Here is a 72,089-nt window from a genome sequence, read left to right as displayed (position 1 = left end):
GTGGCTGGTTGACCTCTCACTGAGAACAAGAGCAGTGAATTTGAGCCCAACAGCCATAATCTATAGTGTTGAGAACCACATGGACTGGCAATGGGAGTTTTTGTACAATCTCCACATAAATGCAAAATGTGACATTTCTGAGAATGCATCCGATGAAGTGGGTATTCACCCACAAAAGCTCATGCTCCAAAACATCTGTTAGTCTATAAGGTGCCACAGGACTTTTTGCTGCTCTTTCTGATAATGTTTCAAAATATTTTTTTAATCTGCATGAACCTTCTTATTGGTTCTTTCCGAGCTTTCCCAGCTCAAGACTGGGACTGAATGTCAAAAAAGGATAATTACTTTGGGCCCAATTCTGACACTCATACTCACGTAGAATGGTATATTTAGTCTCTCAGTAGTGCCACTGAGATCAGTTGGGCAGCTTGCAGAGTATGTTGCTGCCCCTCTAAAAGCATCAGCATCTGGCCCAATGGAAGCTGAAAATACAAGATGATCAGGAGTACTTGTGTCACTTTAGAGACTAACAAATTTATTTCAACAGTACTCCTGTTCTTTTTGCCAGCTGCTACTCTGAAACCTGAAAATACAAGGTTTTTGAAAAGAATGATCTTGACTAATTTTGGTTTAGAAGAGAGCTGATAACCCATGATCGAGAAAATGCATTAGAAAAGGGGACACAGATTTTTTTTAACTTAAAATGTAGGCACCATTGAGAAATACGTTCCAGGGTAAATGGTTTGAATGATTACTTTAGAAGTATTATTAGATCTTTCAAGTAAGAAACGAAATGTACTGTTGAGACATATTCTAGCAGCACCATGACCCGTACCACATAAGATGTTCATGGATGAAGCGTGGGCATATTCAGCTCTGATTACCTGAACCTATGACTTCTTGCCTGGAAGGTGACAGTTCTGCATGGAAGGACATATTTTTTCACCTGCAAATAATGTAAACCAGCTTAAAAATCCCACAGCAGTTCACTAGTTGACATTCAGAAGAAACAACAGTTTTAAAATTCATTTTTACTATACTAAAAAATAGCGTCCTCAGTGAATTTCACAGGAGGAAACTGGGTCTTATTCTGATCTCAGTTATACTAGGTTTGCACTGGTGTAGCTCCACTAATTCTAAAGGAGCTACTCCTAATTTATGCTGACATTACTAGAAGTGCAATTGGGCTTGCTGGATTTTTTTGTATCTGCAGCAAAGATCTATTACCGCACTATAATAAATGTGCTGGCATTAAAACTGACCTATTGCCTCCAGCTACGTTTCTAAATTATAACCTTAGTAGGAAGTCAATATGAAAAACACGTGTTTAAATGTTCTGAAACTTGTTATAAATATTTTAAAATTGAGTTGTTAAAAGCATAATTAGGAATATTATAATTATAATTTCAGAAGAGTTGTGCAGAGGTCAATTGGTAGGTCACAGGTTCTCCTGTTTCTGTCCTCTCTCTTATCGATATTTTCACAGGTAATTCCAACTCCTCCATGCCTGCCTAGTTATGATCTTGTACTGCAACAGGCTCCAGGCACAGAGGAAAGAGAATGAAGAGCAGTGTAAGGACAAATGTTGAAATCAGACACAGCTTTATGCGAACACAGACAAATTAACACTAAGTGACAGGTAGGACAGGGAGACCTAGTTCTACATGAGTTCCCCAAAAGGGGAGCAGGAGAGGGCACAAGCTGGGGGTTTCCCAATTCCCTTGTTTGGGATCTTATATGACGGTTAGGCTCCCGCAGTCTCCTGACTGCAAGCATGAAATGACTCTAGTGTTGATGTTTGTGCTAGGCTTACCAAAGATCTTTGGGAAATGAAAAGGGCCCTGACCTTCCCCTCCTCTGCCCTGGCCATACAATGGGCCTCTCGTGGGAGGAGAATGCACTGAACCCTTTCAAAAGGTGTTGCAGCAGCATTGTTGTGTTTCTGGAGGCAATGTGACTCCTAAGCCACAGTACATCCAGCCGCTTCATCTGAGATGATTCCCCTCAGTACTAGCCAATGTGAAAGGGCTGGGGAGAATGCATCCCTTTATCACTACCCCTTCCTCCAGACAGCACCTTGACACCCAAGAGCCATATACCAATGTAAATACCAGTTCCCTTGCTGAGAGATGTGGGCCTCCTCTGATCTCTAATAGTTGACATTAAATTGCAAGGTCACTGTGTCTTCAGAGGGAGAAGCCTATGAACTCCTGTCTCCAGGACAGAAGATCTACATTTAGATCAGTTTATCTAGCCTTTTTGAAATGACTCCCCACCCATAATCTAACAGAGAATGAGCTGGATCACCCCATCGGAAGTTTTTTTTTCTTTCTATTTACTGTGCTAGGTGTTTTACATGTAGGGTCATGTTCCTGGATCCTTGCTCCTGTTGAGAGTGTCTTACTCTGGTCTCTGTGAAATGAATGGTACTGCTTGAAAAGTAAAGTATTGCTACTGAGTGAGAGTATAGCTTGAAAATAAATTCATATCCATGAAAAAAATTCAGCTGGGCACATGACATTGTCACATGTGCTGGTGTAAGTGGGCATGTTTTCAAGCTAAAATGAGCCTGTCTTCAAATCATAAGGGTTTATAATTAAAAATACAGAAAATGACAATTAAGGCCAAAAAAATCGCATAGAACAATTTTATGGGGGCAAAATGAAATGGAACTAAGCAAAAATTTTCTTAGTGGAATTCTGCAAAACACCATTTTGACACAGCATGTGATCAAGTGCTTTCCTGAATCAAGGCCATGCTATTGACTGAGGCCTAGTTTACACTGGTGGGGGGTGGGGGATCGATCTAAGACGCTAGATGCGATAAATCGATCCCCGGTAGATCAATCACTACTCACCGATCCGGTGGGTAGCATAGACATACCCTTAGTATATCTACATGCAATAATGTACAGGAGACTATTAGCTAGAGTTGGATGGAAAATGGAGTTTCCATCCCATAGGAAATTTTAACATTTTTGAAGTTTGATTTTTGTCTCCAGTCAGCACAAAAAGTCAATCTCAAAGTATTTTATGAAAGAAAATATTCCAAAATTTTTTGACTCAGAAACATCAAAATGACCTTATTGAAATATTTTGTTTTCATAATCTCAAACAGTTCAATATAAAATATTGAACATAATATTAAAATTAACATTCTAATATAACAGTCAAAGAAAAATGAGAAAGTTGGAATTAAACAGGAAAGTCAGAAGGAAATGCGAATGTCAGAACAAAATAGGCCTTTTCCATCAAAAATTTCACCAAAATTGACACCTCCTACAAAACATCTTGATTTCAACAAAAAAGCAGTTTCCAATGAAAGACTGTTTCATTGAACATTTTTTAACCAGGTCTACTATTGTTGATGCAGAAGCTCTGAGTGGAAATGAAGACAGAAAATTGTCCCAGGCTCAGTGTAAAAGTTAAGGCTTCCTAACATTTCCACCAAACAGGGTATTTCCAGCTCTGTTTTCAGAAGCTGGATCCCTTTAATCCAGGGGTCAACAACCTTTCAGAAGTGGTGTACCAAGTCTTCATTTATTCACTCTAATTTAAGTTTTGCATGCCGGTAATACATTTTAACATTTTTAGAAGGTCTCTTTCTATAGGTCTATAATATATAACTAAATTATTGTTGTACGTAAAGTAAATAAGGTTTTTAAAATGTTTTAAGAAGCTGCATTTAAAATTAAATTAAAACGCAGAGCCCCCTGGACCAGTGGCCAGGTCCTGGCAGTGTGAGTGCCACTGCCTACCCCTGCATTAATCCAATGAGCATCATTTTCAGGATGTACACCCACCATTTTATAGTAAGGGATGGGACAGATGTGCACCAGTGACCCTTCCTCTTAGAAAATAGACAAATATCCAAGAACATTTTCATTTGCTTGCAAGTCAGGGTGAGATTTTTCAAAAATGCTCAGTATTGGCTGTGCAGACTGAATTCAATGGGAGATTTTCCATTAACTTCAATGGGAACAAACTTAGGGTAGCACTAAACACTTTTGAAAACCTTACTCTTCCTTTTCATGTATTATTGAGTTCAATTCTTTCCACGTTTATACTTGCACTAAATGCTCACATCGACCCCCTTGTCAGTAGGTACATAGCAGCTAGTAACCTCTCTGCCAAAACAATGTGAAATACAGTTTAGTTTAAGCACCATATAGTTTTGTCATATTTCCTTATGGTAAATGTTAATAAAAGTAAAACATTCCAGACAACCCACCCCTCCTCCAATGGTACATTAATTGAATTAAAATAAAAAATAAAGGGATATTGCAAGCAGTTAAGTGTGAGAAAGCATGTTGACACTGAATAATTAATTTTCATTCTGCGATAAAAATGTTGCCCATTGATTTACAACCCCTTCTGGCTATAAAGCCTTTCGGTGGAAACCTGATTCTTAATTATTGTCACAGGAATGCAAAGCTTGTCAAAAAGCTATTTCCATCATGATGATCAGCCTTAACTGCTTGGAGCAATTTTTGTGCCATACTTCACAGCTGCTTCATCATTTGTTATCGTTTCAATTAAGCACTGTATTCCTACACAGCTCAGAATCTCTACAGAAGAAAGAAACACACATGCACTCAAGCAACCACCCTCCCCCACCATCATAGAAACCCCTGTCCAACCCCCTACCCACATTTTGCTTATTATGGAAGAAAATGCTACAATGTTTTTTATATCCATTTGTAGAGCAGAATTTTTGTATTATTGCACCAAATGAACAGATTCTCCCAAAATGACACAAATAAGGCATTCAACACAATTGGATCAATGTTTTCAGTTTATCTAGTTTTATCCAACTATAATTGTATTCCAGTATATTTCCCCTCTGCTTATTACTTCTTGAATGCAATACACTGCTTCCATCTTCATATCAGCACTGAAAGTGTAGCTCATTCTTCCTGATGATTAAAGGGAAAGAAAGGATTACTGAAATTTGGCTCCCATTGAAGTACTAAAATTGTGTTTTCTTCCTTGAACTTAGATTTTCTAAATTTCTCTGCCTACATTTTGATTTCATACAAGTGATTTACATTCAAGTTCTAGGTTGCTGGGTTTTTTGTTGAGGAAGGATTTGTGGAGGAAATGTCAACAACCCACCTCCCTTGCAAAATGAAATGGAAAACAAACTGGAAAGCTGGTCTCCCTCCTCTGATGTCCTTAATTGCCAGGATGACCGTATCTCCTGTAAGTATTTTAGTTCTGCACATGCAAACGCACACAAGTTGGTTCATTGGTTCAGGATGTAAATCAATTCAAACTTAATTTGAGGTACTTCATTTAAACTTCTTGTTTGAATCAGTGATCTGTGACAAATCTTGTTTGTGCAAAAGCAGAAACAGAGGTTAATGGATATAGAATGACATTACGTTAACGGATCAACCACTTAAACTAAATTTTTACTTGTAGATCTGGCTAGTAATCAAGGAGGTTTACATGGCAAGGGGCTAACTTGATAAGGACATTTCAATATTTTTTATCAAACAAAAAACACTAAGTTGTTTCTGTGAATTAGCTGAATGGAGAATTTGGTTGCAAGTATGGAGATCAGTTCCATTTAGATACACTTTTCAGTATTTACCTTGAAAAGGTTGCATGAGACAGAAACTCGTATACCATAAACAGAAACTACATGAACTGTGAGATATCATTGAGGTTGACAATTTTACTTCATTAAGGTCTAGCAAAGCATGTAAGCGGATCCTTAACTTTAAGCATAGGAGTACTCATGTAGTGTGGCCTAGCAGATAGAGCGCTGGACTAGAAATCAGGAAATCTAGGACAATTAAGCCCCTTTATGGAGTAAGCTGGGTGGAGACAATAGACCAGTGGTGGGCAACCTGTTGGCAGTAGGCCACAGAGATGTGCTGGCCGCCGCTTCCCGCAACTCCCATTGACTGGGAACAGCAAACCGTGGCCACTGGGAGCCACGGGGGGCCATGCCTGCAGATGGTCAACATCAGCAAAATGTCTCGTGGCCTGCAATCAGATTACCCTGATGGGCTGCATATGGCCCACAGGCCACCCACCACTGCAATAGACACTACTGCCAAAGGCAATTGGCCACATAGCAAAATCAGAGCAGGGCTAAGTCATGTGGTCTAAGGGGGTTTCCCTGGGACTGACTGCAAAAGCAGGTGCTAGGGAATTGATTGGTTGCAGCTATATGTGTCCTTGTGTGTGAGAGGCAGAGAGCCAGGAGAGGGGAAAGACAGCAGACTGGGAAAGATGGAGTTGTGGGCGTGGCCAGTGAGGGAGCAGAAACAGAGCTGCTTGGGCACAGAACTGATGGGAGAGGTGGGCTTGGAAATTGTGAGCAAGGAAACTGCCTTATGCTGTTTGTTTTACTGTGTTCAGTAAACAAATAGGATTGCGCCAAAGAAATACCTGATTCATTTTGTTAATATTTCCTCCTAATGGAAACAACCTGGCAAAGCCCCGAATAGCAACTAACATCTCAGGTCAAAGGCAACGCAACAGTACTAATGGAGCTGGTGTAGATTTGAAAGGCCTAAAAGGGCAGAGGATGCCCACTTTATGGGCCTATTTCTTTCTGGGACATATAACCTGGATACTGAGCTGGGAGGCAGTGCTGGCTTTGGTGACGTGGGTTAGATAAAGAGTCTTCTACCATGTAAGAGTTTATGTTATAAAGTAGAAACCTGATAATAAATGCCATTCTACTGATGTGTCCTGTGGCTGGAATTAGGCATGTTGACTTCGGCTTCCTATTATTCTTGGATATTTTTTCTTTTGTGTAAAACTGTCAATACAATATTTTTCATCTGAGCGGGGTCTGCTCTACGTATAGACATACTAGACAGCTGCCTAGAGCAACAGATTCTGCCTAGTGTGGCAGGGTTGACTGCGACAAAGCTGAGTGGTGCCATGATACCGTAAGTCTGGTTACAACACTGCCCACTAAAATTTGGCCCAGCTGCTCCTCCAACACCCTCCTTCATGACAGAGAGGTGACCAGACCAAACCTGAGTGAGTGCTGTTGCAACCTGGTGCTTGGCTCTCTTACATCTACCATAATTATTGAAGGTTTGCCAGGCCCTCCCAGAAAGTCTGGTATGACCCCCTCAGTGGTGCACTGCCCCCGTTGAGAACTTCTGGACTAGGAGACAGGATGGGAAGCAGCACACTGAAGTTTTGCCTCGGGTGTCAGATTGTCTTGAACTGTCTCTGCATTTCAGACTACCTGAAGTCGATCTCAGAGCTGCCAGCAGGGGCAGTAACTGAGCGGTATATGGAGAGAGAAGTGAATGTTGGTCTCCCGAGAGGCAGAGACAGAAATAGGTAACTAATCGGTAACAGGCACTGGAGAAGATTTCATTCTTTGTCCCCAAATAATGGAAGGGATACTGTGGGTACAGAGTGAGCATTTAGGTATATTTTAATATTTTTTATATTTATAACATAAACAAATTGTAACCTATAACAATTAAACGGAGGTTTATTTAGAGAAACATGGTAAGAGTAGAGAAACAGTGTCCTCTTTCCAGAAATGATTTCCCAGGGATATAATATTCTGGGCTAAATTCTGCCTTTATTAGAACTCATTGAACTCCACTGTTTTCATTCTGATGAACTCAGATTTACTTGAATTGAATCTGTATCCAAGAGGAAGGATTCTCCTTTTGACCCACCGTCTTAGCAGGCAGTTGGACCTTTCGGAAAGGTGCATGTTAATTACTTCTGTCTCACTTAGCAGCTTGTTAAACTCCACTCTCAATATAAGGGAGTAGCTCTTTGAGAAAGGAAACGAGGGTCTGGTTGGAACAAACAAGTTTTAAGGGTGTGGTACCTCCTTTCTCTGTCTTGAATATTCAGATTATAAACTCTTCAGGCAGCGACTGTGACTTACTGGGGAGATGGGTCTTTGCCACCTGGTAAGACAATGAGAATGTAGCCCAAACTTATTGTGCCTATTTATCTGAGGAAAGGTTTGCCAACATTGGTCTTTCCCTCCCCCTCCCCCCGATTAAATAAAGCTCCAGCTCAGTAATCCACAGAGTTTTATGTTCTCTTTTACAACAGTACGATTCACATTCAAACTTTGTTTATATTAAATCTTTAAGCTTTGTTTTATTTTTGGTTGCTGGATGCACCTCTTCCCCAAGAGCTTTAATGTTCTTAACTGGCGCCCCAAAAAAAAAAGCGACATGGGGATTCCACCTGCAATTGTTCTCGTTCCAAAACCCAGTATGTTCTTAACCTTTCAACTCTCACTCCACAAAGCACATAAACTGTTGTGGAACTACAAAGAAACTTCTTTATGAAATATGTTTTGGACTCCTACAGGTTTTAAAAACAATGTTTTATTTCTGACAGGTTTCAGAGTGGTAGCTGTGTTAGTCTGTATCAGCAGAAACAACGAGAAGTCTTTCTGGCACCTTAAAGACTAACAAATTTATTTGGGCCCATGAAAGCTTAAACCCAAATAAATTAGTTAGTCTCTAAGGTCCCACAAGGACTCCTCATTGTTTTTGTTTTATTTCTGAGGCACATCTTGCTTGAGACATTTATGTCTCTCCTTGAAATGTTGAGCCTGACGCTCATTAACTTCCCCAGAGCTGTGCTGATTTACACAAGCTGAAGACCTAGCCAACATTTTTAGAGGTAATACCTGTGGAAGCGGCACCTCAAACATTTGATTATGGACTGTCCTTTCTAGCTTTCAGTGCTCTATTGGCTTCCTGGTGTTTTCTTAAGCGCTTATCTGTTCTGCTACATTTGATATTAATATCTGAGAGCTGGTCTCATGCCCACATCTTACTTTAAATTGTCTTTAGATGATGTAACTTAACCTGAGAGATCATCCACCATTTTCAATGACAGGCATATTTTTTGGCAGCTAAGGTGCTGGGCCAGGCAGTCAGTTCAGTATGAGAGATTTTTTCTGAATCTCAGGAGACCATGTCATACTTGCAAAACTGGACATAGATCAGCTCTGGTTAAAAAGAAGTTTAATATGCATGCCTTTCTTTAACCCCGGAACTATGTTTTTCTCTCTATTATTAATAGAAGTACAGGGCTGTGATAAAGTTACTTTAAGCAAAACACTGCTACATTGCTTATGGGATATTATTTCTGAAAGTACCAAAATCCTGGACTAAGATATTTTCACAGCTGATGACTGTGGTTTTGGCACTGATCCTGCCAAACACTTAAGCATGTGCTGAACTTCAAGACTGCGACTAGTCTCATTGATTTGCTTACAGTTATGGATATGCGTAAGTGCTTGGTTGGATCAGTGCCTTCATTGCATTTTTCACTTGTAAGACCAACTTCTACCCTGGTGCAGGCAGTTAGACACAGAGGGCAAAATAAGCAGTGCAAAGTGAACTTACGCTGGCCAGAAGAACCCCCTGGAGAATTTCAGCTGCTCAAGAGGAATCTTTGACCATTGCAAAGCCATACCCCTTGGTGAGAGTAGGAAGGAGAAGCAGGAAGTGGGTCAGGTAAGGAGTAAGGGCATGTCCAAGAAGAAGAGGGGAGGGGGAATGGACTAAAGCTCTGCTATGGCTGATTCTCCGCTATCAGCAGCGTTCGCTAATGCTGTCTCCCCTCAGCTTTCGCTCACACTAGGTTTGGGTTACTGAGAATTAGAGAGATACAGTCAGCTCCCTGTCAGCCCCATCTCCACTGTGCCTGAGCCCTGTGACATTTAGATGGAGCTGGGAACGGGGTGTGCGTGCAGCTGCAACACCCCAGAGTGACCTTGGTGTGGATTGTACCACAAGGAAGTACATTGCCTTTCTTGAGATTTCCCAGTGTGCAAGGTTAGGGCACAGCATCCTTTTAGAATGGCTTATCCTGCTTCCTCAGGCTCACCTGGGGTGCGGTCTATTTCATGGCATGAATGTGCTACAGCTTGGGCTCTGTAAAATGTCTTGTATTTGAAATCGTATTTGTCTCCAGGAGACTGTGTGAGAGAAACACTAACTCTAGGCAGAAAAGGACCTGGTTCTCATTTGCACAGGGGCCCCTTCATTCTGTTCCGGCAATATGAAGGGACCTTAAATAGGTATAACTGAAAAATTTTAGGGCCCTTTATGTTGGCAGAAAAATGTTAAAGGAGCCTAGTATACATGAGAATTAAGCCTAAAAGAATTTATGACACCTATGAAGCTATTTAATAGTATCAAACGTAAATTTTTGTAGAAAAATGAAAGCAGGTACAGTGTAGTTTAGGAAAGGTGTCTGTATGCATAGTCTACATATGTTTTATGTGCTTCTGCTGCTGCTCAGCAGTGCTATCTTAGTCACGTATATCCCAAAAGGTTATTAACAATGCCAAGAAGCTAAGCTCAGCCCATCCAAAAATGTTATAAAATATTCATTACTACTGCAGCCTAATCTGGATAGTCCTTTGTAGAACTGAATGTATTGAGGGCTGGCTACACTGATTAAAATCTATATAAGCAGCAAAGAATCCTGTGGCACCTTATAGACTAACAGATGTTTTGGAGCATGAGCTTTTGTGGGTAAATGACCTGCATCCGACGAAGTGGGCATTGACCCATGAAAGCTCATGCTTCAAAACGTCTGTTAGTCTATAAGGTGCCACAGGACCCTTTGCTGCTTTTACAGATCCAGACTAACACGGCTACCCTCTGATACTTAAAATCTATATAGAACAGGATCCGGAGCCTCACGACTTAACTCTTGAGATAAGCTAAACACAGCCCTTGGGAAATGTGTATAACTCTTAATAGGTGAGCACTAGGATGATTAGACCATTCTAATCAGAGAGCAATATCCAAAAGGGTCACTTCTGATCAGAAAACCTTACATGAGATTTCCTCCCCACTATTATATACTAGTTTTATGCTGATCACTAGTTATCTTCATGATAAGCATCTATTGTAATATTAAGCATATGTGGAGCATAAAAATAAACAATTTCACTTGTACAGTTACATTCCCTGCTTATGTAATAGTAACTATTTGTATTACAGTAGCACTTATAGACTCCAATGAACATTAGGGCCCCATTGTGCTAGCTTCTGTCCAAACACATTGTAAGGGAGGCACTGGAGAGCTTGTACTCCAAATAGGCAAGGGTAGGAGAAAGGGATGAAACATAGAAACAGACATTGGACACACAGAGAAATAAAGTAATTTGCCACATAGAAAGTTTTATGCCAGAGACAGGATTTGAACACAGACCTTTTGAGAAGCAGTCTAGTGTTTTAGCCACAAGAGTATCCTTCCTCCTTCTCTTAAATATGGTTTTAAATCTGTGCTAAATTTAAATTAAAAAATGAGAAGAGTAAACTGATTTTAATTACCTTGAACTTTCAAGCACTTTGGGAATCTTTGCAAAGGAAGCTATTTCAACATTATTTATTAGTAGTATTTGTTTATAATTCTCTTATGTTACTTAACATTGGTATCTAATTAAAAGCTTTGGAACTTTGAGCTACTTGCAGACAAGTTCTTTCAGACTGTTTTTCTAACATTAATTCTTTTCTAACTGCTCTTGTCAAAGGCACAGTGGCCTTTTGATGATGGATTTTATTCACCATATTCAACGCAGAGAGACTAATTTTCAGAGGTGCTAAGTGTACACAGTTTCCATTCACTTTGGTAGGTTTTGTGGGTAACCAGCACCTCTGAATAACAGGACCACAATTCATTTGTTTCTCTTAGGTCTTTTAAATGTTGTTTTTATCTGCTGATGTCAGTGCAGCAGCCAGAAACACAATTGCTCTGTGAGTGAATAATAATGAAGTCTGTATAACTCAGCAAGATGATATTGTCCACGAGGAATGGTTTGTTCCATTGAAATCTGACTCTCATACAGGCCCTGATTGCAGAAGTGAAAATCTTGCTTTCCTATCAGAAGGATAAATCTTGCCTCAATGTGATGGACTGTGTCAAATATGCTCTGACGTACACTAAGTAAGCATTAGTACTCTCCAGGGCATGCGTCCAGCACCTGAGAAGTGAGGATATAGCACAGAAACATACCCTGAAGAATACTATTCTGTTTAAAAAATGAGATTTTTTTTTGTTAATTTCCCTGAAAAAACAAGAGTGAATCCTCACCTGGTGTAAATCAGCATAGTGCCAATGTGATCAATAATGCTCTGCTGATTTACACCAGCTGAGGGTCTCACTTTCCTTTGTTCCATTACATTTGTTAGTGTGGGCGAAATGTATAGGACTGTTAACGCTGGAAACTCAGTTCCTATATCTCTCTCTGCAAAACAAGAATGGGATAATGAGCAGTTTCTTTGTATCACCCCACCAATGAGCTTCAGCTCTGTTCTGAAGTGATCACCTCTACCTGTGAGAATAGTCCAGCTTAAATGAGAGTAGAATTGGGGCCTGGTTTTACTATTTAGTTACCTAAAGTTAAGCATCTAAATCTTTGTTTGGGTGCCTAAATCTCTATTTCAGCCCGATTTGGCAATGCACTTAGGTGCAAGCTTAAAATTAAGCATGCATTTATGTGGTTTACTGAATCAGGGCTGGAGGCCAGATCTTCTAAGGTATCTAGGTGCCTCAAAATGCAGGCAGGCACCTAGTGGGATTTTTAAACAAACTGATGATGATGGGAATTAGGCTCCTAACCTGCTTAGGATTTGTAAATGCCACTAAGTGTCTATCTGCATGTTTAGGTGCCCTAAATACCTTTGAAAATCTGGTCCCAAATGCCTAACTCAACAGTTAGTTGCCAGAAACATGCACTTAAAGACTGAAATTTTTGAAGGAGCGTAAAGAGTTAGATGCCCAAGTCTCACTGAATTTCAGTTGGGTTGAGGTACCTAACTCCCTGCGGTTCTTTTGAAAATCTCTTTTGAGGCATATTTAAGCACTTAGTATTGAGCACTCAAACTTGAAATTGGGCCTTCATTCCTAGAAACGTCTGTTGAGATTGACAGAATAGGTATCCATTAAATTCATTTATTCAGACACTTATCATCTAGGAAACAGACTAGGCCCCTTCCCTTAAGTCATTGCATGTACAATACTGCATTCTTCCAAATAGCCAGGGCCGACTCCAGGCACCAACATTCCAAGCAGGTGCTTGGGGCGGCAGTCTGCAAGGGGTGGCAGTCTGTGTGTTTTTGCCCCCAAGTAGTATGTCGAATTACCTCCGCAGACGGTGAGGGCAGTCCGTGAGCCATTAGGGTGGCACGTGCATTTCCGAGGTGATGGCAATTCGGCGTCAGCTTCTATGTTCAGCTGTCCGTGGCGGTGCAGCTTTTGTCTTCCGGCTGAAGACAGAAGCTGCTGCCGAATTGCTATTGCTGTGGAAACGTGCGTGCCGCCCTAACGGCGTACGGACTGCCCCCGCCGTCTGCGGCGGCAATTCGGTGCACAGCATGGAGCGGCGAAAACAGTAGAGCTAGCCCTGCAAATAGCTGCCAGATCGTAAATATTGGGTAGAATTTTCAAAGGTGCCTAAGTGACTTAGGAGCCTACAAGTGACTGTGCCTCATTAAGGTTAGTAAGCGTGAGTGATCAGTCAGCACCTGTTATGTGGTATGAACCTTTAAGTTCTGGGATTTTTTGGAGTGGATGAAGACCTGAGGAAGGCAGAGCTAGGCGTAGGGGGAGAGGAAGTTAGCCCCAAGGGAACAGCTGAGTTTTGGGGAAAACCCAAGCTACTGTTTCTTTAGGTGCTCAGTCCCAGGAGCTTTGTAGAGCGGGCAAGGCAGGGCTTCTCTGTCTCCCAGCCAATCAGGAAAAACTCTGGGAAGAAGACTCTCTCTACCTACCTACCTAATCTTCCTTCACAACAAGAAAGATACCATCATGAGAAGGTCTGCTGAAAATATAACTGAGATCAGGAGCAGATCCAAAGTACAGTCCCTCAGGTATAGACCCACGGGGTTTTTTTGGCTGCAATAGGAGATGCACGTGTGTGTGAAGGCAAAACTCAACCTCTTGAATATTAATACACAAAAATGTTTGTTGTGAAACAGTTTAAGTTGCTAAATTCATAACACGCTTATGGACAGAGCAAAGGAAGGAAAAGTTCAGCCATGTATGCATCCCTGTATTTCTCCACCCACAGGGACTCATGGTACTATTTCTATGATTGTCATACACCACAGACCTCAGCCTTTAAGAACATCAGCCTTCCAGCATCCCTTTTACCCTCCAAATACAATAGACTACACCTTTTCTTCCCTTCTGCACACTTTCCCCATGCTACCCTTCTCATCATTATTAGGTATGGATGTTTGCAGTAGTTTGGGCAGGAGTATTCAGGATAAAATGTAGTATTCAAAGTTACTTCTATCTCAGGAAATCATCTAGATTTCAAGTTGATAATGTTCCTTTAATGGTAATGCTTTTTGTACTTATATTGCATCTTTCATTCAAGGATCTCAAGGTCCTTTGAAAACATTCACTTACTATACCATACCACACCCTTGTATGAGAGGAAAACTTTTACTTCAGCAGAAGAGCAACTCTTTCATATAAAAAAAAAGTTACTTCAAACTATTTTGTAATTTTTTTCTGTAAATAATCGAGTCCAATATTTTTTCTCAGAAGCCAAAAATGTCCAAGTTCAATGTTTTTCCATCTTGTAAACACATTTTAAAACCCACTGAGATATTTACTTGAGTTTCTTTCCATATTTCCTGTTTTCTCAAAAAAAAAGTGTAGAAACTTCTGTTTTGGAAGTGCATCATCGTTATAAAAAGTTATGCATGGAAATATAAAGCATCTTTAAGAGGCCCTTTTGCAATCGAAATCTATTCTGAAATCTTTGCTGTACTTTCCACACTAAAGTTTCTTGGTGTTAATAAAAAGCTCTCAAACAATGATGTATAAGGAATTTAAAATGAGATGTATGTATCATTCATGTTCAGAAAAATCATCTGCAGTGAAGGTTGCCTGCAGCTTTCACTTGGAGCAATGCACTAATGTGATCTAAAAGGAGTGTCTTAATTATGGTAATTATAGGATTTAAATTTCATTAAATAAAATATCAAGGCTATTTAAACTCAGAGTTTTGGAGGATTATAGTGTTTGACAACACTATGAAAGGTTTAAGTGAGTAGTTTAACTGCCAGAAATGGTTTGTGTTTTGCCCTCATTACTCAGCATGAAAAACATGTTTTAAGTGGAATCTGCAGCCCACTTTCAAATGTCAATCCAAATATGTCTATTCACAAGTGGAGAAATTAGCACAGGGCATGATGCTTTAATGACACACATCAAACAAGAGCAACTCATTGGTTTAGGCATAAGTATTTTCACTCCATCTTACAGCTTATGCATGATTTTTCTGTGTGGTTTGTTTAAAAGGAAATAAAAAAGGACTCTTTTCTGATGGGCTGGGTGATGGCTTAAGCTCACTAAAGCCAGAGATAGAAGTACAAGACAAAGTCCTGTTTGAAGAGACTGATTCTGTTCCCATTCAAGTCAAATTGTCATTGATTTCAGGGGGTTGATGACAGGGCTCTGGGGACTAGCTACTCGCCTTTCCATTTCATTCAGCTCCATAAGGGGGATCCCCAGGTGGTGTACCACGAGCATAATGGCTCTATGCCTGCCACTTCACAGCCCCTGGTGGAAAGGTGTTTGTCTGGGGGCAGGTGGGGGAAACAAAGTGTGGCCAGAATCCCCCTGTACTTCAGTAATCTCCAAGTACTGGAACAGTTTCTTGTTCTCTTCAGGGAGCAATTCACCTGAGGAGGGATGAGCCATGGCCCTGCCTTTCTTCCCACTGTGTCCCATGGTGCAGGGCCAGCACACTGCGAGAAGCAGCCTGACCGCTCTGAAAGGATAGTGCTGACTGGGCACCTCACTGGGCCCTGAGCAGCAGTGCGAAGGACTGTGATCTTCTCATGCTCCCCCAGGGGAGTGCACTTCCACATAGACCCCTATGCAGAGCCTTGTACAAATTGCATGCTCTTGCCCAAGCATTCAAGCCATTGCTCCTTGTCACAGACCTCAACCCTGAGTCACCATTAAATCCCCACCTCCTTCACCATTGGAAAGCAGCTGTTGGTTTTGGGATGGCAGTAGTGTAGCAAAGGCTTTATTCTGTTTGCTCTTCTGTCCTTGATTTCACTGAAGTGCAACAGATTCTGGCCCATTTTACAGCATGCTCAGTGGAAGGAGAATAAAATTGAACCTTAGAGTCTGATTTTCCTCATACTGACACCTGTGTAAATCAGGATCAACTCCACTGAAGTCAGTGGAGGTACATTAGTGTAAAACCGCTGTATGTGAGGTCAGAATTAGGAACTTATCTTCAAATAATTCTCCATTTTTCTCTTCGAATAAAACTCAGCACTGAAATCACTGCCTACCTCATGGGGAGGGGAGTGTGTTTTTCATCAGAACAGTCACCCAGCACCAGTAAATATCACAACAGAAGAACTAATAGCAGATCTGATCTTTGACTCAGGCATTTCAGCCCAGCACATCCTTTCTGAGTCGGACTCAAAGAGCAGACTTAACACTTACCTGCAAGTAACTTTTCAAACATCAAGTCTCATGACTGTACTGCAGGGTGTGTAACAGTAAGTATTTCTTGATTACGTGTTCTTATTAACTTTCAGCTAAGTATACTATCAAAAGAGGTGTAGAAAATAAATTACTCCTTCTAGAAAAGTCCAGCAGAATTGTATAGGGATGAAACTAATAGTTTTCTACAGAAATTACCCCACCACCAACAAAAAACCCTATAGAATTTCATACAGAATTATCTCTTTTCTATAGGTTTCCTTGAACTCTCCTAAAACATTCTATAGCAGGGATATAATTCTCTGTTGATTCTGTACAGTAATTCAAAAAATGCACAGAATGGAGATCATTCTCTATTAAATTCTATTGCACATTTCCATAAGGGACCCCACACAGGAAGAAAGAAAGGAGAGAAGCCCTATGAGATATATGGATGTATAGAAGAAATGGAAGGAATTTTTCTCAGCACAGGAGAAGGTGAAAACTTTCATCAAACAGTAGTGTAGAATTTCGTATGTATGACTATGAATAGAGACTATGGGCCACATCCTCAGCTGGTGTAGATTGGCATGGTTCCTTTTACTTTATTGGAACAATGCCAGTTTTCACCAATTGAGGATGGGGCTTCATATTTTGTCTGATTTATTTGTGTTTGTGTCTTCTGTTCATTCTCTCCAGAACTACCAGTTCAGATAGGCTAGGATTTTCACAAGAATGTAAGGGAATTAGGTAGCTCACACCCACTGAATTTCAATGAGATTTGGGTCCCGTGGGATTCTTTGAAAATCTTAGACATGATTCAACCTGAATTGGTAAAATGGTTTGACTTTGGCCAAGCTGCATTTTCTGACAGAAAATGGTTTTTCTAACCAGCTCTGTCTCCAAGTCAGGTTTGAACTGAATTAGGAGAGCTGCCTAGGCAAGTATGTAATGTCACTACTTATTCTACCCCAAATTCTATGGATAAAGAGATTACTTCAGTTTCCAGTTCTGTCAGGCTGACGCTTTAGTAAACAATAAAATTACACACACTAAATTCACATTAATTTTAATAGGAAGTGGTCATACAATCCTTTAGGCAAGTTTGAAAATTTCAGCCTGATGCTCCATTTGACAGGGGCTACTCTGTGTAAGTATGGAATGGCCTCCTACAAGAATAATCCAAGCAAAGATGGGTATAAAATTTGGAAGCAGAACTGAAGTGGTTTACTAGGCAAACCGACATACGTCCTCTTTTAGGTTTAATCTTAATTGCACAAGGTAAAAAAAACAACAACCCTGCAACAACCAAAACTATGCTTTGGGTTCACTGGGAAAAGAAAAAAGAAAGTTCCCAGCCTTCCAATGAGTAGCATTGAGGGGAATGCTTGAAAATACTAAACTTTAAAGTCTACCAAAAGGGGCTATCCAAACCAGATTGTTTCCCTGAGAAACGATTAGGTGAAGAAAAGAGAATCTTTACCCAAATATTAGTCACAAAACCAAAAGGAGCACTTCATTTCATTTAGTGACATGATCTCTGGCCATCAGTTATATTAACAAACTATATGAAAGTTTTGAAATCAAATTCCATAATTCTTACATGACCCAAATTATACATCAGTTTGGAAAACAAAACCAATTCCTGTGGCAGTAAAATGAGGTAGTTGCTCTGGTTCAGGGTTGGAATCCAGGGGCGCTAGAACAATTTTTATGGTGGGGGTGCTGATGATGGAAACCACAGATTTGGTGTTTGTTATTACTACTTCAAACCAGGGGGTGCAGCAGCACCCCCAGGACCCCTAGTTCCAGCACCACTACTGGAATCCACCTTTTCTTCCTGTATTAAAGAACCGGACTGGAAGACAAGTAACAAATCTGCTGCTGGTGACTAAATATGTTTGTTTCTTAAAGCAAAACATAGGTGAGCAAGTGCCGAATTTTGGTCTCATTTACACCCATGTCTGACTGTTGCTTAGATATATTTGAGGACAAATTTTGGCCCAAAGAGTACAGGTATTTCATACATACTTCCTATCCTTCAAACTTTCTGCTATATATGAACCTTGGTGCTGAATGCTAGTTTGGAAGTCCTTTTATTAACTTTCCTTGTAGATGGTGGTGTATTTTCAGAATAAGAAATGTACAGTATTTTGATAAATTCTTGGCTCCTATTCCAATATTTTCCTATTAGGAAAGGCAGATCTTTTGCATAAAATGCCACGGATGAAATTTTAACTGTAAAAAAGAGAATGGGAGTTTTAACATTGACTGCAGTGAGGGCAGGATTTCATCCCCTTTGCCCACTCACCAGGAACAGGTTCTTTCTTTCCTACTCTTTTTTTTTTTAAATTGGCATCTGAACTCTTATCAGTGTAAAATTTCATCTGTATTGTACCAAGCCAAGGAACTGTACAGTTCATTACATACACTATGGAGAGCTTTTATTATTATAGTCATCAAAGACATCTTTCTATCCTGTCAATGGTTTATAATAATTTAGATAAACAGCACTACTTACGCAAGTTTCTGTTATAGATGAGGTAAATCAAGGCTGAATGGAGTCTGAAGCCTTCAAAATGGAAGGGAAGCCCTTCAAAGGCTTTTCTTTTCACCACACCATTCCACAGAGAGATGTTTCCTTCCACTCCCACAGATGCCTTCCAAATTTCACAGCTCAACCAAGCAGATCAAGGCACCTTACCAGGCAGACAGCCACAGAATCTGCCTCTGTCTGATGATTGGGGCTCGGCTTCTAAGAATGTTGTGATCCTGCCTAAGGGTCTAATTATGCTACTTTACTCATGTTGAATAGTACTTTACACCACAAGGAGTCAACAATGACATTAATGGGGACTGCTTGTGAGGTAAGGTACAACTCAGAGTGAGCAAGAACATCAGAGTCGGTCTCATAACTCCCCATGTTAGTAGAAGAAGCTGATGGCATTGTGAAGGTGGAACTGCATTTGGTGCTGTATTTCTGGGGCTGTGCAATGTCATGCTCTCACAAACCCTTCACTTCTCTTGCTTGGTGACAAGTAAACAAAACCCAAGAAAAAGTCCTCATGCCCTTAAATGTGCTATTTAATGTGATTTTTTTCAATGTCCCGAAGTCTCTTCTCCCCCTAGTTAGTGACACGCAAGGAAAGAGGAAAGAGTCAGGAAAAGGAGCACTTAAAAGTGCTATGTTGGGGCTCAATGGACACTTTCCCTTCTCTCTCATCTTCTCTTTTCAGACTGACTCTCTAGGGGAAAAAAGCACTTAAAATAAACTATTGGCACTGAACCCATGTCCCACTCCTCTCACAGCCCTCTAATGCTCAAAACAAAAAGCACTTAAAAGGGCTCTTTTGGGACTCAGTTCATGCTCCCCCTTTCTCTTCTCTTCGTCTCTTTATACTCAAGGAAGTAAAGGTGCTTAAAAGGGATGTTTTGATGCACAGCTCATGCTTTTTCTGTCTATTACTCCTCTTCTTACTTCATCTGAATGGATTTTCAAGTCTCCTCACCCTCACAAAACAAATTACACCGAGTATGATATCATGACGGGGATCTTGAACTGAACGTTGCCTTGTGGTTTCCATTGTTCTATTGATTGCTGCACAGGGGCACTATGAATTTTGCAGTGACCTGATGAAACAGTTGTTGCAGATTATTTTTTACATTTCCTTTCTACAGCAAGAAAATATAAACAAATATCAGTCTACTCAGTGTATTAGGCTCACTGTTCATCATGAGTCTAATCAGTGCCAAGGAATGAGTTAAGTCTTGTTGGCTTGGTGAGACTTGTTTGTTTTTATGGAAGTTAAAAGTTGGAGCATATACAACAGCAGTGCCAAGACTGTGGCCTATGGACCAATAGAGCACTGTCTGGTGGTCAATTGATACTTGTAGGTCACATGAGGAGACTATCAATGTATTCAGTTGTTTCTAGAGAGGTGTAAGCTCTTTGTTGCAAAGGAGAGGATGAGTTCTTGTAAAAGTAGTTGGAAATGAAGGAAAACAGCCTAGCTGCATCTACTAAGGATTACTGGTGAAGAAGAGAGGCAAAAGGAGTTGCCATCAGGAATCAGAGGCATTGTGGGACTGGAATTTGCAACCGTCAACGTAAGAGGAATATTTAGGGGAGATGGGGAGTGAGTTCAGCCAGGCATGTCCATAGAGTTGTTCAAAATGATCAATGCATATTTTGACAAAAAATGACTTTTCTACCAAAACTTTTTATAGAAAATTTTCATTCTGCTCATTTTTTAAAAAGAATGTTTCTTCTGAGTTATCAGTTTAAAGTTCGTTGTTTTTCTCCTTTCTTACCCTTTGCCCTGGTTAAGTAGAAAAAGGGAAAGAAGGGGGGAGAAAAGGAAAAACCGAACATTTTTCAGGGTTTGTTTTGTTGAAAAACAACCCAAAAATATTTCCATAAGACATTTCAAACCAAATAATTTTTTTCATTCATTTGAAAGCTTTCACAGCAACTGGATAGCATTTTCTGACCAGCTCTAAAGAAGACCATTTGGTTGGGCTGGGCAGCATTTCTAGGGGAGCAAAAGAGGAGGGAAGTATGTTTGGGGAAGAAGAGGACCAGGCAGCAGGGAAGCATGTGCAAAATGTGTGTGTGTGGGGAGGCGGGGGCGGGATTATTCCTCTAGGTCCATTTCTATCATCTACTCACCTTGAGTATGTGTTTCAGCACACTATCCAATACTGGGTAACAACCCACCCTCATTGGCATAGAACTGAGGATATTCCGCACCAAAATCACCAGCCACTGTGACTTCAACTAAAGGGCTAATTCTTTTAGCTGGTAGCAGAGGTAGGCTTTTATCCTCTATACAGATCAGTCATTATAGAGGAACACAGCACATTAGCCAGTTTGTTACAATTGCAAGGAACACTGTTGCCAAAGTCATATATCCTCACCTTACACGAATCCCTTGAGTGTTACTGAACACTCTTAGGTACATACATCCAAGTAGAATGTACTGGATGCATCCCAACATTCTGTTTTTATCAATGGAATATTAAGGCTTGACGCAACTCCCACTGAAGTCACAATAAAAAGACTCCCATTGACTTCAGTAGGCACTGGACCAGGTTCTTAATGAGGATGGCAGCACAGCAGCTCTGGCATCACACCAGCAGCATGAGTGTTAAGAATTGTGCATGTCTGAGGAAGAGTAGTTTGTACGTTGTTGGAAAGTGGTTTAAAAACTTGGCTGTAATAGTGGAGATGGGAGGAGTGACTAGGTTTTTCAGGTCAAATCCCACTGTATGTGAACATGCCCAGAACGATGTCGAGATCTGCTTGTGCCTGCTAGCTACATGTGAGAGCTATTTAATTCTAATCAAACCTAAACCAAGCAATACAAAATTGTATTGATGTTTATGAGGGGCACAGATGGTCTTTGTTTGTTTGTTTAACTAGAGTCAGCCGGGAAAGGTGAGGGAACAGATACAACTGAGAACTCCCAAAAAGATTAGGGGATTCACAAAATCCTGAAGACTGAGGTCCTTTAACATCCTCAGTATGTGTGTGCAGATACACAGCAACAGAAAGGGCTCCTCAAAGGCAAAAAGTGCTATGTAAATGTAAGATTATTATAGAAGTCAGTTAACTTACTGGACTCATAAGCCTTACATATGATATTATTTATGATTGATAGAGATCTATAAAATCATGACTGGTGTGGAGAAAGTAAATAGGGAAGTGTTGTTTATTACTTTTCATAACAGAAGAACTAGGAGGCACCAAATTAAATTAATAGGTAGCAGATTTAAAACAAATAAAATTAAGTATTTCTTCACAACACACAGTCAACTTGTGGAACTCTTTGCCAGAGGATGTTGTGAAGGCCAAGACTATGATAGTGTTAAAAAAAGGACTAGATAAATTCATGGAGGATAGGTCCATCAATGGCTATTAGCCAAAATGGGCAGGGATGGTGTTCCTAGCTCAGTGGTGGGCAACTTGCGGCCCATGGCTGCATGCGGCCCATCAGAGTAATCTGATTGCAGGCCAAAAGACATTTTGGTGATGTTGACCATCCGCAGGCACAGCCCCCCGCAGATCCCTTTGATCTGATCTAGTGTGGCCATTCTTATGTTCTTACCTACTGACTCCTCTACCTATCTTTCATAGATTCATAGATCATAGATTCCAAGGCCAAAAGGACAATTGTGATAATCTAATCTGACCACCTATACAATACGGACCATAGAACTTCCCCAAAATAATTCCTACAGCAGATCTTTTAGAAAAATCATCCAATCTCAATTCAAAAATTGTCAGTGATGTAGAATCCACCATGAATCTTGATAAATTGTTCCAGTGGTTAATTACTCTGACTCTTAAAAAATTATTAACTTATTTCTTGTCTGAATTTGTTTAACTTCAGCCATTGAATTATGTTATACCTTTCTCTGCTGAACAGAAGAGCCCATTATTATTAATGATTATTAAATATTTGTTCCCCATGTAGATACTTCTAGATTGTAATCAAGTCACCCCTTAACCTTCTCCTTGTTAAGCTAAATAGACTTAGCTCTTTGAGTCTATCACTAAAAGGCATGTTTTCTCATCCTTTAATCATTCCCATGGCTCTTCTCTGAACTCTATCCAATTTATCACCACCAGAACTGAACAGAGTTTTTCAGCAGTGGTCACACCAATGCCAAATACAGAGATAAAATAACTTCCCTACTGCTATTCGAGATTCCCCTGTTTATACATCCCAGGATTGCATTAGCTTTTTTTGGCTAGCACATCACAGTGAGAGCTCACAACCCTGAAATATTTTTCAGAGTCACTGCTTCCCAGGGTAGAGTCCCCCATCTTGTAACTATGGCCTACATTCTTTGTTCCTAGAAACACACATTGTTTGCTTTGGCTCTGGTTACCAAATGATCCAGATCACTCTGGGGAGCTGCCAGAACTTTTCCCAGCTGCCGGAGTCTTTTCTTACAGTGGGGACAGGTTCTATCAGCTGGAAGGCAGGGGGCCACTACATGGATAAAAATAGCAGTGTGGATGGCTTGGACAAGTAGACAGCCATATAAGGTATGTACAGGAGTGTCTGTACTACACATCTAAGCTGTGTCTCACTGATATTGCTACTTAAACCCATGCTAGGGGAGCTATCTGAGTACGTATTCTACACACCACTGAAGAAGCATGCAGTGCAGATGTAGCCTAAGATGATATGTCTACACTGAAAAAACAAAAACTATGTGACAGCGAGTTTCAGAGCCTGGGACAGCGATTTGGGCATGTGGAACTAGCGCAATGGGGCTAAAACTAGCACTGTTGATTGTCATGATATCTAGAGTGGCTCGCTACCGTAAGTGCCAATCTCAGGGCAGACTATCAGGAAGCAGGGCAGAGACCCCAAACTGGCTAAATGTTCTATAATTGTGTTTCACCAACCCAGGAACAAGAGTGAACTCCTAAAGCACTGTAACAGTCTTACCCTGGAGTCACAGACAGTCTCCTTAGGCATTGCCATCCAGCCTGCCACCCAGGCAAACTGGACTATGTAATAGATGGTCACTTTACACCAAAAATCATAACTATATTCAGGTTACTCGCAGTCCCAAAGCACTAGCCATTTACCTCAAGTCAATTGTACTCAGATCTCAAACCAAAGACAATGCCTGTATTCAGTCCTGTAACAACAGGCTTATTAACTAAGAGGAGAAATGAGAGTTATTTACAGGGTTAAAACAGGAAACATACACAAACGTGAGTTACAAACTTAGATTTTAAAAAGTAATATAAGCTTCTATAATGAGCAGCTTTATATGTCCTTTAGGGCTATCCATGCCAAGCATCATGGGGAGCTTTTGCTTGTGTTTAGGAATCTTTTCCCCTCTGAGTCCAGGTGGTGTAAAGAGACCCCAATTCCTTTTGGTCAGGGATTTTTATCCCCCACCCACCTGAAGCCAAGCCGATGGGATGACCGTGTCTGCATGTAACCTCTTCATGGGTGATGGTGGGAGGGCAATTGACAAAGTATTTGTTCCACAATGGCCCTTTTGGATTCAATAGTCCTTCCTGATGGGCAGGAGACCAGACCTTCTGTAACAATCCAGCATTTTGCATTAGGTGACGTTTTCTTCCTGTTTGGTGAGTTACAGAGTTTCAGAACAAACATTTTACAGTTTGTGACATTAGCCAGGGTAAAATCTGGACAGATGGACAGCTGTGTCCCATCAATTCTTCCACCTGGGGTGCCTTTTACACTGCTTCACTGTGAAAGCAACCACTCCTGGTCTGCTCACACACAGCCTACAGCATGTAAGTTACCCCCAGTTATACAGTGTATAGCCAGCCACTCTTGAATTACACTGCCTAACAGCACCAGCAAAATCCCAGTCCCAGACTTGCTCCTAGAAGTGTATGTCATGTACAGCCCAGCGCTCTCCTTGACAATACAAGCTCCTATAAGGTCTGTCATTTATTAATAGAAAATATGCACAGATTCCATTATCTCATATGGAGTTTCCCAAACACTTCAATCTAAATACACATTGGGTTAGATAAAACAGTAAAACAAGTTTCTTAACTACAGAAAGATGGGATGAAAACAGATATTATAAGTAGAATTAATACATGCAGCATCTTATGAGCATTTCATAAAGCCTAAACACATTCTTATAACACTAATATCTATTTACACTATACTAAATAAGAGGTAAACCCGGCTGGTTTCCAGCTACACATTTGTTAGCTTTCCGTGAGGCCCAGGTCTTTGGCGTGAGCTGGCACCTCATCTGCCAGCATCACATAGATGTTCCCACTTGGGCTGGAGCCTGAGCTCAGAGTCTAAGACCCTTTTTGTCACCGGGTTTCACAGACTGGACCTCAGCCCAAGTGGGAATGTCTACCCTGCTATTTTCAGTCCTGTAGCATGAGTCCTGCAAGTCAACGTCAGTTAACTCAGGCTCGGAGACCCACAGCCTTTTGCTTTGTAGATGTGCCCAGAGTATAGGATCTATGAAGCAGGGATTGTCTCTCACTTTGTGTTTCCACAATGCCTAGTGCAATAGGGCCCCAATCTGAGCTGGGGCCTCTAAGTACTAATATAATATAAATATTAATAATTAAATAATAAAGCCTTGATCCTACAAACACTTACTCATATGAGTTAATTTACACATGAATGGTCCTATTGACTTCAGTGGGACTAGTTGTGTGTAAAATTACTCATGTCTGTCAAGTATTTGCAGGATCAAGCCTATGACTCTTACATTTGGTCCTTTTACATATTTTATGAGGCTTATAGCAACTATTTGGGCTTACTTTTTTAACATATATACCCTTTTTTACTTCAACAAAGGCATTGGACTATATTTTCAATGAATAAGTATTAAAATAATCTATTTCATATAGAAATATAGAAAGGAAAAAATCCCTGTTCACTCCTGCATGTTATAATAATATTTTTAAAGCATTTGTGCAGAGTAGAGCAGAAAAGTGCAGTTGCATTCTGCAGTATTTAGTCCCCCAATTTCAGAATAACAAAAGATGATAGTGGAAACAAAAATACTATTCTTTCACTGGGAAGCAATTAGGCTGGGAATGGCAGCTCTCAAATGAGACTGTAGTGCCTCACTGAGCTATAATTATCTACTATTTGCCAAAATTGCCATTAGAGGAACACTGCCATGATTGAAAACCCTAATTACCCAGGGTTTGAGGTTTGAGGAAACTGTTGTGTTCTTACAGTGCTATTAATACAGATTTAAATGGGAATTAGTTTGAAAGGTAACACAAGTTTTATGTAACACTGGGGTGTAGTTGTTTAAGATGTTGAAATGTTGGGCTTCTTTTTGCAACCTCTTGATCACAATAGGTTAATTTTTACCACTGAATGGAACCTACATTGTTCTGTTTCCCTTCTTTTCCAGAGCCGTATGCATTTGCACAAAGAGCAAACTTCTTGCTTTTCTTGGATATAAATGAAGTGTTGGAGGCAGAATAAGAAATGTGGCTATGACTCTACCATGCTTATCTCCACAGTGGACAGATGAAAGCAGTAAGTTAATGCTGTTATTTTAGTAATTATAAAATCAGAATCTGTTTTAAAGGTTAACTTCATGAGAAATAGAAATGGAACGTGCTCAGGAGAAGATTTGCAATGAAATCTCACAGTGCATATTGTTTCATATCCTAGTGACCCCAGTTTGTGATAAGCATAGAAATTCTAGAGATTACCTGCAAGAAAACGTTGATTATGTGAAATTCAGAGTCAAAATTACTACTGATCTATATATACTTACACCACATTCAGACCCCTCATTTCCAAGCACTTTCCAGTGAGTGATTTGCCTTCGTTTCTTTACTTAGTTACTGATTTCAGTGGGAGCCTTGCACGCATATCTGTGGACAGAATTTGGCTCTTTGTTTCCAAAAGCACTTAACAATTATTAAATGCAGGTTAATGTTAGATGCAGGTATAAATCAACAGTGTCCCTGCAGTCTGGAAGATGGTACTGTATAATTAACATAGACAGACAAGATAAAACAAATTTAGAGAGAGGAGCAACATGGTTAGAGAAGTCAGAAAGGAGCAGCTGTATATTATGACAAGTAGAGTAAGGCAAGTTGACATGCATATAAGACAGAAATGAGAAGCAGTATAATTTGTCTTAGAGGACATCTAATGAGTCTTATTCATTTTTTGAAGCAGTGTAAACTAAGAAAGAAGGCTAGAGTTTGATCTCTTAGGGACAGGAGTATGACTGGGATGCCCAGTTACTAGCAGAAGTGCTTTATAAATGCATATTGCAGTAGTTGAGGTGAGAAATGACCAAAGCATAGTCAAGAGTTTAAAGGTAGGCATGAACAGAGAAGATAGGTTGCAGTTATTGCAGAGGGAGATGCAGGAGTTGAAAGAGGTGAGGAGGGGAAAGAAAGATTGAGGAGTCTGTCCCTGCCTGCAGGTATATGGGATCTTGGGGAGCAATTACCACACAGGTGGGGTGCAAAATAAACTTTATTAAGAAAATGCAAAAACAGGGAAAATTTAATAGTGAGGGGTATGGGGTTTGTTAAGGTAGGCAATTGGGGAGGGAGTTCTTTTAGTATAGTATAGGGGGTTTCAATAGTGGGGTACAATACAGTGGGGTACAATACAGTTGGTAACCAACTAACACTGAAGTATAAATGTAACAGGTAGCTAATTTCTAGGTAAAGGGTGTGTCACAGCAGCATATAACCAACTAACAGTTATGGGTAAAATGTGTTAAATAACCAACAACTCTAGGTAAAAATGTGTCACAGTGGTGTAAATATAAAATGTGAGGTGTGTGAGAGAGAAAAAGGGTAACCAATGGGGTTTTATGCTAGACTTCAGTAATACAATTGAGGTTTGGCAGCAGTAGGAGCGGGGTGAACACGTGGGGGAAGGGATTAAAAGAGAGAGAGAGAGAGAGAAAGGCAGTGGTAGAGGAATGAGGTTAGGGGATGGGGGAAGAGGAGCACGTGGTGGAGCAGAAACCAAAGATAGAGGCGCTACAGAGGGAGATTTAAACTCAGGGAGACACAGAGAGCAGACAGGCTGCAAGTTTAAACAGCAGAGAGACTGCAATGAGTGACTGGGGAGCTCGGGGGGGGGGGGGGATTGGGGCAGTGGGAAGACAAATTCAAATAGTAAAAACCTTATCTATCCCCTAACTTAATCAAACTTATATAAAATGACAAGCAGCTACAGAATACAACCAGGCAATGATTTTCTAAACTTATCTTAACCAACAATTAGGCAACACAACAAATATCACAGAAACTTACAAGCTCTACAATCTTAACAAACTATGACTTATTAAATTAAAAAAAACCAAGACCTATGGTGCACCTTATGCTATGGGGAGGTTACAGAGGGCAGAGTGGTATGTATCCAGGACCCAGCTCCCAAGGAAGCCAAGGGATGGTGGCTACAGCGGTGGATACAGCTGAAAGCAGAGAGCCCCAAGGCAAAGCCCACAGGAGCAGAGCTTAGCAGTGGCAAAGAGCCCTGTAGTTTAAGAGAGGTTTTAAGACACAGACCAAGGTTTAGCTTGAGTCTGTGTGCTGGGGAAACAGAGCCAGCAGCTAAAATAATAAAATAAAAGTATAGAAAGTTTTACAGAGGGATTCTTACCAGTCCCCAAGGCAGCAGCAAAGGCAGAAGCAGCAGCAACATCAGAAGAGGCAAGGAGGGTTCGGTACAGTCTCAATAATCAGGAGATCTCTCAGGTAGCAATTCGTTCTTCGTGGGGGGGGGCGTTCAAAAAACGGAGGTACGCTCAAAAATAAAACGAGAGCGGAGAAAGGACCCCCCAGAACCCCTGGCTGATCAGACCAGGCAGCAATGCAGGAACCTTTCTGAGGTGTGTTTCAAAAATGTCTGGTTTTAAAGGCAAACTTGGCAGTTTCCCACCAGTAATCCTGATAGGCTCCCTCTGTCACAGGGGAGGGGGCACAGGGGAAAAACTGAAGGTAAGCCCAGAGACATGCCTGGACATAGTCCTGTGCAATAGGTGACTCAAGAGCACATGAGACTATGACTCATGCCCAGGATCTTAAAACCACAATAGGCCTTGCAGCTCTGGACATTGCCTACCCTACACCAAGCCCAGGTTCAACGAGGTGATAACAGGACTAACCCTTTGAAAAGGGCAGTGGTCCCACTTAGCATGCAGCACAAGTGGCCATCCCTTTGAGAAGGGCAATGGCTCTTGTTAAACAACTTAAGGGGCCCTCCCTTTGAGAAGGGCAGTGGCCCTGGTAAACAACTTAACAGCCAGGGAAGGGCGGCCACAGGAGAACAGAAAACAAAATGGAGTCTGGGGAAACAAAATGGAATAGGGGAATAGCTGTAACGGACAGAGTCAAACATGGAACAGAAGAAATGGTGAGAATGTGTGATAGGCAGGATGGTGGACTTGTCAGGAGTGACGTAGAGGAGAGAATATGAGAGGTAATGGGAAAGGAACACCAGCTGAAAAGGGGGAAAACAGTACTTGATTCTCCTGTTTCTTATGCTGGGATTTCAATGGTGTTACCCCAGGACAATTTTAAACTGGAAATAAAGCACAATTTAAAAATGAGGATTGTTGACGATTGGAACAATTTAAGAAAGGATGTGGTGATTATCCATTAATGGAAAACTTTAGATCAAGACTGAATGGTTTTTTAAAAAGAGACTCTAGTTCAACCACAGATTATTGGGCTTGATTCTTTAACTACTGGAGAGATTCTATGGTCTGTGTTATGCAAAAGGTCAGACTGGAAGTTCACAATGGTCCCGTCTGGCCTTAAAATCAATTAATCTGATTTACACCAGTATAAGTGAGAAGTGAATCAAGCCTACAATTTCCTAGACCTTAAGTTCTTGTCACGATTTGTGATTAATTAACATGTGAACAGGAGAGTTTTATAAATAAATCCTGAGGAATCAACATTTAAATAGCTTTGGACTTCTAGCCTTTGGCTCCCTTTAAAGTAATTACTGGGGATGTGACTGGCAGGCTACCACACCATTCCCCTCTGTACAGTGCATGAATGCAGTCCTCAGCACTAAGCCACGTGGTATATTTTCAATAGAAATGCACAGGGTCATCTGCTAGTTGTGTATCAATGAAATATTATTGACATTTTCATCTGCCTAGTAATGAAAGTGGAGTTATCTTGTGTGACTCTGAGAATTTGGTCCATACTCTCAGACCATGAGACCCATAAGAACGGAAGGAGCTCAGACCTCCACTGTGCTAAGCCTGGCTTAATTGTTTCCTCGAGTCATCAGCGTCATCTCCTAAATTAAAATAATTAATTGTTCATAATAATAACTCATTATGACTATAACAACTTTTGATGCTGTTTGGTATTGCTTTAATTAAAAATTAATATGCATATTCTTGATTTTGTTAATTAAAATTTAATTATACATTTGTTTATTAATCCCTTCTTAGTTTAGACAGTAGTAACATGCTCCTTTAGGGTCTAGGTTCAGGAAGGATTCTTCCCTGCAGTTGTTGGCGCAGAGAAACTCTAAGTACTTCCTGGGTTTGAACAGAGCAGAGAAGTCACCTTTTGTTCAAAGGGAGGAGTATCCTTTCTACAGTAGAGCAGCTAGATCATATCAGATTAGACTTTCAGGGTGACGTCACAGGCTTCCCTAGCTTCATCACCAGATGCAGCAGTGGGGCGTATAAGGCTGAAGCTGGGAAATACAGTGAGTATGATGGTAGTTTCTTTCTTACCTCACTGGATCTCAGGAAAACAGGGAAGAATTTTGATGGTATAAATTTATAGTAGTATACTGAGTGTTCTGTTTTTGTGAGCCAGAAAGGAACAAAAGGGACATATTGAGCTGAAGACACACTCCTCTCCTCTACAAAATAAAGATGCCCAGAAGAGGAGGGAGAAAGTCCTGGTTTCTGTAGGAGTGGGTGGGTCCACAGTCCCTCAGCAAAAAGGGCAGGAGGCCCATCATACCTTCTGACCAACAGGAAGGGAAAAATGTTTCACAGGTAAATAATAAAACTACCTGGTGGAGTGGGTGTCACAATGTTCAAATTCGGCTTTGAAATATCAAAATAGATATCAATTTTAGCTACTTGAGGTTGAAAATGTTGGCCTTGGAGCCTATGGGCTATTTCTGAGATGCATAGATTTTAAGGCCAGAAAGGACTACTGTGATCAATGTTTGACCCCTCTGAATAACACAGGCCTAGAAATCTACCCTGTAATTCTTGCATCAAGCCCTTTAACTTATAGTTGGGTTGAACCAGAGCATATTGCTTAGAAAGACATTCAGTGCAGAAGTAGTCTGGATCAGCATGGGCAAAGTCTGGATCAGAAAGTGCATTAACTTAAGTTAACATTATTATTCCAGCAGGGCCATGAATTTCATACTTCTGTAGTTAGACTTTTTATTTTCTGTGGGCTGGTAACTTCCATGGCCTGATAGTCTCCGTAGAGGAGAGCGGCAGATTTTATGGGGCTGGGAAAGATAACAAACGAAAAAAAGTTATTAACAAGGGTGGTAATACAGGGAGGAAGGGCAGGAGAGAGACCAAATTATAGGAGGGGATAGAAGGCCAAGAAAGGTTGATTCTTTTCATCCAAATTGAGTTTTTCTGCAAGAAAGCTTTACTGGTGCTCTACTGGACAGACAAGAAATTCAACCTGGCAATTCCCTTTGTTTAGGAGAACCTCAATTCTGCTGTTGGTGTTAGGTGGTTGTATCATTTTAGTGAAGCACTGCATGGTAGGTGCTTCTGCAATTCTGGTGTAAATCACTGAGATGCAGTTATTAGTGCTTGGAAAATAAGAGACAAATTCTGTCCTCACTTACATCAGGGCAAATTTTCTGAAGGTAATGGGATTGCATGGGTGTGTTTGAGAACGGTATCTGATTCTGCCTTTATTTTTGCAGCTATAAAGCAGGATCAGTCATACAGCTATCAGTGGAATTGCACTAGTACAAATCATTGTAACTGAGGTCAGAATCAGGCCCAACGTATTCCTTTTGTACATTTTCAGAGCAGGCGCCATTTAAACTCTGTATAAATTATATGTAGAGCAACAACACTTTAAGCGTCTATTAACTAGTGCTTAACTAATGCTAAATTATAGTGACAGTCACAGGACTACATCATGAATTTATTATGATATGGGCTATTACAGAGAATACAAAATGAAACTATAATGAAGGAACCCATAAGCCTTTATTCTCATTTTTCAACTTAGCACAATTTTTTTTTATTATTTTTTCTGGAGATCAGCTTCTTCTGCATGGTAGGACAATATGTTGGCTGAGTGAAACTCGGCAAAAAGGAGCCTTGAAACACAGGACAGTGAATTGTCATCTGAATGCAGTTTTGCAGATCATGCACTTCAGTTTGGATTTCAGATACGAGCAGGATTTTCCTAGTTTATACTCATAAATACGACCTGCACACAGAACATCTCAGAATTCAGACTGACTTTATACAAAATGTAGTAGTAAATGGCCTCTGTGATTACACAGTGCATAGAGACTGGTTGTTTTCATTGTACAAACTAAAACAATACTGGGCCAGATCTGAAGCTCACTCAGTTCAAGGGGAATCTTTTCTCGGACTCAGTGGGCATTGGATCAGACTCATCGTGCATACATGAAGTTCCTGAAGTTCCCTCTTTTGGAAATGTGCTGTCCTCTTGCTTCTTTTGGAATATGGACGAGAAATCCTCATGATTGTCAAAAGCTCTAGAATGCTTCAAAAACTGGAATGGCATAATGCTTTCTTGAGTCTGATTAAAACTTTTCTCCCTTGAAATTAAATCATTCCTCTATGCCCTAGGGAAATGATGTAAACATGTATCATGTACTTTGGCGGCAGCATAGCCTGTGCTATGCGAACAATAATGATTCTTGTTGGAAGACATGTTTTGTTCTGCTTCTAGGTCTAGCAAGGGAATAAAAGACCTAAGTGCAGCAGCCCAGAACTAATGTCAAAGGCAAATGGCGATTGAACTGTCAGAGTTCCAAAGTCTAGAACCTACACTTTTCAAACGGGTTCTAAATATGGCACAATGAGTTCTCCCAGGCCTATTTCCATGAGCTGTAATTGCCCACTCTCATATACTGCCCTGGATCTGAAGGTCACACAATGCTTTGCTGAATAATTAGGGCTAAATTGTACCTACCTTTTGCACAGAATGCGGAAGAAGCCTTCCTGTCCACATCCTCCATGCCCGTCATGCGAGTCAAGCATAAAACCAGCCTGGCATTTAGAGCAGGGAAAGAATTGCTTTCTTCTAATAGCCCTAGGGAAGCAGGCTACTCTACAGAGTGGCTGCAGCATCATGCTCCCACCACTCAACTGTGACAGCCAAGAAAGCTGGACTGCTGTAGTCCACTATACCCTCTTAATTCAGACTGTACTTGCTGGAGTTCTGGGAACACTGCACTTCCTGGAGCTTCCCTTGGGACAGTACAATTCTCCACCTGCATATAGATAAGTAAACCAAAACCCCACTATGTTAAGGTTGCAAAGTCAAGCAGTCAAAGGTTAGGAAATGCCAGAATTAAGGTTGCCTGTGTGTGTAAGCATTACAATATTGTCTTTAATTACATAATCAGATACTAATTTTCCCACAAGACCCCTGCCTTATTCAGTGCAGAGAATGGATGGTGTTCAATTAAAGAGCAAAGCGATTCAATATTTTGTTTTTTCCTCATTGTTCCATGGGTGGCCACACATCTTTGTTATTGCACACTTTTCAAGCCTTGCTTTGAGGACAGGAATATTAATTTCCTCATGAGCTTTTCTATGATGCTCACTCCTACTGTTGCCGAGTGCTTTGCTCATGTTAATTAATTTATCTCCACAGCAACTCTATGAGGTGTGAGGGGGGGTTATTGTCCCCATTTTACAGACAGGGAACTGAGGCACAGAAGGCTTGAGGTCAAAAGAATCCACTGATTCTTGGTCCCCAATATGAGTAGGACCTGACTTTTCAGAGTATACATCATCACAGGTCCCACTGACTTTCTTTGCAGTTGTGAGAGCTCAGAGCTTCTTCAAATCAGACCCAAGGGTCTCAAGTCAGGCACGCAGAAAACAAGGCCACACAATTAATGACCATCTGTGAAGAGATTGGTTTAAGTGATTCACCCAGCATCACTTAGGAATAGAGCTGGGTATTCCCTTTCACAGAGCATTTCCATCGTTCAAATGAAAACAAAAACTTTTTAAAATTACCCATAAAAGGGAATGGAGCACTGGTTCTTGGGCAGTCTCAGTCTCCTTGCCTAAGCAGTCTCTCCTCACCAGCTCCTAGTTCCATTTTCCTTCTCCAGTCAGTCCATAGAGCCCTTGTGCCCACTGGCTTCAAGTCATAGTCTCCCCTTCCTAGCTCCCAGGACCATTTTCCCTCCCCCATGCTAGCCTCCAGTCCCAGTCTTCTGCATTCAGTTCAGGTGGCTTCCTCCTCCACACTACCTGGCTGGTAGTGGAGTCGGGTGGGAGGCATTGAGAGCACAGTAGAGACAGTCTTCCTGCTCTCTGTTCTGCTGCATGGATCTGGCACAGCCAAGAATTGAAATTGGAGGGACAATCCTGTCCAGCTCCACGCAGCCTTGGGCTGTAGCATACCCAGCACTGATGGACTCTGGGTAATTAAGCTGCTAAATCCTAGCAAGTCTCTATGGAGCATGTGTGAACTGTGATTTTGTTTTGCCAAAGGCTTATAATTTGGCCAAATTTGAGTGGATTTGCATGGGGATGGCAAAAGGCGCATTCCTGACACAGAAATCACCACACAGCCAAATTTCAAGTTTCAGTTTCTTAAAAAAAAAAAAAAGTTGCCAGAATGTTTCAACATGGGCATAACAACCTATTTTTCCTCCTACCCTCATTCTTGGAAATAGATAAACCATTTTGGCTGAAATTTAATATCAATACTAGGCAGACACCTGGCATGAAAAAAATCAGCCCAAATGGTTAGAGATTGGCAAAATCATAAGCAACTGAAAATAGGTGACACTCCCAGCCCTGCCTATAATGCAATCTGGGTCTCAATGAGCTCCACAATGCTCCTGAAGGTTATTACTCATCCCATTTTATAGATGACGTACCTGAAGATTGAAAAGGATAATTGTCTTGCCCAAGATAACACAGTGAGTAGTAGAATTGGGAATAGGATGCTGATTTCCTGTACCTTGCTCTCTCTGGTATTTCTTTGGGCCAAAGGATACTGTCTGCATTTTCAAATACCAAAATGAAATGAATAGATTTTCATGTGTGAAGAAGGGCACTAAATACTTGCAATTTCTCTAATGATTGAAAAGAAATACAGAGGAAGAGATATATAGTGAGTACAGAACATTGGTCTTTTATTCCATTGCTCTCCTGGAATAAACAACAACAATAAGAAAAGACAGATATATCGTCGATAAACATAAAGACACAGTGAAGTTTTCTTTTGCTTTGGCCATTATATGATTGTTCAACCAAAATTGACCTGATGAGATGAAACTGAAAGACAATAAAAGCAAGACACTTTTCAGAGAAAAAACACACATTAATCAAAGATGTAGACTTGTTAGTTAAGCAAACTCCAGTTCACCTGAACAGTTCATCTTCTGCTGTTCTGGTAGATGATTTTTTTTTAAAATGCGAAGGGAAGAATTAAAATAAGAATATTTAACTATTGAAAACAGAAGGCCATGCTATCATCTCCTGCTAAAACAAAGACCGTAGAAAAACTTCTGAAGACCAAAGAGAGCGATGTCCGAGTTAAAGTACAAAACACCACCGTCATGTTATATTCAAAGGAGGAAGAAAAGACAGCAATGAATGAGGTAGTAGGGTGAGGAAAAAGTTAACGGTATGAAGGAGTATACGTGAATTGGCCGTATAACTGATGTATGTTATTTGCAATTTAGAAAGTTAGATGAAGATATGAATTGAGTACAAATGGCTGGAACAGCAAGTATAGAAAAGTTAGGGGTGGAGAGGACTGGACTTAATCTTTCAAGACCATCTGCACTCTAGCCACATGGTGCTTGAAAACTTATGCTTTACTCAAATGGGGTGGATTTCTCCCATAATGATGGTATGTGTTTATCTATATTTTTTTAAACGTGCCTAACCAGTTCCAGGTGGTATGTGCAGGCAAGGAAAGAGCATTACAAAATGTTTGTAAACTCTCTCTTTCTCAGCTAACCCAGCAAGAGTTTCAGTGACCACCCCCTCATGAAGGGCAACAAAACTTGGCTATGTTGGACTGAGAAGTGACACAAGTCCACAGTCAAAAACCCTCACTGAAAATCCTCCAGCTTCATCATTTTTAAACCAGGGAACTGTTAGCTCAAACTCCTCAGCTGATGCCCACAACCCTGTCATCTTTCAAAGGGATAATTTTTCAGGTATCAGTTCTCAAATCATTGAAGCCAGAACAGATCATCGAGCTCTCTCTGAAAGGCACCACTAAGGAAAAGGAGAGCTGCATTCTCCACTAGTTGAAGTTTCTGAGTGGTTTTTGAATATAAACCCATATAGAGTACAATGTAGTAATCAAATCTCAAGGTGACAGAGGCATGGACAGCAGTAGTGAGGCAGTTATTCAAAGGAAAAGACATTAGTCTTCTAGCCACATGATGGTGGGGAAAAAGCAATCTTGGCCCTGCAGCACTTTGGATATTTGAAGCAGCTGGGTTTCCACTAAGACCCCCAAGTCACAAATGTGCATAACAAATGGAAGTCGTACACCTCTCAGTCAAAGGAGAAATAATTGCACTCGCCATTTCTTTTGCTTCCTCCCCCAGGGCTACTAGAATGACTTCAGTCTTGTTTGACTTGGGTCTTGGCTAGGTAGCCATCCAGACTTCAGTCTCTGTTAGGCATTGTGTAAGTCGTTCTACTGAACTGACTTGGCTGGAGTATATATAAAACTGGATTCCATCAGCATACAGCGAAGCCATGGCCATATTTCTTTACTAATCCTCTGAAAACCCAAAGGGTGAAAAACTGGTACCCTGTTGAATCCAAGGTGACCAGATGTCCCAATATTTGGGTGGTTGTCCTGTGTCCTGACTTATCTTTGGCTGACCCTCCCCCCTGTGTGTCCCAATATTTTCTTCATCTCATCTGGTCACCCTAGTGGAATCTCATATGAGGGAGAACACAGGAAAAGTAGAATTCAATCCTGCCAGTTGCTGAGCACTCTAGCTCTGATCCAGCAAAGCACCTAAGTATGTGCTTAACCTTAAACCTAACTAGTAATGTGGAAACCATGGGAGTCCCATGGAGCAATGATCAAGCTCATAATAAGTAATTGTTAAATACAGTCTTGTGGGATCTCTTTGGGGGAAAAAAAGCACTGGAGCCATTCAAGAGCAATCCACAGGTTTGTTACAAACACCTCAGGGTCAACAATGTTGAAGGAAGATGATTGATCTAAAAGAATAAGTATATACGCTGTGCTCTCATTTGCTCAAAGGCTCCTTTAGTCTGCTTAAAGGGATCTTAACATAAATGAGAATAATCTGGCCCCTGATCTTGATCTATTGCCACGTTTTAACTATGTTCTTGTTCTTCCTGTTTAAATTCCAAACTTACTGTAGATTTAACATACACACATTAACATTGCACAAATACAGACAGATATCATCTACCTTTCCAAATGTAAACGGATGGACATCATACCAAATGGACTAAAGGTAAAAAATCCATTGCTATCTACATACTACACAGACCACAGTGAGAGATTATGCCATACTCTATCAAAAAAACTGAGGAACCACCTGATCAGCATCCTATACAGCAAACAGGAAAACATCAAAAAAGAGCTCTTCAACCTGGAGACTCTCATTAATAACCAAACTTCTATACAAACGGACTTCACTAGAATACGACAGGAGATCTACATTACTCACTTCACCTCTCTACAAAGGAAAAAGGACTGTAAGCTGTCTAAACTCCTACCTGCTACATGGGGCCACAACCGTGGTACCCCTAACCCACCCAGCAATATCGTCAATTTATCCAACTACACACTCAGCCCAGAAGAAAAGTCTGTCCTATCTCGGGGACTCTCTTTCTGCCCTGCCACCCCCACCAACATGATACAGTTCTGTGGCGATCTGGAAGCCTACTTTCGCCATCTCCGACTCAAAGAATACTTCCAGGACAACACTGAACAGTGCACTGATACACAGGTGCCCTCCCACCGACAGCACAAGAAGAAGAACTCCACATGGACTCCTCCTGAGGGTCGAAATGACAGCCTGGACCTATACATTGAATGCTTCTGCCGGCGTACACAGGCAGAAATCGTGGAACAACAACATCGCTTGCCTCACAACCTAAGTCGTGCAGAACGCAATGCCATCCACAGCCTCAGAAACCACCCTGACATTATCATCGAAGAGGCTGATAAAGGAGGTGCCGTTGTCATCATGAACAGGTCTGACTACCAAAAGAAGGCAGCCAGACAACTCTCCAATACCAAATTCTACGGCCACTTCCCTCAGATCCCACTGAGGAATGCACTAAGAAACTACAGCATCTACTCAGGACACTCCCTACACTAACACCAGAAGAAATCAACATACCCCTAGAGCCCCGACCAGGGTTATTCTATCTACTACCCAAGATCCACAAACCCGGAAATCCTGGACGCCCCATCATCTCGGGCATTGGCACTCTCACTGAAGGACTGTCTGGATATATGGACTCTCTACGCAGACCCTATGCCACCAGCACTCCCAGCTATCTCCGTGACACCACTGATTTCCTGAGGAAACTACAATACATTGGTGACCTCCCAGAAAACACCATCCTAGCCATCATGGATGTAGAGGCTCTCTACACAAACATCCCACACACAGATGGAATACAAGCTGTCAGGAACACTATCCCTGATGATGCCACAGCACAACTGGCTGCTGAGCTCTGTGCCTTTATACTTACACACAACTATTTCAAATTTGATGACAATATATATCTCCAGATCAGTGGCATTGCTATGGGCACCCGCATGGCCCCACAGTATGCCAATATCTTTATGGCCGACCTGGAACAACGCTTCCTCAGCTCTCGTCCACTCACACCCCTTCTCTACCTACGCTACATTGATGACATCTTCATCATCTGGACCCATGGGAAGGAGACTCTGGAAAAATTCCACCACGATTTCAACAGCTTCCACCCCACCATCAACCTCAGCCTGGAACAATCTACATGGGAGGTCCACTTTCTTGACACCACGGTGCAAATAAGTGATGGTCACATTAACACCACCCTATATCGAAAACCTACCGACCGCTATGCCTACCTTCATGCCTCCAGCTTCCATCCCGGGCACATCACACGATCCATTGTCTACAGCCAAGCACTGAGGTACAACCGCATCTGCTCTAACCCCTCAGACAGAGACCAACACCTACAAAATCTCCACCAAGCATTCTCAAAACTACAATACCAGCACGAGGAAATAAGGAAACAGATCAACAGAGCCAGACGTGTACCCAGAAGCCTCCTACTGCAAGACAAACCCAAGAAAGAAACCAACAGGACTCCACTGGCCATCACATACAGCCCCCAGCTAAAACCCCTCCAACGCATCATCAAGGATCTACAACCCATCCTGGACAATGATCCCACACTTTCACAGGCCTTGGGTGGCAGGCTAGTCCTTGCCCACAGACAACCTGCCAACCTGAAACATATTCTCACCAGTAACTGCACACCGCACCATAATAACTCTAGCTCAGGAACCAATCCATGCAACAAACCTCGATGCCAACTCTGCCCACATATCTACACCAGCGACACCATCACAGGACCTAACCAGATCAGCCACACCATCACTGGTGCATTCACCTGCACATCCACCAATGTAATATACGCCATCATATGCCAGCAATGCCCCTCTGCTATGTACATCGGCCAAACTGGACAGTCTCTAAGGAAAAGGATAAATGGACACAAATCAGACATTAGGAATGGCAATATACAAAAACCTGTAGGAGAGCACTTCAACCTCCCTGGCCACACTATTGCAGACCTTAAGGTGGCCATCCTGCAGCAAAAAAACTTCAGGACCAGACTTCAAAGAGAAACTGCTGAGCTTCAGTTCATCTGCAAATTTGACACCATCAGCTCAGGATTGAACAAAGACTGTGAATGGCTTGCCAATTACAGAACCAGTTTCTCCTCTCTTGGTTTTCACACCTCAACTGCTAGAACAGGGCCTCATCCTCCCTGATTGAACTGACCTCGTTATCTCTAGCTTGCTTGCTAGCATATATATACCTGCCCCTGGAAATTTCCATTACATGCATCTGAGGAAGTGAGTATTCACCCACAAAAGCTCATGCTCCAAAACGTCTGTTAGTCTATAAGGTGCCACAGGATTCTTTGCTGCTTTAACATAGTTGTTGTACATTAATAGACGATGTAGAGTTTCCTGCTATAGCAAATTGACATGGTTTTAGAAAGAGAATAGATAATAGGAACAATAAAACTTTAAACTAATCACCACACCTCTTTTTGCTTTTCTGTACTTGTACTTGTATTGTACTACAGTTTAGGTGCTAGGGATCACTGTTATGCTGGATGCATTTGGATTAGTTGCAAAACAAAGGTCCTGACCATTTCTGGTAGTTAAAATTCCCCTGGCACTCTTTGCTGGCTTAGGAGTTTCAACTCCAGTATCCTGGATGAATTCCAGTAAAGAAAATAAATTGTACCTAGTCTACCTTAAATCCCCATGATGTTTCAGTTGGCTACATTCTTCTTTACTTTCTATTCTAAGAACAATGTTTGGTGTTGCCAGTTCAGAATCGCTACCATATTCTGTACTGGGTGTGGCTCCGTTTTAATGGTGATTAATGAAGAGATCCCTGTTTATAAAGTATGTTGGGATCCTTCTGAATAAAAGGCACTATACAAACAAGGCATTAGTTAATTAATCGTAAGCTAATTTTTCTTCATTCTTTCCACTCCCTGAACATTCTAAAATGATTTTCTTTGTCATTTCTAAGGGATTTACTAAAATATTACTCCAGTATGTTCTACTGGGGGGAGGAGGGGCAGGGGAGAGAGCCTTTCTAGCTATAAACAGTACTGACTGGTACCAATGTACCATATAATTGAATGTTATTTCCATATATTTCAGGCTACTTGTAGCAATCTCTAATAAATAAGAGCATTTTGTAAGACCTTTGGATTGTTCTTGAACGTACAAGTTTATTTCTTATAGATATTTTTCAAAAACAGAGAGAATATTATTTTTAAACTGTACTTCAATAGCCAGTTTGTTGTTTCTGTTTCTGAAGCCATCATAAAGCATCCATAAAGTGGTATTTCTCTTGCATTTTACATGACTCCAGGGCTAGCTGTTCTCGCCTGTCAGGTCTTTTCAAATCACTTAACGTTTACTGGAACAATTCTACACTGCCGGATTTGCTGCTCATCCAGCGTGGTGTTTGTATCACAGCTGCTACACCAGAGTCATCTCAATAAGAGGAAACATTTCTCACCACTTCATTAGTACACAGCAGCATGAAAATAATAATTTACTCTGAAAATAAAAAGCTACAAACCTTTCTTCTGGGGAAAAAATCATGAAAAAAGTAATCTTGTTTTTGTTTGGGAGCTGAAATGTTAGTGATCAATAAGGTAAACTTACAACCTGTAGTTGATTCAATTAAAATGTGGCAGAATTTGTGATATGTCTATACACTTCTTCCAGAGCAGGTTGGAACATTCAGACATACTAAATAATGAAAGATCAGGGTATTAAAAAATCACAGAGAGCAGGGGTTTCAAGACCATGTCTAACCTCAAAACTTTACAGACAGTAAAGAAAAACACATCTTTTTTCAAGTATTTTTGTCTTTCTCTAGCTATTTGATCATATTGTTCTAATAATAATAGTTTTGTCTTGCTCATGATTTGTGGAAAATTTTGCGAACACCAGAAAGTGTACCTACAAGGGAAGGCACCAAGATTCTTTTAATGGAAAGCTTGTTTTCTGGCTATGATGCAAAATAATGTATATTGGGCAATATTCAATTATACACCATTTAAGGCTAGATCTCAGTCACTGTTACATGTAGAGTAGTAGCTTACTCGATGAATTCATTGACTATTTGCTGAGTAAACTGCTACCCAATAAGAATAAATATCTAGCTCTAATGACATGAATAAGGGGAGCAGAATCTGGCTCTTAGATGTTATATCAGTGAGGCCCCAGTCTTGCATTTTACAACATGTGGACAAACTGATGAGCTCACATGGAGCCCCACTGAAGAAAAGCAATAGTTCACAAACTGTTACAAGTTGCACGATAGGGACCTTAGTACTTAAAACAGGAGAGGGACATATTCTTGCTCTGTTCTATTTTAATTCCCATGATGTCACATATTAGTGATGGTGTTCAGTAAAGTATGTGATAATGTCACAACTCAGAAGACATAAAAATATTGCAGGGAACCTCTTGGCTCAAGTGGCCCCTGCAGTTCCAATTATAAAATTCACCTTGCTTTGTATTTAATTTGAAGAGTTCAGTACAGACCTAATTAAATGTTAATACATCATTAAAATGATTTGTAATAAGTATCTTCAAACCAGTGGGAGTACGATGTGCTCTTTATGAAGCCCAGACCTAGCTGGGATCCTTCTGGTTGAAAACTCACTATTCATAACCAACAGTATTCTGGTGATGTTAATTACATACACAAATGTGATCAAAATATTTGATCTTGTAAATAATTTTAACATTTGTGGGAACTTGATATTTGGAGATTTTGTCCTGGGTGATATTACTGTCTGAGGGAATATTCCTTTAAAAGGCTTTGACTGTTTTTTTTTTTTTCCCCAGCAGAAAAAAAATAAGCCTTCTACAGAATTAATGAAGCTGGCTTTTTAGCCTAGGGTAAAAAGCTAGCTAATGAAGTCATTCATAGTGACAGCCCATGGTCTGAATTATATGAATTATTGCTTATTAATGGGATTAATTGCTTCTCATGCTATAATACAAAATTTATGCACATCTCCAAAATATCTAGGTTTATAATCTGAAACAGAAAAGGGGGGAAAAGGAGTGTATTCATTATATAAAGCACTCTCATTTCTAAATTTATGTGCCATGTAGGTAAACTTTATCAAGAAAATGCATAAAGTAAAGTAAGGAATGTAAAAATGAAGATAAAGAAAGAGGTAATGACACATTATAGTCTGATTGACTTTCATTGTTTTGATGATGTCCTCCAATAGCTTTGTGCTCCCTTTTCATATGAAATACAAATAAAATATAGTTTTTTATATGAAATGTTGCAATCTTCACAGAGAAGAGCTTTTTCCAGTAACTCCAAGCAGAGGGATAGCACAGCAAAAATATTAATGGTTAAAAAAGATCAGTAAGATTAAATTAAAACTACAATAATTGTAGATATTTATTTTGCATTTCTTAATCTTGACATTGTATTGATTACAGTTCTTGTTTCCTGTTTGCAGTGTGGTAGCTCCGAGAAGGCTAAGTCAGGGGTTAGGGCCTGATTGTGTTAGGTATTGTACAGTCACAGAACAAAAAGCTTACAGCCTAACTGTGCCAAAGTTATGGTAAGAGAGGGGAAAATACATTATTTGCATGTCATTGATTCTGAAATGCCACATTCCTATACCTTTGAATGTGTTGTGTGTGTATATGTAAACCTAAGCCACTTATATAGTCTCCATTAGTAGAGTATCTTCACACCTCCCCTCTTCAGTGTATTAATCCTCACAACACCCCAGTGAGGAAGGAAAGTCTTATTCTCTTATGCCCATTTTACAGATGAGGAACTGGAGCACAGAGAGACTGAGATTTGGCAAGGTCAGACAGGAATTCTGGAGAAGCAGGGAATTGAACGTGGGTCTTCGGAGTCCTTAGTTCTGATCACTAGACCATCCTGTGCACAATGCTTCATTTGAAAAAAAAAAAGTCAATGGAAAAATGAATGTAGAGGTCACAGCCACATTTATTGTATGATGAAATAGAATTTGTTCCAAGCATGCAGCACAGTATCCAGCTGAGAATGTTATTTATGGGATTTGTGTAAGGAAAGAAAAAGCAGGGCAAGAGAAAGGGAAAGACAAGAGGGGAGGTGGAAGATGATAACGAGAAGGGAGGAGGAAGGCATTCAGGAGAGATTAGGGAGGAGGCAGAATGAGGAATATAGAGAAGGAGGAAGGGATACAGGATTGCAACTAGTCTCCAGTTTAGGCCCTCAGGAGATTACAGGGGATAAGACTGCTGTCATCTGGAATACCTAAGAAAGGCAGGTTAGTTGAGGTGCACTGAATCATGGCTGCACCTGAGTAACTTAGGCTCAGTTGTGGCTACTACAGATCCAGTTCCAAGCGATGATTGGGAAAGCTGCTCCTCCTCCATACAAACCATAGCTGCAGCATCCAGCCAGAGGGGAGCTGCAGGAGAGACAGCAGTTGGCAGAGAGTGCAGTTAGCTTCCTTGAGAGCCTCCAGGGTCAAGAAGAGGAGAGCCTGCAGTAGGGAAGTGGACCCTGAACGAGATTGTTATTAGCTTTATTTATTTGTGTTCATGCCTAGAAGTCCAGACTGAGATTGGCACCGTAAACACACAAAATAAAAGAGAGCCTCTATTCCAAAGAGCTTACAGTCTAACTAGGCGACACAGATACAGGGTTAGGGAATGGGACGCAATATAAAAACAAAGCAAAAAAAGGGGCAGTGAGCAAATGTACAAGTTCTATGCTTTTTGTTGTTGATTGGCAGTGTTTATATGACATTTGGGTGAGGTTTTGTTTATTTTACAGTTTATTTCATTATTTACATGACACATATTAAGTTGGGGGAAGGAAAGAAAGGAAGTGATTAGCTAAAAGGACAAAGAAAGGATGGGCTGTAAGGTAGATGAGAGAGAGGATGGAGGGAATAACAGAGAGGGCAGAGAGAACCAGGAACTACATTCCACTACCCGTAGGCACTTTCGAGTTCTCCTCCAGCTCTTCCTTTTCAGGGTGAGACTGTGTCTGGAGATAGTTGAGTGGAGAGTGATTTTGTTTCAATGCTTTACTTTTCAGATTAAAAAATAATTTGTGTTTTCATTGTACTTGAAATTTTTATTATTGTGCCCAGTTTTTTTATTTTCTATTGTAAAAATAGTGTAATATTTCAACCTTACAGCAAGAGTTTTTATATTTTTAATCTAATTTTGCTGTGTATATGCTGTGAACATAAGAAAAGTAATCTGCTAAAATCTACTCTAGGGTTCAGTATATCCCCCTCTCCCTGAATTTATCTCCAGCCAGCAATCTGCCTCAGATCCCAACCCCACCCTTCCCACTAGGTGGGGGGTGGGGTGATGTACATTGGGTGCCTAGACCAATAAATTTACATGATGGATAAGTCAAAGATTTTAAAGCCAGAAAGGGCCATTATGATCAGATATCCTCACCTGCATAACACAGGACATAGAATTTCACCCCATAACGTCGGCTTCAAATCCATAACTTTTTGTGTGAGCTAAAGAAATGTTGTAAAATCAGAAATATTCCTGTACAGTACTGAACCAAAACAATGTAACAATTTGTGAGCAAAAAAGGTGTCATACTCTTTGCTTCTAACTAACAGTATGATCAGCTCTGCTCCAAAAGGTATTTGGTCCAGACTTCACATCCTATTTACATTTTCCCTCCATTGCTTAGTGTTAGGCACTAGGGAAGGCACACTGTCAGTGGCAGGTATTTTTACACAGCTCTACATCCTTAAAAGTCATGCCATCAAACATAACAATAGGCTTCATACAATTCACAAATATAGCTTAGAAGAGTAACACATTTCAGCTACATTAGTCAGACACAATTAGTTTCAAAGCCCTGACTGCCGTGAATGAGATTTAGTTCTCTGCAGCTACAAGTATTTCTATTAAGTGCCTTTCTTGGTAATAAATATTTTCATTATATGGGCAGAATATTCAGATGTGACTGCATTAAATAATACAAAACCAGTGACACAAATTGAATTCCCTGAGATGGTCTACAACATTTTGGTAATAATCTGAATTAAAATCCTACCGAAGTTGGGGAGGGGGGGGGTTGGAAGTACGGTTTTGGTTTGGACTCACCTCTATTTAAATTGCAGTTGCAAATGCAATTCTGAATGCTCGTGTATATTTATCAAAATAGGATGGCTGCACTAGGAAGTCTATCATAACCTTATATATCTGTATGCACGTAGATATGGGCTAGACCGTCCACTGGTGTAAATCTGCACAGCTCCATTGACTCTACAGAAGTTATGTCTGTTTACACCAGTTGAAGATTTGACTCATTGTATTATGAATCTCATACAAATACTGGATCAAAAAATGACACTTGCACCTTTTGTACATGCTAAGAAGTCCAGTGTTTCACTAACAGGTTTTTGCATACAAAATTGCTTGTAACAATTTTACATTTTCAGAGGATTACTTTAAAAATTTGGTCTCTATAAATTCAGTGGATATGGGAAAAAATAATCCAAACACATTTCTTTCTCTCTCTCTCTCTCTCTCTCTCTCCTCTCTCTCTCAAAAAAAGGAGAGCTTTTAGCTCATTTGTTTTGATAGAGTGATCTGTATTATGCCATTACTAGAGCTCCATAGAAATGTATTTTCTTAAACACAGTCTTACATTTTTATTTCCAAATGCATTTGGAATAAGCTGTTGTACTACTCAAGCTGAGTTAAATTGGCAGAATAGGGTGTATAGTAGTAAAAAGTGGCATGCAGAATTTATTGAAGATCTAAATCAGTATGAGGATGAACTGAGACCATAATTCAAACCTTTCTATCCAGAACTATATATCCCACATACTGAAAAGCATATTACACTATGGTGCATGTTTTACTTTCAGGTATACATTTCTAAACAGAAAGGTTTGAATTTTGTACAAAATGGCTCCTCCCCTTAACCCAAGCTGAACTGCAGCCACCTCTGGGTTGAAATGTGAAATCTGGTAAACTGTATAAAAGTTTAGGACCATATCCAGATAAAATTTCAAGGGGAACTTAGATGGAATCATACAGCTAGAGGAGATTATGCTCCTTTACTATCCTACTGTACACTCATTAACCACACAATAAGAATGTTTCATAGGGGGAATTAAATAGTCAGGTGAGAACCTAGATTTTAATGTTCTCAAACATGGGGGCTGTCTTTGTGCTGAAAGGGAAGCTTACAGTTATGTGGCAGGGGGAAATACTACTTTTGGAGAAACCAGCAAAGAATCACATTTTTGCTGTTCTTTGAGAAATCAGAAAGCAAAAGAATTGTCACATTGCATATACACTATATATACTCTACTCATAATTAAGCTGAATCTTTGATTCCTCCCCCAATCATATTACATAATGTAAAATAAACACAGGAAAATTACATTAAACATACTAAAGATGTGTCAGAACAGAAAAACAATGTAGTTCAGTGGAATGTGTACTGTTAGCGCTCCAATGTCAAGGAACAAGGAGGTGTATTAAGAAAGACATGTCAAAGAACATATAGCGCTTCATGTTTTGTTCTTGCTTATATGGTTATGCATTTGAGGTTGCACAGCTGTACCTGACGGCATGATTTGGAGAAAGTGGGGTTGCGCTGACATAATTGAGGATATAGTTGGGCTGCATAACTGATGATGGAAAGAAGAAGAAGAAAAGAACCCAGATTCACTATCAGGATGCAGGGTGAGTGCAGGATTGGAAGTTAGAAGCTCATCATTTCACTTGTAATCTGAGAAAGCGAGAGAACTGGAAATCTTTGGGTGATAATGAACATGATACCTTTGAATGTCACTTTAGTGACTACAAAAGATCAGTTTTATGTCCATCACAATTGGGACATGGGTGGTTTGACCTAGTGGTCAAAGCAGGAACCATGACTCAGGCTGGGTCAGATACCAGGAGAGCTGAGTCTGAGATATGCCTGAGGGCAGACCAAGAGTCAGGTGTCAGAAGGCCAGCATGGTCAGGTTGCCAGGAGATCAGAGTCATGCAGCAGGAGCAGGTAGCACAAGAGAAGGAATTCTAAGCCAGAGAAACCCAGTTACACAGGAAGCTTCCTGTTCCTGTGCTTGGCTTAAATAGAAGCAGGAGACCAGTCACCACCCCCAGAATTCTGCCAATTACATCCCAGAACTAGAGTCCTCTGTTGGAAATGAGCTTCTAGGTCAGGTGTTACTGGGTCATATTGGTTGCAGGCTAAAACTTGCTAGCTGCTATGCACCTTATGGTCTGAGGTTTGAGATGGGGCACTGGAACAGGGGGGCAAGGAGCCATGGCTGTCCCACTTTTGAAAGTGGATGGGCCTGGTACATTCACTTTTCACCATGGCCCAGCCCCCTTGCCCTCCTTTTCCCCCTGAGGGCCCAGCCAGGCTGATTCTTGGAGTAGCTTGTCCTGGAACCCACAAGGGAAGAGGCAATTTTGATTTAGTCCCAAGTGGTGCACAAAATCTGGTCCAAGAGGTGAATGTAGCTGAACTGTTTGGTTATAGCAACCTTAATGGAATTAAATAAGCATAACTGTAAGGGGGGAAATACCACAGAAACCCACCACAGTAGCATTTAACTTCAAAACTTTACAAAAATGAGGAAGCCAATTAAACAGGAATTAAAAGGAACAGTAACAAGAGTGAATGCCTGCAAGCTTCATGGAAACTTTTTAAAAACCATACTAAAGATATAATCCAAATAATAATAATAAAAAAACAGTAAGAGGACCAAAAATGCCACCATGGCTAAACAGAGTAAGAGAGGCAGTTAGAGACAAAAAGGCATCCTTTAAAAATTGGAAGTCAAATCCTAGTGAGGAAAATAGAAAGGAGCATAAACTTTAGCAATTCAAATGTAAACATATAATTAGAGAGGTCAAAAGAGAATTTGAAGAGCAACTAGCAAAAGACACAAAAACTAACAGCAATTTTTTTAAGCATGCCAGAATCAGGAAGCCTGCCACACAACTGTTGTGCATGGTTGAGGTGCTAAAGGAGCACTCGTGGGATAAAGCCATTGCAGAGAAACTAAACAAATCCTTTGCTTTGGTCTTCATGGCTGAGGATGTGAGGGAGATTCCCAAACCTGAGTCATTCTTTTTAGGAGACATATCTGAGGAAATGTCCCAAACTGAGGTGTAAGTAGAGGAAGTTTTGGAACTAATTGACAAATTAAATAGTAATAAGTCACTAGGACCAGTGTTATGAAGAAACGCATATATGCAGAACTAATAACTGTGATATATAACCTATCGCTTAAATCAGCTTTGTACCAGATGACTTGAGCATAGCTAATGTGACACCAATTTTTTAAAAAGACTCCACAGGCGAACCTAACAATTACAAGCCAGCAAGCCTATCTTCAGTATTGGGCAAATTAGTTGAAACTAGAGTAAAGAATAGAATTATCAGACACATAGATGAACACAATTTGTTGGGGAAGAGTCAATATGTTTTTTGTAAATGGAAATCATGCCTCACCAGACTACTAGAATTCTCTGAGGGGAGTCAACAAGCATGTGGACAAGGAGAATCCAGTGGATGTAGTATCAGAGGGGTAGCTGTGTTAGTCTGTATCCACAAAAACAATGAGGAGTCTGGTGTCACCTTAAAGACTAACGGATTTCTTTGAGTGTAAGCTTTCGTGGGTAAAAAACCCACTTCTTCAGATGCATGGAGTGAAAATTACAGATACAAGCATAAAACTATGAATAAAAATTATGCTTGTATCTGTAATTTTCACTCCATGCATCTGGAGAAGTGGTTTTTTACCCATGAAGCTTATGCCCAAATAAATCTGTTAGTCTTTAAGGTGCAACCAGACTTCTCATTGTTTTAGTGGATATAGTGTACTTATGTTTTCAGAAAGCCTTTCACAAGGGCCCTCACCAAAAGCTCTTAAGCAAAGTAAGCTGTTATGGGATAAGAGAGAAGGTGCTCTCATGGATCAGTAACTGGTTAAAAGATAGGAAACAAAGGGTTGGATTAAGATCAGTTTTCACAGTGGAGAGAGGTACACAGTGGGGTCCCCCAATGATCTGTATTGGGACAAGTTCTGTTTAATACATTCATAAATGATCTGGAAAAGGGGGTAAACAGTGAGGTGGCAAAGTTTGCAGATGATACAAAATTACTTACGATGGTTAAGTTCATAACTGACTGCGAAGAGTTACAAAGGGATCTCATAAAACTGAGTCAGCAAGAAAATGGCAGATCAAATTTCATGTTGATAAATGCAAAGTAATGCACATTGAGAAACATCCCAAATATATATACAAAATGATGGGGTCTAAATTAGCTGTTACCACTCGAGAAAGAGTAATTCTGGATAGTTCTTTGAAAACATCTGCTCAGTGTTAAGTGGCAGCTAGGGAATGTTAGCAACCATTAGGAAAGAGATAGAAAACATTATACTGCCACTATATAAATCCATGTTATTTATCTCTTCCCAAGAACCAGTGGTCACCCAAAGAAATTAATAAGCATCAAGTTTAAAACTAACAAAAGGAAATATTTCTTCACATAATGCAAAGTCAACCTGTGGAACTCATTGCCAATGGATGTTGTGAAGGCCAAAAGTATAACTGGGTTAAAAAAAGAATTAGAAAAATTCATGGAGGCTAGGTCCATCAATGACTACACTGCTCTACAGCCAAAATGCTTCTGAAATAAATGTAGTCCAACTTTACTAATTCTGGGTCACTGAGAACAAAAATGATGCTTAAAATTGTTGATTGACTCTAGTTTTCAAGATATGCTATTGGGTCAGTATATACGACCCTTGACTTGGGAATGGCGGAGGATAAGTGAGTTATAAAGGGAAGGGATCTCAATTTAAACCAGAAATGACTAAAATACATCTTTGACTGGATCTATGACTGGGTTTGGACAGTACTTGCTTTTTAGGCAAAACAATGAATGATGCAATCTGAAGCTGGTATTGCATCATACATGATATGGATTGCATCATGTTATTCCTAGAAGTCATGGATGATGCAATCATAATGAAGCTTACATCACTCTGCTGAACAAATTGCCCTATATCGGCTCTAGAAATCATACAGTGTTGTGCTCTCTTATTTGTCAGTGTTTGATTTTGCAAAGGGACACATTTCTGTTTAGCCAAAGTGAGCAGAGATGCCTCGTACTTGTGTGAACAGTGCAGATAACTTCTGCTATGTTTGTGGTGAAGTGACTTTTGCATCACAAAAATGCAGTATAACCACTGTGGTTAAGAAGCCTATCACCTTTCTTTTGGCTGCAAAATTGGAGATCAGGACAAGAGGTGGGCCCCACACATATGCTGCAACACTTGTGCAACAAATCTTCACCAGTGGTTGAAGAGGAAAAGGAAATCTATGCTTTTTGCAGTGCCAATGATTTGGAGAGAGCCAACAGATCATACCAGCAATTGTTACTTCTGCATGGTGCCTCCAGTTGGGAAAGGTGTGTCAAAGAAGAAAAAGTGGACTGTGCATTATCCAAACATTCCATCAGCTATACGCCCAGTACCCCACGGAGAAGGACTGCTGGTTCCTGATGCACCAGAATCATTCTCACTTGAGTCAGATGAGGAAGAGGAAGAGGATGAAACTTCTGGTCCTGAACCATCAATGTCACAGGACCCACATTTTCTCCCATCCTCCTCCTCTGAACCACACCTCATAACACAAGGTGAACTGAATGACCTTGTCAGGGATTTGGAACTACCCAAGAGTAAGGCAGAGCTGTTGGGCTCCAGACTACAGCAGTGGAATCTCCTGGCAGGCTATCAGGGCAAATGGAGCCCATCAATGCTTGCAGACTATTGCTGGACAGTGACAAGAGATGCTCCATTTAATGAAGACAAGAGACAAGCCAAGAAGCGCCGAGTAGACACTGAATAGGACTAAACTATGTACATAATAGTTTTTTGCCTTTTGTTTCATAATAAATTTTATTTAAATAACCCTTTTGCTGATTTTTAAAGTGTTACATAAACAGGACAGGTGAAATATTGTCATGTAAAGCAACCATAAACACATGAAAAGACCTAGGTTTACAATTTATGATTAAAACTCTACTATCTACACAATATACATAGACATAAAATGTAAAAACTTAAATATCTTAGAAACAGTAGCCAATCAGTTGTTTTAATTGTCATATTTGAATTCAGCACATCAAAATACATAATAAATATCACATTTTATCTCTGAAGCAGACGACTTCTCAAAAATTGTAGACCAGTGCTATTAGTCAAGATGTTTGGGGAAACAACCTCATGCTCTGGGTGTCCTACGCTTCTGACAGCTAAGATTGGATGACAGGAGATGGATGACTCAATAATTGCCCTTTTCTATTAATTCTTTCTGAAGCATCTGGCACCAGCACTGTCAGAAGACAGGATATTGGGCTAAATGGATCATTGGCCTGAATCTGCATGGTCATTCTTATGTTCACCACTTACAATTGCCATGAAGGTTTGTGCAGCTATGTTTTATTAACATAAATGTTAAGTTCACGTGAAAGAATAGTCATGGAAAGCAAAATTAAATGTGCTTGGTGAGTGGAAATCAGACTGGCTATTGGTTTGCAGTGAATGATTATCACTACAGTATCTGTATTTTGTCCATGCGTACATACTCATATGCCACTTTTTGCTGTTCGAGAAGATGCTCCAATGAGATGGAACTTCCTACTTGAGGCAATATTATGACAAGTTATTTTTTCTTGCTACTGCTCATTCAGGAGTTGTTTTACACCTTTGACAGAGTGGTTGAAGTTGCCAAGTTTTGATCTGTCATCCCCATCATATTTTCTATAGTGTAAAGAAACTTAATGAGCTATCTCACATAGTGGATTATGTGTCGTATGTATATGCTGCAATAGCCATTATCTTTGATGGCACTGCCACAGTATGAATGCAGAGGTTGAGTGACACTCATCAGATGATTCCTGGGTTCATAAATCTGTAGTGATTATGGTTCCAATTCTGACATTCATACTGGGATAATACACCCATTGATATTAATTGGGCTCTTGCTTAAATAAGGAGGTCAGGTCCTTTGAATAGGACAGTCCTTGTTTCCAAGTAATAGCTTTCCTAAAATGCTGAGACACAGGATTTTGCAGTTCACAATATTCTCAATCTTAGCTTTGGAAGCAAATCCTGCCCTCCTGATCCTGGCAGGTCCTAAACATCATGGAACCAATAATGTTCCATTGCTCACAAAATGCAAGAGTCATAGAGAACCCCCAGAGGAGTCAAGACCCTAACGTGGACAATGGCTCCATAGGGGACTCCTAAGACTAGCATAGAATGAAGTTGTATCCTAGCCTTCTTACCATCTTGAAGTTTCTGATATGTCCCCTTCATCAACACCCCAAAGCATAAATCTGTAGCTAGTCTGCATTCTCCACTATACATAAGAAAAATATGGAGTGATTTCAGCTGTATTATTTGTGGCATTGTAGGGGTGTACAAGACAAGCAACATGCTTATTCCATTTGGATTTCTGCTTAGGATGTACATCTGCATATTTAAGAATTTGATTTAAACCTATCTGGTTGCAGGTTACCTTGAAAGTATCATCCAGGATTTATTAATTTCAGCCATACTGAGCACTCCTTTCAGCAACTGACTTTCAAAGTTGTGATATGACTCTGAGTGAATATGAACAGACAGTTCATACTCAGAGAACTATTACTGAGAGAGCTCTTCAAAATAAGATAGCTTTCTGTCCTGCACCTGCACGTCCTGTACACGTGTCTATAGCAATTAAAATGAGAAGTCACACCCAGAATGTTTCTTATGTTTTTACTAGTCACTGCCAGGACAGCAAATGATACACACCAACATTATAGGTTTAAAACTGCACTGTTTTCAAAAGAGGCTGACTTTTTAAAAAGTTTATGTCTATCTACAATATGCATGCCCTATACCTGCATTTCTTGTTGATAACCTTAGACATTTGGGGACAATAAACATAAATTTTGATTAAAGTGTTCCTTCAGTTCCCAAATGTCCTAGATCATTGTGTAGCAGTCTCATAACAACATTTCTGAATTCTTTTGTGGCTGAATCAACTTCTTAGGTTGATTTTGCAGATAATCTTTTATAGTGCAGCAGTAGCATCCATGCATCTCCATGCATCTGAAGAAGTGGGGTTTTTTACCCACAAAAGCTTATGCCCAAATAAATCTCTTAGTCTTTAAGATGCCACCAGACTCCTCATTGTTTTTGTGGATACAGACTTACATGGCTACCCCTCTGATACCATATTTAAGCTTTTATGTCTCTTCCACTGAGAAAAATCTTAATTAACACCCCTAAAAGTTTGGTTTGGTAAATTAATTTGCCCTGAAAATTGTCATATTTACTCTGAGGGAAAAGGATTTTTTTTCTGGAAAGTGTGAAGAAAATATGTCAATCTACTTTTGACTTACAGGCCCTTGAAAAATTACCCTGATTTGAAATTCGACATTCTAATGTATTTTTGTCTCCGTTTACTACAAAAGCAGCTTGAAACAACCTCTTCAAACCTCCTGTGTGGATAAATCTCTTTGCAAACTCATGTACTGACTATATTTGAAGAAATTATGTAGTCATTAAATGAAATTATTCTTGTTTTTTCTCATGATGTCAATGGGAAAAGGACTGGACAGTATGACCAGAATTTTCAGAACTTGTGTGGGCATAGATAGCCCATTTCAAGCTCAGTGTTATACAAAGTGGGCTCACAGTGGGCTAGTTTGCCTTTGTTATTATTCACTGCTTTGCATATTGTCATAAACAGATAGCTAAGGGTTAATGTCTCTTTCACCTGAAGCACCTGATCAGAGGACCAATCAGGAAACCAGATTTTTTCAACTCTGGGTGGAGGGAAGTGTGTGTCTGAGTCTTTTGTCTGCCTGCCTGCTTTCTCTGAGCTTTGGAGAAGTAGTTTCTACTTTCTAGTCTTCTGTTTCTAAGTGTAAGGACAAAGAGATCAGCTAGTAAGTTCTATGGTTTCTTTTCTTTGATATTTGCATGAATATAAGTGCTGGAGTGCTTTGATTTGTATTCTTTTTGAATAAGGCTGTTTATTCAATATTCTTTTAAGCAATCGACCCTGTATTATATCATCTTAATACAGAGAGAACATTTGTATGTATTTTTCTTTCTTTTTATATAAAGCTTTCTTTTAAGACCTGTTGGAGTTTTTCTTTACTTCAGGGAAATTGAGTCTGTACTCACCAGGGAATTGGTGGGAGGAAGAAATCAAGGGGAGATCTGTGTGTTGGATTGCTAGCCTGCTTTTGCATTCCCTCTGGGGGAATAGGAAAGTACTTTTTGTTTCCAGGATTGGAAACAGAGAGGGGGAATCACTCTGTTTGGATTCACAGAGCTTGTGTCTGTGTATCTCTCCAGGAGCACCTGGAGGGGGGAAGGGAAAAAGGATTATTTCCCTCTGTTTTGAGACTCAAGGGATTTGGGTCTTGGGGTCCCCAGGGAAGGTTTTTCAGGGGGACCAGAGTGCCCCAAAACACTCTAATTTTTTGGGTGGTGGCAGCAGGTACCAGGTCCAAGCTGGTAACTAAGCTTGGAGGTTTTCATGCTAACCCCCATATTTTGGACGCTAAGGTCCAAATCTGGGACTAAGGTTATGATATGGTGTAGCAGCGGGTGGGATATAGACAGAATCCAGAAGCCAGTAGGAATATTATATTTTTCTTTTCTCTGCTAAGGGCTTTTTAGCAGAGAGAAACAGTTGGTTTTAAAAGGGAACCAGAGAGAATTTTTTTTTTCTGCTCTCTCTGGCAGTTTGTGGCTTGCATGTTAAGCAAGAAGCCATTACCAGACTGTTAAGGGTCTTTTGTCACACAATAGCACTCCCATTGAGAGTCATTACCAGCACTATATATATATGCAAATAAAGTGGTTTTTCTAGTTTACGCTAGAGAGAGAAAAGGAAAAAAGCACTGTTGCTAGGCAGACTCCAGGAGGCAACAGAACCTGCAGTTCAGAAGATAAACACCGGAGGGCACCCCAACACAAGAAAACAGGAATCATGACTTCTAAGGCAAAAATTGAGGCCGAAGAGCAAATCAAAGAAGCTGAACACAGGCGACAACTGGAGCTGAAAGAAAAGGAAGAAAGCATCAAACTGGCAGCCTACCAAAGAGAACAGGCAGCCAAAGAGGCAGCACACAAAAGAAAACTAGAAGAAGAAGAGGTGGCCTACCGAAGGAAACAAGCAGAAGAAGAGTTGGCCCACAGGAGGAAGCAAGAAGAAGAAGAGTTGGCCCACCGCCGAGAAATGGAAAAACAACAAAAAGAGAATGAAGAGAAGGAAAAACAGAGAAAACATGAACTGGAGTTGGCAAAAGCTGGGCTGCCTGTGCCAGCCAACCCTAACAACCCGGCGCCCATTATTGCTCCACAGCACAGGAAATTTCCCACCTACAAGGCAGGTGATGACACCGAGGCCTTCTTGGAAAATTTTGAAAGAGCCTGTCTTGGGTACAGCATTCCCGAAGACCAGTACATGGTAGAGTTAAGGTCACAGCTCAGTGGACCTTTAGCAGAGGTGGCAGCTGAAATGCCTAAGCAGCAAATGAATGACTATAAACTTTTTCAAACCAAGGCCAGATACAGAATGGGGATAATCCCAGATCATGCCCATCGGCGCTTCAGAACCCAAAAGTGGAAACCAGAGGTGTCATTTCCCAAACACGCCTACTACATTGCAAAAAACTATGAGGCCTGGATAACAGGAAACAACATTCAAACCTTGGAAGAACTGCACCTCCTCATACAAATGGAGCAGTTCTTGGATGGTGTTCCTGAAGACATCACACGGTACATACAAGATGGAAATCCCAAAGATATCGCTGAGGCAGGGGAAATTGGAGCCAAATGGATGGAACTGGCAGAAAGCAAGAAAGCTACTGTCAAGGGGAACGATTACCCCAGGGGGCACACAGACCATAAACCCTACAACCGAGGACAGCCAAAGACCCCACATACCACCCAAGTAAAGCCACAGATACCCTACCCTTCAACCTCACCAGTCTCCAGTAACTCACCTCGGCCCAGTGACCCATCAGATGGAAGATGCTTTAAGTGTAATGAACTGGGACATATCAAGGCCAAGTGTCCCAAGAACACCATGCGAGTGCAATTCATTACACCACCATCACACCAAAGATCCCCAGGCCCGGATGCCTCTCAAATACCCTTGGAGCGAAGGGAAAATTTGAGAGTGGGCGGAAAGAAGGTTACTGCGTGGAGAGACACGGGGGCACAAGTGTCAGCTATCCACCAATCCTTCGTTGACCCCAAATTCATCAACCCAAAGGCCAAAGTTACAATTTACCCCTTCATGTCACAAGCTGTAGACTTGCCTACAGCTCAACTGCCTGTCCAGTACAAAGGCTGGTCAGGAATGTGGACTTTTGCAGTCTATGACAATTATCCTATCCCCATGCTACTGGGGAAAGACTTGGCCAACCAGGTGAGGCGGGCCAAGAGAGTGGGAATGGTTACACGTAGCCAAACCAGGCAAGCTTCCAGACCCATTCCTGTTCCTGAGCCGTCCACAGACGCCCCGTCTGTGTTACCAGAGACCCAGACAGAGGTAGTGGACCCGGATTCCATGCCTACCACTGAAACAGCCACAGCATCTCCAGTCCCAGGCCCGGAACTGGAACAGCAACCAGCACCAGCAAGTGCAACCACATCTTCAAACTCAACGCCAGAGGGCGCCAGCGAGCCAGAACTGGCAGAAGCAACAGACAGCCATACCCAAAAGGCTCAGCCAGAGCCTGAAATACCCTCAGGTGCACCAGCGGAGAGCGGTTCACCAGTAACGGAAACAACCCCATCACCTACATCGCTTCCAGAGGGACCAAGCCCAAGTCCACAGTCTGAGGAAGAACTGGTGACCCCAGCCTCAAGGGAACAGTTCCAGACTGAGCAGGAAGCAGATGACAGCCTTCAGAAAGCGTGGGCGGCGGCACGGAGCACCCCACCGCCTCTCAGCTCTTCTAATCGATCCCGGTTTGTTATAAACCAAGGACTTTTATACAAGGAAATTCTTTTTGGTGGACACCGTGAAGAATGGCAGCCGCAAAAACAGTTGGTGGTTCCAACTAAGTACCGGGGGAAGCTCTTAAGCTTAGCCCATGATCATCCCAGTGGCCATGCTGGGGTGAACAGAACCAAGGACCAGTTGGGGAAGTCCTTCCACTGGGAGGGGATGGGCAAGGACGTTGCCAAGTATGTCCGGTCTTGTGAGGTATGCCAAAGAGTGGGAAAGCCTCAAGACCAGGTCAAGGCCCCTCTCCAGCCACTCCCCATAATTGAGGTCCGATTTCAGCGAGTAGCTGTGGATATTCTGGGCCCTTTCCCAAAAAAGACGCCCAGAGGAAAGCAGTACGTACTGACTTTAGTGGACTTTGCTACCCGATGGCCGGAAGCAGTAGCTCTAGGCAACACCCGGGCTAACACTGTGTGCCTGGCCTTAACAGACATCTTTGCCAGGGTAGGTTGGCCCTCCGACATCCTTACAGATTCAGGGTCTAATTTCCTGGCAGGGACCATGGAAAAACTGTGGGAAACTCATGGGGTGAATCACTTGGTTGCCACCCCGTACCACCATCAAACCAATGGCCTGGTGGAAAGGTTCAATGGAACTTTGGGGGCCATGATACGAAAATTCATCAACGAATTCTCCAATAATTGGGACCTAGTGTTGCAGCAGTTGCTGTTTGCCTACAGGGCTGTACCACATCCCAGTTTAGGGTTTTCACCATTTGAACTTGTGTATGGTCACGAGGTTAAGGGGCCATTACAGTTGGTGAAGCAGCAATGGGAGGGGTTTACGCCTTCTCCAGGAACTAACATTCTGGACTTTGTAAGCAACCTACAAAGCACCCTCCGACACTCTTTAGCCCTTGCTAGAGAGAACCTAAAGGATGCTCAAGAAGAGCAAAAGGCCTGGTATGACAGACATGCCAGAGAACGTTCCTTCAAGGTAGGAGACCAGGTTATGGTCTTGAAGGCGCAACAGGCCCATAAGATGGAAGCATCATGGGAAGGGCCCTTCACGGTCCAAGAGCGCCTGGGAGCTGTAAACTACCTCATAGCATTTCCCAATTCCTCACTAAAGCCTAAAGTGTACCATGTTAATTCTCTCAAGCCTTTCTATTCCAGAGATTTACAGGTTTGTCAGTTTACAGTCCAGGGAGATGATGCTGAGTGGCCTGACGGTGTCTACGACGACGGGAAAAAAGACGGTGGCGTGGAAGAGGTGAACCTCTCAACCACCCTGGAACGTCTGCAGCGGCAACAAATCAAGGAGCTGTGCACTAGCTTCGCCCCATTGTTCTCAGCCACCCCAGGACGGACTGAACGGGCATACCACTCCATTGATACAGGTAATGCTCACCCAATCAGAACCCCACCCTACCGAGTGTCTCCTCATGCCCAAGGGTTATGATACATATATTCAACAGTAATGCAAGAAACCTACAGGCCTGTATCGTGTAAGACATTAGCTTCAGCAAGTTAGCCTAAGGCTTGAGGCCTATGAACTTTGAACAGATAAACTTGGCACAGATAAATGGCCCAACGGAAGCTGAAAATAAAGTTTATGGGGAAGTTCTGACCACAGGTACATGTTTCAACCACAGAAGTATCCTGGCAATGCACTGCCGTACATAACAGGTAGCTGAGATACATCCATAGATATGTAACCACGAAAGAGCCAGGGTAATGAATTAGCGTATATGATAATAAGTTGAGATCATTGATATACTAAACTATAAGAAAAGACACTCCAACATTAGTAAGGTGAGGAAATGTAAATAAGGAAGAGGGGGAAAATCCCCTACCGAATATGTATCACACATGGTAATGTCAGCGTAATATAACATATTGCATCCCAGCCTAGAGGTGGTAGGTGAAGGAGATGTAGTCCTTGGGAGATGCCAGGCTGATGTTCATTGGTGATGATGGAGAAGGTGATGGTGTTAAGGAAGATGATGGCTAACATTCCAGGTTCTGCAAGGGATGGTGTGAGTATATGAATGTGCAGATATACATTCTGTAGTATCTCTATCTACCTTACTAAGATGGGATGTTTGTGACTGTGCTAAATATAGACATTAATAAACTATATTTGTAAATATAAAAGTTCCCATAGTGTGAGTGTTGCAATGTGCACATCAGGGTTTCCACTATCTAATAATTTAAATAATACTGGGCCAGATCTTGGAACAAGGACCTGTCAACACTCAAAGTAATAACTGGAGATTCTTAAGTAATATAATTAATACATAATATAAAGATCAGGCAACATGACCAATGAACAGTCTATAAATTTTTCCTTTCCATACATTTTAAATAATTTTGAATCGATATGCCAGGGCATTTTTATGGCATGCAGAATACTGATGTAATATGGCAGGTTAACACAAGTTAATGGATACTAATACATTAGCATTGGAAGCTGATTCACTTGATGATGAAATGGTCACATCCATCTCCACTTCTGAACGCTTAGCATTTAATTGGACACTTTTAACAGTGAATGTAAATAAAATATGCAGGATGTATAACTATGATTTCCATTAAATATCATTTGAGTGATTGGATATCTAAAAAGTTATGATTGAGTAGATCTCCATATTAAATCATTTAGATATAGCTAAATATAGCTGACTGCTTGAGCCATACACGATGCTGCACACAACTTCAGCAAAGTTTTGAATTTCATGCTCTTTGTCTAATAGATGGAGTATTGAGCTCAAGTCAAAGGAGATAAGCCAGTTTGCACTTGCTGGGACCTGGCCTAAAGAGTTCTTAAGGACATTAAAAACTGATCATTCTTGAATCCTCTGATGATGTGTTTGGGGTCACAAGTCCCAAAGAACCTCCTTCACCTGTGTTTCCCTCAAAAGTGCAAGGAACAAGATCAACTCCTGAGCTCAGGAGAGCAATTCACCTTAAAAGAGTAGGCGGAACAGACACTTCTCTGCAGCAGCCAATGGACTGGGCTGGCAGGAGGGAGAGGAGTATGCTGCACAATCTGTTGGGAGGGTATAAACCAGTGGTTCTCAAAGTTTTGTACTGGTGACCCCCTTTCACATAGCAAGCCTCTGAGTGCAATGCCCCTTATACTTTAAAATCACTTTTCATATATTTAACACCATTATAAATGCTGGAGGCAAAGCGGGGTTTGGGGTGGGGGCTGACAACTCTCAACCCCCCATATAATAACCTTACAACCCCCTGAGGGGTTCTGACCCCCAGTTTGAGAATCCCTGGTATAAACTATATCCTCCAGGAGAGATTGTGTTGGGTCACTGCAGCTCTGCACTGTATTTATTCAGCCTTGCAGCAAACTGCCACAATCTAATCCCTGTGCATTTAGAGTCAAATGCTACTCCTTAGCCATGACAAGGGTGGTGGTCTGGCCTCCCTTCCTGCACTCTCTGGGCCATTATGATCAGTCCTGAACAGGCACAGTAGGGTGAAGGGATATTGCAGTCTTCTTTCCTTCCCCTCCTACACTTGCTGGTCTGAACTTGCCGCATAAATTCATTTATTTGTATTCAGTGCTTATGACCCAGATGGGCAGTCATACTTCACTAATGGGAAATCTAAGGTAATATTGTCCTCTTAATTACTAGAGTATGTTGCTGGTGAGCCTATTGCATGAATATCCAAAAGTAGCATAGAATGTCAGTCCACAGATATATGCCTTGAGTCCAATGTCAGATAGAAGGGCAGATGCAGAGAACTGGAATTTTGTGTCTCAGCGTCATGCAGATGAATTCCTGGATGGGCAGAAGGACAGAGTACAATGAGAGAGAGAGAGAAATCACTGAGGGGTCAACTCAAAGGAAGAGGAGTAAAGAAAGAAAGGAAGGGAGGAGGGATACTTCAAAGGAGACAGAATGAGAAGAGGAAGGCTGGGAGAAAGAGGACAGCATATAAAGGATACTTCTTGTATTTAAGATGGAACATGGATTACTACCAAATCATATTATGCCTATCACTCTCATATTATTAATATATATTACAGTAGAAAGATGGGGCACCATTGTGGTAGGCACTGTGAAAACACATAGCAAGACACAGTTCCTGCTCCAAAGCGCTTACAAGTCTAATAGATGAGAGACAAAGATCAGGAGGTGAAACAGAGGCCTAGAAGTGACTTGCTCAAAATCACAGAGTAGGTCATTATCAGAGGTGAGATTAGAACCCACATCTTCTGACTGCTAACCAAGTGCTCCAATCCACTGATACCACTTTGAAGTAGTGTAAACACTACAAAACATATCAGAGCATAGCAATTGTTCATAAAGGGTTAATAAATAATGGAGGCCTGCTCTGCAGCACCCCCATCTCAGTTTCCCCTTCTGCCTGGAGCCCTTTGGAGTCTACACAGTCCAGATATTCAAAACATTCCCCTTTCGAGGTTCAATTTATTAAGTCCTGCACTTATTTCAAAAGAGAGCTCAAAACTCGAGTCTTCACCCCAGTTTCAGCTGGGCCCAGCCCCTAAGGGTATGTCTACACTACAGGATTATTCCGATTTTACAAAAAACGGTTCTTTAAAACAGATTGTATAAAGTCCAGTGCACGCGGCCACACTAAGCACATTAATTCGACGGTGTGCGTCCATGTACCGAGGCTAGCGTTGATTTCCAGAGCGTTGCACTGTGGGTAGCTATCCCATAGCTATACCATAGTTCCTGCAGTCTCCCCCACCCATTGGAATTCTGGGTTGAGATCCCAATGCATGATGGGGCAAAAAGAGTGTCGCGGGTGATTCTGGGTAAATGTCGTCACTCAATCCTTCCTCCGTGAAAACAACGTCAGACAATCATTTTGCGCCCTTTTCCCCTGGATTGCCCTGGAAGACGCCATAGCATGGCAACCATGGAGCCCATTTAGCCTTTTTTCACTGTCACCATATGTGTACTGGATGCTGCTGACAGATGAGGTACTGTAGTGCTACACATTTGCCTTTGCAAGGTAGCAGAGACGGTTATCAGCCCTATTGCACCGTCTGCTGCTCTGGAAATTGGCGATGACGGTTACCAGTCCTATTATACCATCTGCTGCTGTCATGGGTGCTCCTGGCTGGCCTCGGTGAGGTCGGCTGGGGGCGCATGGACAAAAATGGGAATGACTCCCCAGGTCATGCCCTTCTTTATGTTTTGTCTAAAAATAGAGTCGGTCCTGCAGAATATGGGGCAAGTCTACTAGACAACCAGAGAGCACAGCCGCTCTGGGTCAGAGCCCCAGAGATCCCACAGAAATGATGAGCTGCATGCCATTCTAGGGGGTGCCCCTGCAACAACCCCACCCGTTGCTTCCCTCCTCCCACACCCCTCCTGGGCTACTGTGGCAGTTATCCCCCCATTTGTGTGATAATAAAGAATGCATGAATAAGAAACATTGACTTTTTAGTGAGATAAAATGAGGGGGAGGCAGCCTCCTGTTGCTATGATAGTCCAGGCAGGACAGAATCTCCATTAGACATGAAAGAGGTGGGGAGAGGAGTGCAGCCTCCAGCTGCTATGATAGTCCAGCCAGGACTGAATCTCCAGGAGACAAAGCTTAAAGAAGGGAATGACTGGGAGTCATTCCCATTTTTGCCCAGGCACTCTCGGCCGACCTCACCGAGGCCAGCCAGGAGCACTCACAGGATGTTGATGACGGTTATCAGTTCTATTGCACCGTCCACCATCGGGGAGGGGAGGGGATGCTGCTGTTTAGCACTGCAGCACCGCGTCTGCCAGCAGTATCCAGTAGACATACAGTGACATTGAAAAGAGGCAAGAAATGATTTTTTTCCCTTTTCTTTCACGGTGGGGGAGAGGGGTGAATTAACGACATATACCCTGAACTACCCGTGAGAATGTTTTTGACCCTTCAGGCACTGGGAGCTCAGCCAAGAATGCAAATGCGTTTTGGAGACTGCAGGAACTGTGGGATAGTTCAAGTCCTCAGTCCCCCCGCCCCCTGCATGAGTGTCCATTTAATTCTTTGGCTTTCCATTACGCTTGTCACGCAACACTGTGTTGAGTCCCTGCTGTGGCCTCTGTCTATCATAGCCTGGAGATTTTTTCAAATGCTTTGGCATTTCATCTTCTGGAACGGAGCTCTGATTTGTTTCCTGTGATGGGGCAAGGCCAGATGGCTACAGTAAAGTAGTAAGGAACAGGTATGTTAGCCCCAGGCTAACCAAATCCCTAGTACCATGGTAATCAAATGGCAGTTGCTCCAGGTTAATCAAGACACCTAGGGCCAATTAAGATCTTTCTAGAAGGCAGTGGAGAAGGCTACATTGATTGGGCCACCTGAAGCCAATCGAGGGCTGGCTGGAACTAGTTAAAAGCCTCCCAGTTAGTCAGTGAGGGTCACATGTGAGGAACTGGGAGCAAGAGGCACAAGGAGCTGAGAGTGAGAGAGTGTACTGCTGGAGGATTGAGGAGGACAAGCATTATCAGACACCAGGAGGAAGGTCTTGTGGTGAGGATAAAGAAGGTGTTTGGAGGAGGCCATGGGGAAGTAGCCCAGGGAGTTGTAGCTGTCATGCAGCTGTTACAGGAGGCACTATAGACAGCTGCGATCCACAGGGCCCTGGCCTGGAACACGGAGTAGAAGGCGGGCCCGTGTTCTCCCCAAACCTCTCAACTCCTGATCAGACACAGGAAGAGTTCACCCAGACTGTGGGTTCCACCAGAGGGGAAGATCACTGAGGTGAACAAATATGCCAGTAAGCGCAGGATCCACAAAGGTAGAGGAAGAACTTTGTCACACTCCCCATACAGCGATCATATCCAGTATCTCCCATATGGTCCATGCTGGAGCTCTTTTTGGATTTGGGACTGCATGGTCACCCGTGATGATCAGTGCTCCACGCTGGGCAAACAGGAAATGAAATTCAAAAGTTCGCAGGGCTTTTCCTGTCTACCTGGCCTGGGCATCCGAGTTCAGATTGCTGTCCAGAGTGGTCACAATGGTTCACCGTGGGATACCTCCCAGAGGCCAATATCGTCGAATTGCGGCCACACTAACCCTAATCTGACATGGCAATACCGATTTCAGCACTACTCTCCTTGTCAGGGAGGATTACAGATATCGGTATAAAGAGCCCTTTATATCGATATAAAGGGCTTCGTTACGTGGATGGGTGTAGGGTTAATTCGGTTTAACGCTGCTAAATTCAGTATAAACGCATAGTGTAGACCAAGCCTAAAAGTCTGTCCTATCTTTAAAATTCCTTTCTTTTGCCTCAGGCTCTGCCTCCCTATCTTCTGTTCTCCCTACACCTCTTGCCTGGAGTTTGGCCTTCCCCACTGCTGACTCAGGACTTTTCAGGAACCTTCTTACTCTCTGCAGTCACCTGCCCACCAGCAGCAGCTGTCTCCTCTTTTATAAAGTCCAGGTGCATTCCCTTAAGCTCAATTGGGCATCAAGAAAGCAGTCCAGGTGCATTGGCTCTCTTAAGCAGCCCAATCGCCCTGTGACAAGGCCATTGGCATTGAGTCTGTCAGCCTCCTGTATTAACTGGTGTTTGCTCCATTCTGTATCAAGTGAGCCAAGGTAAATTTTCTATATTTTCCTGTAAGTGATAGTGCAAGATTGTTATTGAGAACAGAAAAGAATATGAAGCTGAGCTCTGAAACTTGTGGACATCTGTTGCACCAGATTTATTTTGCTGTTGTTGCAGTATATTGAACAGTGTCCAAAGTAATAAGGTTGAAAAGATTTCACAGTATTTTAGTTTAATAACTGACCTTGATGAAGTAGACAACAGCGGCTTAATTGACTTCTCTATTCTATTCCAAAGATAGTGTCCTCCTTTATTCTGCTAGTTCATTGGGCAGCAAGACTAATAAAAATAACTACAGCTGAATCAATCCTTGCTCATCTAAGTGATAGGGTACTAATGTAAATAGAAAGAAATATAGTGGCTGAGATTTTCAAAAGTGACTTGTAATTTGGGGTATGATGCTGGGAGACTAGATGCTAACTCATACCAGAGCTAGACCAATTCACTTGTGTTTTAGTATCGATCAAAGCAATTGTTAAATGTCTGAGTGTGTTTGCTGTTTAAACTTCATGAAAACTAGTGGGCTGTTACTTGCATTGTTTTCACTTCTCTGTATCCTGCTGTTATGATGTAGTAGCAAACATTTACATGGTGTGGACCCCTGTAACTAACTACTGCCGTATGGGATGCAAATTAAGAACTATAACAGAAAAGTGCTAACTTAAAAGCAAGTGATCATTGTCTGTAATGATCAGAGGTCAAAGACTCAAAATGCAGTCCTCACTCTCCATCATCTAAGGAAATGCCCACATGGGTATTGCCACTATCAGCTTGTTTTCTGAGAGAAGAAGCTATAAGTATAGATTCAAGGAAAGATCCTGGATCTCTGGACCATTTGGACTCTTATAAGGAAGGGTACCAGATGCAAAGGAGAGCTCCTCAGAGACAATCTGGGGATCCTGAAAAGACTTTTGGGAAACTGGCAGTTTATTGCATTTCTGTTTTAACCTTTCAGTAACTCTCATTTCCTTTTCTTAACTAATCAACCTTTAGTTTGTTTACTATAGAATTGACTCCCAGTGTTGCCTTTTGTGTGAAATCTAGAGTACCAATGATCTGGAGTAAGTGACTGGACTCTTGGGACTAGGAGCAATCTGATGTGGTGTGTTTTTTGGTTTAAGTGACAACTTCATCACAAAGTTCAGTTTGTCTGGGTGGCAAGATAGATTGGAGACTCTGAGAGGCTTGTCTGTGACTCCATGGTTAGTGATCCAGGACTTCACATTTGTCACTGGCTTAGTGAACTCTACTTATAGAACACACTACCAGTTTGGGGTGTCTGCCTTGTTTTCTGACAGTCTGCCCTGAGGTAGGTCCTCACAGTTGTGAGACACTCGAGACAGTTCCTCAATTTTTGGGTGCCCAACCTGAGATACCTTAAAAGGTTTTCAGAAAGTGCCAGGCACCTACCCTCTAAAAAACAGGTCCCTGCACAGTGTCTCATTTGGGTACCCAGATCACTAATCACTTCTGAAAATCTTGACCATAGACAATTATATCTGAAGCTGTGCCACCTCAGAGTGTGATCTCTTCAGATTACATAAACCAAGTGAGGTTGGACTGGGTTTCCAATAGAGAAAATGCATGAATATCCAGTCCACTAGGTGCCACCTAGTATTGCTGATACAATGTCGAAAGAGAAATAAGATGTGACCAAGTAGATATGGTCTGACATCTCTAGATATCATCACTATAGTAGGACTTCCAAATTCTATTGACAGAGGCTGAGAATTATAAACCTACCTAGTGGATTTGGATGCTCAATTCCCTTTACTTGTAATAGGAAGTAAGCATCTAAAACCTATAAGTGGCTTTGAAAATCTCTTCCAGTAAATAAGAAGAAATGTTCCAAAGATAGGTACACACATGATCTGAGACACTGAAAAGTAACTCTTCCAAACTAAGTACCTACATTATTTATTTTCAGCTAGTTTGCCAACCAAGATACAGATTAACCTCAGCTGTTAACTTTTAGAAATCTGCCTATAGGCAATGTGAGTTCTTGCTCACTCTAAACTGGCACTGAAATCAAAGGAAATATATCTGAATAAGGGCTGCAGATATTGGTCCTTGTTCTAAGATCTTTGTACAAGATAAATTCATTAGACAAACTGAATAATTTAGATATATTTGAAAATTAAATGAGTATAGAGGTGTTCCCATATGATGATTGCTCAGAGATTTTTCTTAGAGGCAAAACATAAATAAATAAAGGCCATAATGACTTTAATGACAATATTAGTTGCTGCCCTTTGACTATTAAGACATGTACTCATTATAAACTATATTGATTTCTTTTTTCCTTTGGACAAAATTCTCTGGTTAAGTTGATATATGCAGCTGTACTCCATCTTACTAATATTGTTCATTAACATTATGAATAGTTTGGTCAGAAAGTTTTGCAGCCGGACATGAACTTTATATGAAGATCCCATAATTTTGGAACGAGTCCTTAAAGTTACCAGAGAGAAACATATACAGCTAATGGTCGTGATGTGGCTGTCTTTTTTTAATGAATGTATCCAGGTGTAAATATTTCTAAATAAAAGTCCGAAGCCTGTACAATCAAGTTTAAGGCTTTAAGGTCAGCCTTTTTATACTAAAATTTAGGCCCCATATTTTCAAAAGTGACTCATGATTTTGAGATGCTCACTTTTTTTGTGGAATGACCTTAAAGGGACCTGATTTTTCAGAAAGTGCTAGGCATTCACCTACTGGAGGTGAGGCACCTAAAATTCTGAGTATCAGAGGGGTAGCCGTGTTAGTCTGGATCTGTAAAAGCAGCAATGAGTCCTGTGGCACCTTATAGACTAACAGACATTTTGGAACATGAGTTTTCATGGATGAATACATGCATCCGATGAAGTGGGTATTCACCCACGAAAGCTCATGCTCCAAAATGTCTGTTAGTCTATAAGGTGCCATAGGACTCTTTGCTGCTTTTTCTAAAATTCTGAGACACCCAAAATCTCTAGTCACTTTTTCATATGTAGGCCTAGCTGCACAGATGCTATTGTGATGGGCATGGCGTAGGAACATGGTAGTCAGTTTTCAAAGGCAAAAAATTCAAAAGTCAATGTGAGTCAGGCACTTATCTGTCATTTGTGCCTTTGAAAAATCCCCTCCTCACATAGGTACCACAGACTTAGTAATGTAACTATACCAAAGTCATGAACATAAAACCTTTATCCCACAATCACATCACCGTGTTTCCTCTCTAGGTACTAAATTCTAACATGTATTGTGGAGATTCAGGGACTTATATCCTCAGAGAAGTCTCACTCTAACCCCTCCCCTCATTGATAAATGTATGCAAATAGTTATATAGACACAGTCCTGGAAATTTTAAAATTCCACCAGTCTTTCAGAGGATTTTCTGCCCTGTGTGATGAACTACATTGATAGTGTTCCTAGAAGAGGGACTCCTTCCTACACAAAAGGTGGTATTTTATAGCTATAGTACTGTACTAATTCATTACTTCACCCAGTGGTGGAGGGAGATGGGAAGAGGGGTCTCATTGTAATTTGCAAATTTAAGAGCACAATGCCACAAATCCATGCTCATGTGAGTCGTCTCACTGGCTTCAACTGAAATTTTCATACCCATAAGTACAAGTTTTCAGGATCAAACCCTAAATAGTAAGAGGATGGGAATTTGGTAATCAGTTTCTTTATCATCAGGAGGAACAGGTAAAGAATAATTTGTGAGTTAAAAATGGACAAATTAAGATTAGACAGTGGAATAGCCTGAATTAGTGTCAGGGAAAAACTATTGAAAGGAAAATATTTTTTAGAAGTAGAAACAATGTTTTACAGAAAAGACTTACAAAGGTGACTAGAACTGTGTTCATAAGACACCACCCTTCACCAGGAAATTAGAGAGAAACTGAGAGATGTGCACACATATCCTTTCCTACCTATTCCTTGGCCATCAGATCTGGAGGCTATTTAGGGTCTGTTTTTCCTATCTTATTTTGAGTTAGTACAGTAAAATTTAAAACTGACCTTCACATATTTTTCCACATATCACCAGCCTCCACTACACATCAAGAACTTTTTTGCAGTTTCTAAACCTTAGGAAGCAGGAAAGAAACTTAGTCCCAAAACCGTATGTGTGTGTGGGGGGTGTACTTTGGCTTCAGGGGCTCTCCACAGATGCAGGGACCTGCTTACAGCGGCTCATTGCACAATGGGGCTTCACGGTGTTTTGAAATGTAAGCAAATAAACCTGGATGTTTTAAGGAATTTATCTGAAGTATTTCCAGGAGAAAGTATATATTAAAATATTTTGTATCTGAGATTTTTCTGACTGTTTTTAAAAAAGCAATTTCCACAGTAGAGTAGACTATTGCTATTAGTCAATACCTATGTGGACATAAAGAAATAATAGTGCGTGTGTTGCCACTTCTTTCTCCTACTACAAGTCAATTATTGGCTCAAGACTAGCTACCTCAAAGACTGAATTTAGATCTATCTACGACGGCTGCAGCTGCACTCCTTTGGAACAATACAGATCACAAAGTTCAGGACAAAGCAGAGCTGAAGGCAAATATTCTTATGTAAGCGGCTATGGCTATTCACCAGTTTTCCAGAGATCAGATGAATCCAGAGTCAGACTGTCTTTAAGCAAGGTTGCAGAAAGCCGTCCTCTTTGAGAACACCTCTCCATGAAAGCCTCCCTCCCCAAACAAAAAAAACAAACAAAAAAGTCCACACAGAGTTCTGGCCCCATAAAAGAAGTGCCAAAGACTCCATTAAGCTCAGTAGGAACTTTGCTATAGCTGATGGTTTTATGTGGAAGACACCCCAACACTAGAATTTTCAAAGTTGCAGCTGTGTTAGTCTGTATTCGCAAAAAGAACAGGAGTACTTGTGGCACCTTAGAGACTCAAGGTGGGCCATTACACAAAGTAAAACTATTTCCCCATGTGTTCCCCCCACCCCCGTTCATCACATCTTCTTGTCAATTGCTGGAAATGGGCCATTTTCATTACCACGACAAACAGTTCTTTTTCTCTCCTGCTGGTAATAACTCACCTTAACTGATCACTCTCCTTATATTGTGTATGGTAACACCAGTTGTTTCATGTTCTCTGTGTCTCTATATATCTTCCTACTGTATTTTCCACTGCATGCATCTGATGAAGTGGGCTGTAGCTCATGAAAGCTTATGCTCAAATAAATTTGTTAGTCTCTAAGGTGCCACCAGTACTCCTGTTCTTTTTGCCAACACTATAGTGATGGGCAACATATATTGCATCCACCTTAGAGCTGCATATTTTCAAACTGCTTTGCCGTCAAACAAAAGTAGGTGAGATTGTTTAGCATCACAGGAACCTGTTCAGGGACTCTCATTTGATAGGGGATCTTTCTGCAGAAATACAGGAGTTTTCAGTTAAGTGATCTCCATACAACTCCCACATCCAGTTAAAATGATTGAAAACCCAGTCCCACTTATTTTAAAAAGAAGCTCTGAGAGCTCAGTGGATTTCTGGTAGGCTGCAAAATCTGCTGCCATCTGTTATGTCATGTTTGACACCTAGGCTCTCTGAGGCAGGGGTTGCATTGTTTAGTTGTCTTTACAACACATAGTACATTGATCCATCATTGTAGTTCCTAGGTGCTACCAAAATAAACACAAGTAATCATAATTTAATATAAATTGTATAGAATAATGCAGGATTTGAACTAATCTCGTCTCATTTTTACAAAGAAAAGATAGTACTGTATCTCAGAGCAGGAATATGAAATACTTTCTTTTTTTTTTAAATATAGTTCCAGTTCCTTGGGGATGATAATTCATTCACTTACATAATAAGTATAAGAAAGTCTGTGGTTAGTATAAACTAAAGTCCTAATGGCACATGTAAACAGATCTTCCTCTTTAGCATAATGATTGAGCACTCTCCTTTGAAGCTGAACTTCCTGACTAACAGCAAGTTTTCCACAAGTAATGAACTGTGTACAGAGTGCCACAATATATCCTTTGGGCACAGATTGGTATCCTTGGTGGCCCAAAACAGATCACAAACCATTGCTTGCTTGTGCTTGCATAATGACAAAATGGTGCCCAAAGCAAGGAAGTGTATTACAGCTTTCAACAGATAGAGTTGATTTTGAGGCGGGGAGGGAAATGCTGTACAGTGCCATTATTTTCCCCACGGATGTTGTGAGATGAATAATACACTATACACTGGTCTAATGCTCACAAGCCATCATTTTGTCATATGAATCATGGCTTATGAGGCCATGGCTCATCACAAAATCTCGTGGGAAATCCAAGGGTATTTCACAAGCTATATCACCAGTGCACGTTGATTTTTTTTAAGCTAATTAATATAGCCTGTCTTTATCTCCCTGTAAAGGTGCAGACTCACCCCCGTGGCACCTCCTGCTGGTTACTTTGGGGAATTAGCTCTATTCCAGCTACAGAGCGCCCTCTGCAGGCCGGTGATCCACCTGTCCTCTGCTGGCCCCAGGCCCCTCCCTGGACTTCAGTGCCCCTTTAACTGGGTCTCCCCCCTCCCAGG

Source organism: Gopherus flavomarginatus, chromosome 3 (genome assembly GCF_025201925.1).
Source record: "Gopherus flavomarginatus isolate rGopFla2 chromosome 3, rGopFla2.mat.asm, whole genome shotgun sequence".
Classification (NCBI taxonomy): Eukaryota; Metazoa; Chordata; order Testudines; family Testudinidae; genus Gopherus; species Gopherus flavomarginatus.
Note: the sequence above shows the minus strand (reverse complement) of the source record.